The 72,089-nt window shown below is 39.1% G+C and overlaps 1 protein-coding gene and 1 long non-coding RNA gene across 2 annotated transcripts in view; one reads left to right on the forward strand and one right to left on the reverse strand.

Annotated features, from left to right (window-relative positions):
* Positions 1–7,589: 7,589 nt before the first annotated feature.
* Positions 7,590–52,266, forward strand: LOC137190935 (uncharacterized). The gene is made up of 3 exons (XR_010930323.1): positions 7,590–8,053; positions 13,097–13,251; positions 50,972–52,266. It is a non-coding gene; the product is annotated as an uncharacterized lncRNA (long non-coding RNA).
* Positions 52,267–64,924: 12,658 nt separating this feature from the next.
* The window catches only part of LOC137190942 (inactive phospholipase C-like protein 2), a 48,664-nt gene continuing 41,499 nt past the window's right edge, over positions 64,925–72,089 (reverse strand). The window contains exons 6-7 of the mRNA XM_067600686.1: positions 70,967–71,076; positions 64,925–68,930 (exon numbers count right to left, since the gene is read on the reverse strand). Coding sequence (XP_067456787.1) covers positions 68,724–68,930; positions 70,967–71,076 — 317 coding nt within the window. The 3' untranslated portion in view covers positions 64,925–68,723. The remainder of the gene's footprint in view (positions 68,931–70,966; positions 71,077–72,089) is intronic.

Genomic DNA, 72,089 nt, shown 5'->3' on the forward strand with positions numbered 1-72,089 from the left:
AACAAGGGGGTCAGAACATGTACTCAAGTTTTCAATTTTCAATCTGCCTGTGTACAGTTTGGGGGAACAGGATTCGGTTGCACCAGCTGTTTGTAAATGCATCACTAGTTACGTTGTGTGTGTGAGATCCTTAATGTGTAAATTGGTTAGATCCATCTGCAGTTCTATCCAATCAAAAGCAATCAACTATGGAAACAGGAAGTAACCTAACTTCCAAAACATAAGACATAACATTTACATTTATATAATATATATATTTTTCATTTCACAAACATTTTCAGAGTTAGTAGAATGGGACATATTCAATTATGCTAAAATATACACTATTTGATTGTTTGGTCTAATGTTATTTGCATAACCTTATACAATTTGAGGTATGTTGTTTTTGAAATGTCCCTTAAATTTTTCCCTTACATCAACAATGAATACTTGTATCATTCAAACAACTGTACACACTAAGTGTTCAGTGATTTTTTTGAGTTCGCCTTTGTAGATACAGATATTCTGTATAATAGGTTCATCCAAAAGTGTGCACCTGCGTTCCAAGACGTGGTAACAGCAGATAGGCAGGCACACATTAAGTCATTTATGAATACACACGGTACTTTGGAATTTGTGGAATGCTGCCAATTAATGAATTAGTATGTGAAAACTGTTAAAAGTTAGTGAATATTCAGTAAGATATTACATTTTCTAGGTCAAAGTCCAAGTTTATAGGACCGCCCTCCAACACAGAGCTCTCAGATGAATCTTGATACAAAGACTGACATCGTAGACCTTTAGATGATTTTTGAATTATAACTCAAAAAGCTTTATTTGTCTTGTTTATTGAAAAAAAGCATTCCTTCACTAAAATAAATGCATATTGAGTATATCAGTGAATGATGCACTTAAATGATCAAGGTTAACGCTCAATGTCTTTTTTTATCTGTAATTCCAAGCTAAAGTCATTAATCTATTTACATTTTACTTAAAATTTTTATTTTCTTGGCAGAGTTTTGAAAGTCAAAACAAAGCTGCTGAACAGAGGAAAAATCAAAGCACATGAGGTAGGACTGTTAAGACTTGTGAAACTGTCTCGCCTGTCATTTAAACAGAGACCGGGAGAAGTTTCAAGGTTGCTGAATGCTGTTGCTGAAATCTTCTGTCATGTAACTGCTCAGCAGAAGTCCCCTGTTTTTTTAACGTCCGTTGCTGAGATTCAAAGAATTCATTTGATGAAAGAAATGTCATATAACATTTACTTCGTCCACAGTTTAAAATTCATATTCAATTTGATTTTCTGTTGGTTTTCACAACAGAGAAAGCAGACCTTCTAGTGTTTAATAAGCATCAGTGGCAAAATGTTGAGAGAAAACAGCAGGTTTTAGTCGTACAAAGTACTTTAGCTCAAAGTTTTTTATTTTCTTTGTCAATAAAAACTACTGTTGTTCATCACAGAAGCAGGATAAATATTCTGGATTTATATTAGGTGATAAAACAGCAAGTCTCATAACACGCTCCAATAATCTACCTGCTCTAATTACAACAGCAATCATAAAATGTCAGAATGAAAGGCAATATAAACAAAGCATAACATTCAAGGCGACAATATTGCACTGATTAATATAGCAGTGATGATGTTTGAAGTCATTTCTGTATTTAATGTAGATACCCGAGAAAAGAACAATGTCAAAACTTGCTCGGTGAAATTCAAAAGTGATTTTACTTCTTGTGTCAATTACACAATTTATCCTGAAAAACGACACTTTGTTAATGCCCAACAAACAAAAAGTGACAAAGTGCTTAATTAAGACAATGGAAAAGATAGCATCCGATCACAAAAGAGGAGACAGATATTTTTGTGAGCAGACGGGCTGTTATCTGACAGTCTGGCTGATAAGATCACAGCGAAGCCTTAAGAAATAATACGTTTTAGGTAGGGTGAATCAAGATCAGCATTAATGTGATCTGTGCCATATGCCAGTATGAATCTAATAGACTGATAATCCCGCGTCTCACTGCTGGCAGAACCAATCTGTGTGCGATAAGGAGCTCACATTTGAGGCTGATCAGCTGCATCGTCACATTGGACCTGAACGTGAAAATATCTCCCATTAAGATCTGAAAACAACAAGGAGAAGCTGGCAAACCAAAGAGATGTGCAGATACACTGTGAGGAGTGATAACATCTACGTCTGCTTTGAGCTGTTAAGTTACCTCCCTCGTGTCTAACCGTCAACACAACGCTTTTTTTCAACCTAAAATTTTAAAAGAGGGATCTGAAATAGTGGATACAATTCTCATGATTTGGTATGTTTACATTGCTGACCCTTATTTGACATTTTCTTTGATATGATTGAACAGAGCAGTTTCCCCCCTTCCCTCTCTACTTCTCCATTATGGAAAAATTATTAACATCTGCTACACAGACATCAGGAGAAGTCATGCATGCCTTAATGGCCCCTTGTTTAGTCATTTATGGGTAAGCATGTCATTATTTCAGGATTTATTATCAAGCAGATAGAGAATGCATTCTCCCGGAGTTTCACCTAGCAATTATTTATTTTGATTTTTATGGCAACAAAGTTTCTTATCCTCCCTCACTATCCAATTAATGCTGATGATCAAGCATGTCTTAGTGCTTTAGCTTTTGTTTTTATCTGGCGTTTATGTCCTTTGCTGGAATGTAAAACATTTTGACATGTTTTAGAAAAAAAAACCCAACTGCATATTGATAAGTTTGAAGTGAAATGTTTATCCAAGGAAAGCAAAAGAATTGAAGTCTGTGAATAACAGAACACCAAGATGTTTGACAAATGTCCAAATGTTTATACATCAGCGTTTAGCGATGCAGAACATTTTGGGTTTTACTGTACGTGCTGATATTTTAAGATATCTGCGTCAAACTATCTCCAGTGAAAACCAGAATAACCAAGACATATCTGCAGAAAGATACGTTGCTGTTGAGTTTTTCAAATGCTTTGAGAACCACAAAAGAAAATCCATCCACAAATCTCAGAGACACACTTTTCAAAAACGCTGGCATGCAAAAACTGAGTATAGTGTATCTACATAAATGTAATTGACACAGAGGCTAAGCAAGGATATTATGTTTCTGTGTAAATTGGATGCACTGACCATTTAAAGCTGTGCTGGGCAAGATCTGTATGTATATTTCACTGCTACCTTAACAACCTAAATGTGACTCTTGGCTTATTAGCCCAAATGAACTTCTGATGCCAGGTACTGTACATTTCTTTGCCCACAGAAACATAGACTGGGGATTAAAAACAGTGACTGAGTGCTTCGTCCAGAGAAAGCAGGATGTATAAAGGTTAGATTGTGTTCTTTCTCCCTTTTGTATCCCAAAATTACTAGCTGATTCTCAAATCCATATTATATTTAAGTTTTTAATATGTCGTGTGTTGACACTGTAATCCAAAAAAAATGCTTGTTTTTTGAATGTGCTGTTGATGTTCACTATTGCACCGCAATACAACGCACAAAGGAAATACAGGAGCTACTCACAGCTGCAGAAAATTAAAAAAATAATTCCCTATATGTATGTATACTAACTGTAAAACAGGAAACTATAAATATTAGTATATACTGTGTACAGTTAGTATGTTTTGACTAGTTGTGAAACGTGTTGTGTACAATTGACGTCACATTAGAGGATTTCTGGGTTTTGTAGTTCATGCAATTAACATCACATCTTTCTGACATTTGCAGGCATCAATGTCATAGGTGCTTAAGTGCACCTTTAAAAATGACTACATGCACAGCGTGAAGGCCGACAAGGAGGCGACACGAGCAAGTAAAAGCCATGCGGCACACAAATGCATACTTGTACACCCACTCACACTCACAGACTCGCACACACTCCTGCAATAACGGCGTCTTGCACAAACTTTTCCTGACACTCTGTCCCTCTGCCCCGGAGCAGCCCTGAGGAGGCTGCCTCAGATCAAGGTCATCACATCACTCAGTCACTGAAGCTGCAGCTAGAACAGTCAATGAATGTTGTAAGCCTGCCTGAGAACAGCTCTTATATCTACAGATGACAAGTTGTGCTCCAGAACGAGACTTGACATGACAAGTGCACCTGCTTCTACAAAATGATTGATAGCGCAAAACTAAAATGATCTCAGTTGACAAAATAAGATCAATTGCATAGATTCTGTCTGCAATTTCATATGCACTGAACAGTGAGGTGGTGATTTTTGTTTCCAAAATTAACAGAGAATTTTCAGAGACGATTTCCTCAAATCATCTTTGGCAAGTTGAAGAGCACAGACGAGGCCTCTCTCTGACTTGAACCAAAATGAGGATGCACAGAGGGTGTGTGGGGGGTTTCATTGCAAAAGCCACCATCTGGTGTCAGCGCGTGGTGTTGCTCACCATGACCAATTGTGTCATTAGATTATTGAATAATTAGAGGAGGGATCATGTCTACCCAGAGAACATGCCTTTCAACTGTATTAGTGTGTGTGACTGAGGTCTTGATCACAAAGAGCTGCGTGATGTCTGCTGAAATATGTTTTGGGAAATTATTACTGAGCAAAGTTTGAGACAAAGAAACTCATGCGGCTTTCATTAACTCAAAATGACAACAAACATTTTTAGAGTAGGTGTCAGGCTTTTTTTTTTAATGATTTTTTATACTATTTAATTTTGTCATAAAGTTAATCTAAATCCCAGTTTCTCTATGTAGTCACCATATCTCCCTGTGAGTAGAGTGTTCCTGTTGAGTTGATGGAGGACTTTAAATGAGTCTTACATTGCTCTGGGCAGTGAGGAATCTTTTATTAATGAGGGTTGCACTTTGTCTCAGGTGAAATCGTCTCTAAAATGGCAAGGGACTGCCTTCGAAGCCACCCACTGCTACAACACAGAGATAAGTGGGTTTTCTCCCACTTTAGATCATACATTTACTATTTAACTCCAAGAAACTGTGGTTTAGGAACTTTCTTTGTGGCCAGGTGGGACAGCAAAATGAAAATAAAGATATATATGAAATCCCAAACTCCTATGAAGGAAATGAGATTAGTGTAGGGAGGCGGTGCAGATTTAAGTCAGCTGCAAGTGTCAGATGGAAAAAAGTGATCCCAAAATTGGATATCCACCATTTGAAAAGATTGACACCTACAGTACTCCTACAAAACGGTTGTTGGCATGAAAATAAAGCACATTATGGTCTACTATTGAAATTACAAGTTGTTCTGAGACAACTGATTCCCATATAGCTGAAGTTTTAACAGCTCCACACTTTTTGCCCCCGAACTTGATGCAAATGTTCTTTGAATTAATCAACACTTTATTTAAAAAAAAAAAAATTCCCGGACAGGAATCTGAAGATGTCTGAGGATGCAACACGTACAGTACGTAGGTTAGTCTAGCTAACAGTAGGTAGTTAGAATGCCTCCCAAACAGAATATTCATGTGACAATTTACCATGAACTCCACTCTCATGTTGCATATATTTACTGTGTAATGTGTTACTGCATGTGTATACTACATCCAGCTCAGTTCCGCCTCGCTCTCTCCAACAAAGTCTGCAAGAAATCTGGGCTGTCATGATTGACAACCAACTAACTTTCACTGAGCATGTTGCATCTGTCACTCTTTTCACGTCAGACTATAAAACATCAAAATGATCAGGCGTCATCTTACTGAGTATGCTGCTCAACTCCTTGTACAGGGGCAGGGCTGCCAGCATGCACAGTAAAAACCTCTGCAAACGGTCCAAAATGCAGCAGCATGTCTGGTCTTCAACCAGCCAAAAACCAGCTCATGTCCTTCCACTTTTCACTGCTTTCCGTTGGCTCCCTGTTGCTGCTTGCATTATGTTCACTAATGCTCACTTAAAGAGTGGCCACTAGCACAGTGCTCACCTACCTGAACTTTCTCATTCAGGTTTATGTGCCTTCTTGTTCACTACGATCTGCAAATTAACGACGACTTGTCCTAATGTCACCGTGAGGCAGGAAATCCATTATGCGTTCAATCCATATATGTTATTTAACGTACTTGCAGGCCTCGTGGCATTTATGTCAGGTGGAAGGTGGAGTGTTGAGGCAATTATTTTTGAAGGCCTCTCCTTAATCTACTGTAGCTTGGATTGTACCTCATTTGTACATCACAAAAGTGTCTACCAAATGAATTAATGTAAATGTAAATCCTACAGCTCAACGCAGAGACAATGTGGAAACACAAAGAGGGAATTATACACTAAAACAACAGTAACTTTAGAAGATACCCACGATTTGATTAACTCAGATAGCTGAAACCTCATATAACCTCAGATAAGCTTGCAATGTATTTTTACTTTTCACATTTTTACATCACTTCTACTGGAACCATCTCAGGAGGGGATCGTTTAATGACCATTGTGAACAGGAAGAGTGATTATATCAAGCAAAAAATGTTTCAATGTATGTACGTATGGGCATGTGAATATTGTTTTAAGATGGACCTGAAAAAACATGAACCTTAACCCTCAAGTTTCTTCAGTTTAGTCACAATCTCTAATTAGCATCCATTATCTGTACCAGTTACAGAGAGGGGTAGATCCAGACAAAAAATGGCAGTTAACTGAGTGAACAAATTAATACTGAGCCAGTGTTTATTAAAGTCTAAACCAGAGTTCCTGGTCCTGGCAAAAATCTGTGTTAAAGGTCCAGTGTGTAGAATTTAGTGGCATTTAGAGGAATGGATTTGGCAGAAATGGAATATAATATTCATAAGTATATTTTCATTAGTGTATAATCATCTGAAAATAAGAGTTGTTGTTTTTGAGCCCTTTATATCTACATAGGGAGTGGGTCCTCTTCCCATGGATGTATAATAAGAGCTGGATAGGGCTCCGCTGCTCAGCCTTACAGCCAATTTTTCCCAGTGGTCACTTGTGGGATTGCAGCAAAAAATCCCCCTGTGGCCCAAAAAGCATTTTCCCCATAGACCACCGTTGTAAAAGAGACAGCTCACCTCGAACTGCAGACAGTGTCAATAATGACTCTTTCTATTATGAATTTTTGATCCATGGAGGTTTTATATTTGTAAAACTTTCCTTGAGCCAAGAAAAGCGATTTAAAAATCTGTGACATCATCACAGTATAAAGTCTATGGGCCAAGGGGGAACTTGCAGGCGGGGCCACTACACTACATATTCAGTGGGCCGCACAACGTGGAATCAAACCTGGAAGCTAGAAACTTTTTATTGGCATATACGCCAGCCAAATAATTCTTGTAGGACTGAATGGACGCCATTTTTAGTCTGGTATCCAGCCCTTATAATACACCCATGCCTCTTCCACAAAGCCCACCATGTTTCACCGCCATGTTTCTACAGTATCCCAGAACAGACAAACCCAACACTGGTTCTAGAGAGGGCCTTTCGCGTTTTTCATGAGTTTCACGGTCGTCTTAGGCAATCTGCAACCTCACAGCTAGATGCCACTAAATCCTACACACTGGTCCTTTAACTAATTGTCATAGTTTTCTAAAATGCAGCTCAGTAGACATGGGCTCTGCACTTTTGTTACTATCCTCACAAATAGAGTTATAAAATGATGTGAAATATGTGAAATGTGAAAACTTTTTTTTTTCTGGAGTCATCATACCGGAACTGAACGTTAATCACGCATTTTACTTCACAAACAAACATGAGATCCATGATATGGCAGTATTTTAGCTTGTCATAGAAAAACAAGCAGTTGGGTATGAAACGTCTGCAGTGAGTAAACTTTGCAGAACAACACTGAAAAAACGCGGCAACGTTTCTAATTACTGCTATAACCTGTTGAACGGACCCACCTGTGTAACCAAGGGAGACCAGTACAGCCAGGTTAGCCATCCAGCTGTACGTTAGTGATGCTAAATTTATTGACCTAGATTACTGGAAGATGCTGGATTTTGAGACACTGGAACCAAGATTCAAACTAAGTGAAGCTGCCAATTCTTCAGTGATGAGCAATAAGATATAAAGATGTGGAAAAACGAGGTGAAGCAGCCTCGTTGTGAAGCTAACTGAGTAGCTATCTGATGGATGGACGAGCTGCTGGACAGAAAGGTATGTTAATTATGTTCACTTTTGATTAGAGTATGCAAAATTTTGTCTTTTATTATGAATGTGTTGATATACTCAGTTGCCAGTTTATTAGGCACACCTAGCTAAAACAAATGCATTCAAATACAACAGCCCAACAATAAATCCTACCTCCGTAAAACTTATAATACTCGTATTTTATTGCATTTTTTTCAAGTGATGTTTCTAGAGCTGCAACGATTAGTTGATCGACAGAAAATTAATGTTGATTGCCATGTAATTTGATAATCGATTAATTGTTGTCCTTTTTAAAGAAAAAAACCCCCAAATTCTCTGGTTCCAGCTTCTCAAAAGTGAATATTTTCTGGTTTCTTTAATCCTCTATGAAAGGAAACTGAATGTTTTTAGGTTGTGGACATGTTGCATCTAAGTTTACGTTGCATCTTGGGCTTTGGGAAATAGTGATTAAGTTTTTTCACCATTTTTTTACGTTTTAAAGACCAAACAACTAATCACTTAATCAAGAAAATAATCAACAGATTCATCGATAATGAAAATAATCATTAGTTGAAGCCCCAGTTGATTCAATTTTAAGGTCATTTTTGAGGCTGTGGTTTGTGGTCACTGTGTTGCTGTACACTGAGGAGGGTTTCAAGTATTGAACTTTCCTAAATGATTTAAATGAGGTGGACAAAATATTAGAAACACCTCAGTAAAAGGAAATAAAATGCTAAAATATTCATGTTAGTCTACTATGCTACTGTTTCTACCACCTGTACCATTACTGACAGTAGAAGTAATAGTTAAACCAGTAATACCACCATTAGTGTTACTGTTGCTAGTGCTGCTATGGGCAGTACTACACTATGACCATTTCTGTTAATAAGACTGAAATGTGAAGCCAACACTGTTATAAGGCTGCGACTACCAATTATTTTCTTTGTCATTTAATCTACCAATTATTTTCTTGATTAATCAATAATTTGTGTGGTTTTGAAAAATGTCAGTTAATTGTGATAAATGTCGATCCCAGGTTCCCAGAGTCCATGGTTACTGACCATACTCCAAAACCAGAGAATGATAACCAGAAAATATCCACATTTGAGAAGCTGAAACCAGTGAATTTTTGCCATTTTGCTCAAAAAATTGCTTAAATGATTATTTGATTATCAAAATTGTTGCTGATTAAGAGTCTTTAGGTCTGCTTAAAAGTAGTTTGACTACAGTGTTGAATGTGGCAATTATTAAAATTGTTTACCTATAATGTTAAAAGTAGAACTTCATGTTTATTTAATGATTGTAAATTTGAGCTGGTAGTTAGAAAACTGAATAATTAAAAAATCTAATAGAATCTAAAAGAAAAAATAATGATTGCCTCACTGAATTGAGAGTTGTGTCAGAGGTGTGTCACTAAGCCACCAGTTCACATCCTCATCCCACAGTAGTACAAATATGAAGGCCCACAATACTGGTGTGAAACTGCCAAAATATGTGCTTGCATTCTTTACTGCGATTTGACAGTTTGTGGTTTATGTTGTGATCATTGATGTCTTGTTGCACCTGCAAATCAGGAAATAATGCAGACGGCACAGTGACCTTTTCACTTATTATTGATGTGGTTTTGGCAAAAGCAGCGTATGTGACCCTGTTTGTACTACGCTCCAGTGAAGAATTCCAGCCGCCTGCTAGTCATTGGACAGGAAGTCTCACAGTTGATCATCTATATTGTTTCCTTTGTGTTCTAGTATGTGTAAAACACTGCCATGTACCATGTGCATCATTTAAGCTGTGTTTTACCCTCAAAGATAAAAGACAAACATCTCACTTTTAGTCTATATATATATATATATATATATATAGTGGAATATTATTCATGTCTGAAGCCCTGTGCTTGACAATCTGTTCATGTGCTGTTTTTTTTTTTTTTTATTCTACCACTTGTTTATTTAAAAAAGTGAATTAAAGTGGCAGGTCTAATGTCTGTTATCTTGTCATCCGTGCAGTGCCCTGAGATGCATTTGACAGGCTCTCTGACTCCTAGTCACACGGGTTTTTATGGCATTTCAAGCCTCTCGTTGAAATGATTTATGTGGTTGGCACAGATGTTGCTCAGATCCTGATTTTTCATTCAATTACTGAATCTATCTTGCTGTTTTAATTATGGCTATGAAAAGTCCCATATCCCTCCTCTTCAGCTGCACTCCTCTGCCCATATTAAGGCCTTGAGATAATTTGGCCATCCATGCTGCTGTCAGGTACTCCTTCCTTGTTTCTTTACTTATTTCTGTGCGTTGTTGAGCACTGTAGCTCAGAAAAAAAACCCTAAGTATTTTCTAAATCAGGCGTACAATGACAGGGAGGATCAGTGCGTGATGTATCGTCCAGTGGTTCTCAAACTTTTTTCAATAATGTTCCCCCTTTGAACTATTTTTTAGCCAACTACCACCTGACCAGCACCATCACTGTCTGATTTATTAAACAATAACTTTGTAACTGAAAAGTACTTAAATGCTAGCTACATTTTAAATGTTTAGAATCCATCACTAAAGTCATGGCAAACCAATTTTTTGTCATCATGCAATAACACTAGGGGTTCATTCGTCTCAAGATAAGTTACACATACAGTTTAGTGAGAAACATGGGCTTGTGCCTCACTGAGGATCTTTGTCATTCTTGGTGGCAGGGAGGCGACTGCAGTGATCAAACTCTCTTCCAGGCACAGTCTGTTTCTTTGCTTTGTTTGGATCAGAGTCATTGCACAGATATGAAGAGCTGCTCCAACGCTTTCTTTCCCAGCTCATGGTGTTCCTTCTTCAGACACACCCGAAACCGTGTGAGAGTGGATGTGTTAAACTTCATCTGTAGGCCACAGTCAGATGACACATCCGAGAGTTTTTCCTGATGACTGACAGGAAGCTTTCTTCTGTTTGCTTCAGACAAGAGAAGTGGGTTTCTCTCACCCAATGCAGCTGTGCAGATTTCTCCTCCTGTGTCAGGGAAGTAAGAATTAAAACCACCAATCAAGTTGGCCAAATGTCCCTCTGTGATTGACTTCACCGGAGCTCTCTCTCTCCACATCCTCACTGGAGAGGAAAGTATCCACCTGAGGAAAGCAGGTGAAATCCCTCTTCTACACATACCGTTTTCCACAGCTCTGCTTTTCTTCAGGAAACCACCCACCTTGTTAAACAAGTTTAGAGCACTGGTGTCCTTACCCTGCAGACACACATTCAGTTTGTTCAGTTTGCTGAATATATCTGCCAGATAGCATAGCTTTGCAAGCCAATCTGTGTCCTCAAACAAGGGGATTTATTGAACTTATTATAGTATAATTATTTTAGGAATTATGCATGACTGATATTTTTGAAATTAACATTAAAAAAATCTCACATACCCCCTGCAGTAGTCCAACGTACCCATAGGGGTACCTGTACCCCCATTTGAGAACAGACAAAAAATTAATTGGCAACTATTTTGATAATCATATAATCCTTTTGAGTCCTTTTTTGAATAAAAAACTGTTAAATATGAATATTTTCTGGTTTCTTTAGTTCTCTATGATAATAAAACTGAATATCTTTGGGTTGTGGACTGTCAGTCGGGACAAAACCAGACATTTTAGGTTGCATCTTTGGCTTTTGGAAATGGTGATCGACATTCTATAGCCCAAACAACTAACTGATTAATCAAGGAAATAATTTTTATAAATTCTGATAAAGTTTGTGTTGAGCATGTAGAAGTGAGAACCTACGGTGGACGCGAAACTCACAGAAAACGTGAAATGCTTTTGGTTTGTCCATTCTGGGCTACTGTAAACACATGGCGGGTTCCTATGTAGATATAAAGGGCTCATTCTAAGGTAATGAAGACACAATGATTCTTATTTTCAGGTGATTATACACTAATTAAAACATACTTATGAATATTATATTCCATTTCTGCCAAGTCTGTTCCGTTAGATGCCGCTAAATTCTACACACAGCACCTTTAAAGGGCAACGTTTGATCATATCAACTTAAGTTAATTTTTTATTTGTCTGATTGTGTAAAGAGTGCATTAGAAGTTTGTTCAACTTTTTAAATTGGTTGTTAAGTGTTGGTATATATAAATTGTAATTTTCTATAATAAGGTGTTGTAACTGTGTCCAAAAGGCCTCTAAGAATATCATTTGACAGGTTTTGTCCTTGTACCAATAATCCTACAATACAGTTTATGTTAACAAGCATAAAAAGCAGCTGGAACAGTCCAACTAACTTAATTCAGTTAGTGTTGGATTCTAAGACAAAATCTATTGTCAGTTAGCCTCTGTTCTTTATAAAGTGCAGAACATTTTTTGTCATTGTTTGCCATTTTGTTTCAATTAAGGGTGTCACTTTCTTTAGGGGCTAACTAAACCTCATTCATTTCTTTCCAAAGTTAGTAACACTGCACCCTGTTCATCTTTCTCACTTTGGCGTCTTTGAAATGATATTCAAACATCCACAGAGTATTACTCTTGACAGTCAAATGCCAGCTTGTGTGGCATAACAAGATGACACATCTTAAGTTGATAAGATAGATAACAAGATGCACATCCTCAGTTCTCGGAAGTGCACACCAGCAGCCGTAGTGGCGCTGCACTCATCTGAAGCTCTCTCCTCAGTCCTTGGAGTATCAGCTTGGCGACACACTACCTGCTTTTTTTTTTCCTCTGAGGTTTTGTTTTTCCTACTTAAGTGGCTGAGCTCTTCTCCACGGTTCCAGCAGACCTCATGCATTTTTATTGCCATCTGGAGAATACCAACAGGTCTTAACAAGGGGGCTCTCGCTGTAAAAACTGCTTACTGTTGAGACGGACTCAGTCAACTCGACTCATTTGACTGGCCGTGACCTAATGTGTGTTGTCGGTGCACGTCATTGTGTCTGTTCATGTGCGTGTTTGACAGAAATATACAGTAAGAGGCAGAAAGAGAGCTTGCTCATATGTGCATCGACACATTTTGTTTTTTCTTTTCGAACAACACACAAGCACAAATAATTCTTCTTGTCTCACGCCTCCTCCCTCCTCTCCTCCCCTCCCTTTCCCAGGAGCACCAGAGTGTGATGGGCCGTCCCAGACGCTGGTTGACATTTTGTCCCCAGTCCGACCGGATGCCGCATAAAAAATTCACTCAGGCGAGAAGCCAGGAGGAATACCCAGCTCCCCCCACCCCCAGCGTGTGCCTCTCAGTGGGGAGTGCAAGGTGAGCAGAACTTGAGCTTGTCATGGCTGCACGCCTCTGACAAACATAAGTAGATGCTAATGGCAAAATCGTGACAGAGCAGAGTCCCACCACCATATGGCTAATTGCCACAACAATATCCTCTGTGTTATTAATCACGTTTTCATAGTGTGCCATGATAATTGGAATAATTAGGAGGGGAACAGGCACTGGGATGCCTCTGCAACATCCCTTGCTTGAAAAAAAAATACAAACCCTGCAAAAACTGTGTCACATACCCTTCCTTATCTCCCATGTTTGGTCCTCCGTTTAGCCTCGCTGTATTCTCACTCACCTTCTTCCCCTGTCTTTGGCCTCCCTCTTTTCTCCCTCTTTCCTTATTCTCTCATTCCCTCAGCCTCCTTTACCTCGCTAATCGCTCTCTAGCTCCCCATTTCCCCCATCTTGTTTACAGTTTTGCAGTGAAAAATGGAGTTGATAATTAATGAATACAGTGACTCGCCTGTCATGGGGACCTTGGCTGTGAGTAGTTCTGGGGTGTGGTGGGGGCATTTCAGGTAGCTGAATGAGGCCACATGCCTCAGTCAGTGTGAACAATGAGTGTTTGAGGTTAACCCTTCATGCACCAGGGTGTTGCTTTCTCAGGAGTTTTTGTACAATAGCTGTGGTTTTCAATTTGTGAACCAGTTTGATGTATGTTTGTTTAATGTTTATTTGTATAGGGACAAGTATATAGCATGAACTTATGCAATGTACACACATTTATAGCCCTAAGCTAGTTTGCAATGCCCTTCACTAGATAGACTTTTAAAATACATAAAACTCAACAGTAAAATACATATTAAACTGTACAAGACACACCAATACATATGCATACATTTAAGCACAAAACTCAACAATAGATATGCACACATTACAGCACAAAACTTTGTATTGTCTGCAAAGTGTAGGGGCAGAGTTATTGATTGTTTCTGTGGAAAAAGGAAAGTCAGTGATTCATGTCTGAGTGCCTGTTGTGGGTAAAACGAGTGTCAAATATGTTTACTTAATCAGCTGGACCTGATATAAAAGAGAATTTAAAAAATAGCATGAAATTATAGACTGGTATTGTAATGAGCAATATCAGACCTTAAAAATTCAATGAGTACTCCTCAAGCACTCCTCTTTATAGCATCCTGTGGGCTGTGATTTACTATTCAGCAATTCACTCTGCTGTTGGGCCCATAAATCTCCCTGTTTATCCAGGAGCAACCTTAATGTCTCAGCGTTAGCCCCGGCATTTTGAAAACCCAACTTTATTGATTCTGACAGTGAGTCAATCAATAGGACATCTGTAGCATTAGAAGGCTATTCCGGTTGTCTGGGCTCCCTCTGCCAAAACAGTCCAAGAGAGATCCAACTTTTCTGGTCAAGTCTTAATGAAGATGTCTTTCCTTGAGCTGGGTGACCTCCATTTGAAAAATAATGAGCAGACTGAGGAGACATGGCAATGGAGATCATCAGTGGGATAGGAAGGAGTAATCATAGATAGGCACAGGGAGTAAATAAGGTATAAATATGCTGTGGTATACTGCAGCAGTGGTCATGGCAGTGATCTATGAGAAGAATAAGCTCCTGTTCTTGACCACCAGTCTTTGTTTAATGGAACAACACTGCAAAGATACCTGAGGCAGCATTGTCATCAATCTTTTCATTAGAAACTCTGACTTTTAGCTCCAAAATCCTTGTCTGAACATGCTGAAAAATGAACGAACCAATCAATCAGTAAGAGAAAATAAGGCAATAAACCAAATCAAATAAATACACCCCTTATCTATAAATTGATTAATCATTTCTTGTGCATCTTTGCATGCTCCACTCTTGAAGGCCGAGTTTTTGTTTGTATTTTTATTTATTTAGTTTTTTGTACCCTCCATAAATGTCATGCACTGTAGTCTTATGACTGATGGACATCGATACGCTGTAGCACAACACAGTATTCACCGGTCTTATACCTACGGACCTGGACTACACTGTTCGCTTCAGGTATACCAGTGTGCTCAAGTGAAGAAGGCAACCGGAGGAGAGCCCTGTTGAGGCACAAGCAAGTCTAGAGAGGAAGCCTTCATGCTAGGCTAAAATCTTGTGCTAATAAATCACTGCTACCAAGCCTCCTGGTAGCTAAAGTGCGGTCACTGGAAAATAAACTTGACAAGATGTGAGCCAGGATAACAGCACAGCGTGAAACTAGAGACTGCCGCCCCCTGATATTCACGGAGACATGGCTGTCAGCCGGTGTGCCGGACTCAGCCGTGCAGCTACAGACTCACCATGTTCACCAAGGAGACTGCACTGTTGCCTCCAGGAAGGCTGGTGAGGTGTAAGGAGAGGTGTGTGCATTTTTGTGAACGTGTGGTGAGGAGACGTACAAACTGTACATAAGCATTGTTTGCCAGAAGTGGAACTGCTACTGTTGAAATGTCGACCCTTCTACCTACCAGGGGAATTCAGTGCTGTGTTTTTAGCCGCTAAAACCATGCACTTACTCAGCTGCAGCACTTGGTTTACTTCATGATGTTATCAGCGCTCAGAAAACCGCACACCCTGATGCTGTTTTCATTTTCGTGGGAGACTTCAACCACTGCAATCTACAGGCTGTGCAACCAAAATATTACCAGCATGTGAATATCCCCACAAGAGACTAGAATACCCTTACTCATGTATACAGCAAAATCCGAGATGCCTACAAAGCTGCCCTCCGCCCCCACTTTGGACTCTCAGACCACATCTCTCTGTTCCTTTACCCAGTCTACAGACAAAGACTGGAGCAGAGTAAAGCAGAGTAAACAAGTCAAACTTGGGTCCCAGGATACTGAGAGCATTATGCAGGACTGTTTTGCACACACAGACTGGGATGTGTTTAAAGCTGCAGCCACACAAGAGCATTCTTCTATAAACATAGAGGAGTATGCCAAATGTGTAACTGATTACATCACTTCCTGACATTGACACTATAATACCCACCATACAGGTCAGAAAATATCCAAACCACAAGCCCTGGATGAACAGTCAAGTACAACACATGCTACGTGCTCGCTGTCTTGCGTTTAGATTAGGTAATGAGGTAGAGTAGAAAACAGCAAAGTACAGTCTGCGGAAAACAATCAGAGAGGCAAAACAGCAATACAAACAGAAGCTCGAAGACTAGTACTCTACTGCTGATGCCAGGTGCATGTGGTAAGGCCTACAACAGATCACGGACTAGACTATAAAGGCACCACCACGGAAATAACCAAAACCACCATCTCCCTGAACAGCTTAATAAATTCTATTCTCGCTTCAAGACCTCCAACAGTGAAACACAAAGGAGGCTCACACACACTCAGAACATGCAAGAACCCCCACTGACTGTCTCATCAGTTGATGCACACAAAGTTCTGAGGAGAATTAACCCCGCAAGGTAGCAGGCTGAGATAACATCCCCTGGCGGGCCCTCAAGACATGTTACAGAACTGGCTGATGTTTTTACCTCCATCTTTAACCTGTCCCTTGCACAGGCCACAGTCCAAACTTGTTTTAAAACCACCACCATCATCCCAGTCCCCAAAAGGAGCCCAGTCACTTGTCTGAATGACTACAGGTCAGTTTCACTCACTCCAGTCATAATGAAGCTTTGAGAGAGTAGTTCTGGCCCACATCCAGAGTAATACACTTGAGTCACTGGACCCCCTGTAGTATGCGAACCGCCCCAACATATCCACTGAGGACACTATCTTTGCAGCTCTGCACATAGCCCTCTCCCCCCTGGAAAACGAAGATGCTTACATCAGAATGCTCTTCATCGATTACAGCTCAGCCTTTAATACACTCCTCCCTCACAAACTCACAACTTGTACAACCTTGGCTTGAACCCTACGCTCTGTGACTGGCTGTTAGATTTCCTCACTGGCAGACCGCAGTCTGTCAGAATTGGAAGTCTAACATCAAACACTATGATGATGAACGCTAGCACCCCACAAGGATGTTTCCTCAGCCCCAGCCTCTCCACACTATTCACCTACGACTGTGTTGCCTCACACAAGGATGACTCCATGCTGAAATTTGCTGATGACACCACAGTCATTGGTCTGATCACTTGGAGTGACGAAACAGCATACAGGAGAGAGATGTCAAGTCTGGTGACATGGTGTGACAATAACAACCTCTCTCTCAACATAGATAAAACCAAGGAGATGATAGTTGACATGAGGAAGGAGAGGAGATCTCATCAGCCGTTATAAATCGTTTGAGGTGCAGAGGGTCAGCAGCTTGAAATTCCTGGTCCACATCAGTGATGACTTCACCTGGATATGTAACGTCACCCAGCTGGTCAAGAAAGCACAACAGCAGCTGTACTTTCTAAGGAGACTTAGGAAATTTGACATGTCACCGAGGATTCTCAGCAGCTTCTACAGTTACATCATAGAGGGTATCTTGACCAGCTGCATCACTGTGTGGTATAGGAACAGCACTGCCATGGACCGCAAACTGCTTTAGAGAGTGGTCAAGACTGCTGAGAAGATTGTCGTGGTGCCCCTACCATCTCTGCAGGACATCTACCACCGTAGAGTCTGTGGAAGAGCCTGCAGCATCATCAAAGGCTCCACCCACCCCCAGCACAGGTTTTTCATACTTAGGCCTTATTCAGATCAAATCAGGTGTTGTGACGCACCTCCAAAGGGTTGTGCGGAGTTGTAGTTCTTTCGTTTTCCAAAGTAGGGTTGTAAATAGGGTCATAAAAAGATATATTACCTGAGTATATCAAATATCTAGTACACTGGAACTAGTAATTACACTACATCTAGATAATCTATATTAAGAAAAAGTAAAATTGTTGATTTATTTCAGATATTTTAGCCAAAATAGGAGCCAAAAGTGCCAAGTCCACCAAAAACACAATACCCTTCCCTTTTGTGTGTGTGTGAATGGGGGTGGACTCAATGAACCAGCTGCACACCAAAATCTTAAACAGTTTGGAATAAATTCAGTAATCAAAAGTAAATAGCAGATATAATAGTAAGTAAAGGTTTTGTAGCGTAACGCAAATCGGACTGTCTTCATCTCCATAGTAATGGTCAATGAGGTTCATGGGTAATGTAGCCGCTTCCACAATCAAAAACTGACAAAAAAACTTTATTTCTCAGAATTGAAGGAGAAATAATTAAAACTGATGGCCTTAACATGAACCTATCATATTGTTGAGCCATCAAAGGACACTTTTGTGTTTTTGTGTTGAGAAATTATAAAGATTTCATTTAAAGAAAACCTTAACATGATGACAGTGAGGAAAGTATTTCTGGGCGGTGGGTCCTCTGGGCAGCCGATCGCAAATCTTCAAATTCTGGATCTCAAATACAGTTCATCCTTGGGCTGCTCTAAAATCTATGTTTTTTATTGAAAGAACATCATCAAACAGTTACATAAAATGACACAAATAACATAACAGCTCAGATAAGTACACAACGCAAAGGCAATGATTCAAACAACATGCAACTACGTGGTTTCAGCGATAGCAGTGTCTATAGCAACCACGATAGCAATGATAGAAAGCCTGAAAAAATCTTTGTAGTAACTGACAAACTAAACATATACATTCAGTGGACGAAAATAATGTAAGGGATAATGCCCTTTGAGGTGTTCATTATTGGAGTGGCAACCTCTGCTGCCCGTTGGATGGTTCTGGCCTCCTCGTCGTCTTTTAATTCCTGATAACGGACACCTCAAAGGGCATTATCCCGCTTATACCATGGTCACTTGCCAAAGAAAAAAATAATAAGACCATTAATTTTTATTTTCATGTGTTTTGCAATCAAAAGTTTTTCACAAGGCATAACTCTGTTTTCCTGGTAACACCTGAGGTTTTAACTAATACCTGGAACAATCATTACCATCCCATAAGGTTTTGCAATGGAGACATTGTTCACTACTACGATAAATAGGATGAACCTTAGATATGACTTGGCAATGGGAGATATTTCTAGTCCGCTCAGCTCATAGAACCCTTTGGCTCAGCTATGAACCAGAAAGCTAATATGCCAGCAAGATTCAAAGTCAATAACATTGCGTATGGTTGACAAACGGTAAACATAATTTGACAGGATGTTTAACAACAAGACAAGCTAGCTATCCAGCCATGTCATTGTCCCCAAATCAATATCAAGATTTTGACGAACAAACGATAGGCCATGTGTATTGTCAGCCGCAGCCAGACGTAACGAGTTGAACAGCGAATAGGATGTGAGATGATCACTTTTGTAAAAAAGTATCAGTAAGTTCAGAGGGACAGTGTACTTCTTGCAGCTTGTGTATTACAGTCGCCATCCAGTGGTGTTCAGAGGATGAAGCACTGACAAACTACACTCAGTGTTGTAAATAAGATATTCAGATTTTTTTTCATTTACTTTATTTCTAATGTCGAGGTGTCAGCATGCCTTGTTAAATAATTCTCCCGGTGTTAACTAGCTTGTGACGTTTCTCCATTTTCTTTTCAATTTCTCTTTTATTCAGCTGCATCCCACTCATCAAAGTTAGAAGAAATGTTGAAGTGACTCATTGTGGTAATTAGATGTTAGCTTGTTAACGTGTTGCAATAAATTGTAAACAGAGGCTTTGACTGCGTCCCTGTTGCCATGGTTACTCATTTTAACCAGTGCATTAATTTAGAACGGTGAACAGACAGTTTTAATGGAACTGCTTAGTTGGTGTCCATTATCAGGAATTAATGGACACCCTGCAGCCAATCAGAATCAAGTATTCATCCAGACCATTATATGAAATTATTTAATTGTGTGGCTCTTCTAGACTGTCCAAATGTTATTGGACTGAATGGTTCAAATTCTGATAGTGAAACAAGTCATTTTCGGCAAAGTTGGATGAGGATTGCAGAGTCACTTGTTGTATATTATCATTTCACTGTTTTCTCTAATGACTCCGAGGGTCTCCATAATGACTAGACTCTCCATTTAAGCAGTTAGCCTCTCCAGGGCACCCTGTTAACACCATTCACACCTCCCTCAGTATCGCTTATCAACACTTCAGATGTCACAGCCAAAGACCAAGCTATTTTTTCACTCCCCACTTCCCACCCATTCACTTCTCTTTTTCACAACTCTCTCTCTCTTTCTCTCCTATTCTCTCACTCATTCACAGACATGTAGCCTACATGCATGCAAACACACTTACAGACATGCACATTCAGGCACAGATGCCCACACCTCACAAGACTGGAGCTTCAATTTTATACATGCATTTCTCTGGAGTGAGAGTGAAAATATTTTATTGGTTTAATTAAGCATTCAATGGTTAAAGCCAAATAAGGGTGGTTTTTAAAAATGTAGTTGTTAGCTTTCCTACTTCACCGAAGGCTAGTAGGCTGAAAAATGTTTCTTGGGGTTTCCGTCCATATTCTAAGCTAAACAGTGTCTATTAATTCGTTAATTAGTATAATTTGAATAGCCCTCATTAATGAAGATAAAGCAACAATCATTTTGTTAGTATTCACAACTACAGTTCCCATGAGGAACTGTGCCATCAATGTGCCAGTGGTTAACACTCATGGGATATGTTTCTGTTGAACACTAACAAAATGAGCATTATTCCATCCTGTGGTGTTCAATTTTTACTGGCCAGCACTGCAGTAAATATCCAGTCACTTAGGTAACCTTCATGGAGTTTTGAACTGGGAGAAACCAACTAGTTTCAGAGGTATTTCTTCCCTACTGAATTCCCATTTTCGCAAGTTTTTATTTTAATGATATCCTCATTGTTTGGCATAGAAACACAGGAGCTACCCAGATAATGAAACAATGCAATCAGTTGAGTTTATGGCCACAGATTTTTATTATTTCCACCTGATTTCTGAGAAAACATGTTTTTTCTTTGAATTTTGAAACACTTTATTGTTGCAGTTGGGGGAAAAAACATGACATCATAGTTGCCAAATTCATCCAAAATTGACCCAGAATATGAAAGTGAATTCATTCAAGCTGAAAATTGCAGTGAGTTTTTTAAAAGAAAGCATAATCTTTAGCTTCTTAACGTCATCAGCGGCGCACAATTTTAAGCTCCGTTATTGGATTTTTCTTACAGAAATGCACCTTGGGAGTCGTAGTTAACTTCGTAGTCATAGGGTAGAATGGCAAGTTGATGTAGGCTAGATCTTTCACTTCCAGTCTTAGTATGGATGTTGGGTGCATTGTGAGAAAAAAATGTGGTTCCTCAGCTTCATCTACTCAGGTTAACTTAACCAGCCTAATGATTTGGGTCTCCTCAGCATCTGCCTGCAAGAAATTATTATAGCCAGCCAACAACTCCAATCTGTCACACAGACATCAAATATTCTATGACGTTACCTGTTTATAGTTGTCTTCCAGAGGTGTGTGATATATGCTGAATAGGCAGAAAAGAATTATGGTCCTTGTATAGAGTCAGAAGGAGGGGCTGGGAAATGCTCTTCTATCCCCCACGTTGTCATTTCAGACAGTTATGGACCCAGGAATGGCAAAAAGCAGCTGCTCCTCTGACCATAAAGCCTTGAGCCGAGCCCTTAATTGTTCTTGTGTTGAGAGGGAATTATCTCCACCCAGGCCCACCCTGGGGATGAGGAGATGAGGAAAGAAGAGGAGGCAGGAAGAGGAGGGGCAGAAGGGGATGCGTGGATGGACAAAATGGCAGGATGGATGGCAAGGTGTGGGCAGATTTTGGCACAGCCACCTGTGGGAGTGGGCGGCAGGTTGAGAAGTCTCCCTCATTCACAGCTCCTCTGAAAACCAAAGACTTGTGACTGAAATTGGGTCATGACTGAAATCAGGGTGCTGTGTCTGGATTTTGAATGATGTATGTAGGCTGATACTCTGCAGGTTTATGTTTTTATATTTTAAAACCTTTGTTAATTCAGGTTATTGCTATTTATATTAGCCTTTTTAGACTGGGATAGTTCCATGTAATGGCCATAGAAAATGCTAGTTTTCATTGGTTGGCAAGTTGTATAGCAGATTTCTGGTCAACAGTTTAACCAGTTAAAGATCCCCTCCAGAAATGTTTTAAAATGTATAAAAGTTTTAAAATATGAGTAGAGGGGGACTTACAGCATTTATTCAATTATTAAAATACTTGACTATTTGATTTTGTTGACTTAATGGACTAATCATCTCAGTGCTAATGGATGTATGCTAGGATGTATTATCCTTTACTTCATTTATTCACTCCTTACATTTCCTACAAAAACACAATATTTTTGACTACTTTGATTCCTAAAACTTTAACTCCTGCTGCTACTGATACTTCTACAACTACCAGCGAAGGATACTGGAATTTCTACCAGTGATGGTGTAACTACTACTACCACTGTTTAAATTACAGCTACTACTGCTAGCGCTGCTACTAGCTTTTACAGCTTTAACTACCATTGTTCTCTTATCATTTACAACTTAGTTCAAGCCCTCTCCATCAAAGGCCTCCTCCAGACATCAAGTCTGAGTGTGTGTGTGTGTGTCTGTGTGTGTTTGTCTCCTTTCTCTTGCTCTATCTCTCTCTCTCTCCCTCATCTCTAGAGGTGAGCTCTAGGTTGCTCCCCATATTAGTTTGCTTTCCACTTAATGAGGCGGCGGAGCATGAAGGTCCAAGCACTCCTAAACGCCGCGTTCATTAAACCAATGGTGCTTAATGATGACGGCAAAGGCACCAGCGACCCGCTGGCGCCTACTGAGGGCGACCATTAGCGTTAGAGCCAGCCAGCTGGGGGGAGACAGTAGCACCGAGGGAGGGAGCTGTCAATTGTCAACAACACTGTCACAAGGACGCTTAGCCCCCGGTAAACGATTGCAGCAGAGCCAGTGAAAGATAATGTTGTGTTAAACATGAACATATCAATGAAGTCTTTATACCAGAGGAAGCTCGTCCATAGAGGCAGAGGAGGTTGCTCCTCTATTTTTTAGAAGCAAATAATAGTTATTGGTTGAAATAAATCATTACCAAATCTCAGTATCATTTATAAAATATTTTTTCTCTCCTCTTTGGAAAAAATCCATTATTGAAATTCTGATTAAAAGGCTTCAACAGCGACACCTGCATGTCAGGCAAAAGGGGAAAGGTCAGTCAGTGTGAAGGGGTGGGGGGGCAGAGGAGGACGGGCTCCTGCTGTCCTCCTTAGGACGGTATCTCTTACATAAATTTAATGTACTTAATTTTTTTTTCATGCTAATCTATGATTGGCCAAAACACGTAAAATGATGGTGCAAGGGAGGACATCCTCCCTAACGATTCAACAAACAGAATACAATATTGACATTGTTTTGGTCCAATTACAGTTTCCAAAGTTCATCTTCAATCCTCTAGTTCTACTTCTGAGTTGATATTCCCGACTTTTAATCTATACACGTCCCAGAACATCTGCTCAGGAGAACATGGATGCCTGCAGCAACCTGATGTTTGGAGGACCATGTACATTCAACCCAACACTACAGCAGTTGCTCACAAAGACTTCTTTCAAGCACAAATCAACTGAATTTAAATGGCAGCTACAAAGCTGCACTTTCCCGTGTTGGAGGTTGTTTTTTTCCGAATATATTGGATTGGAGCATATTGCTGCAATGGTACGGTCATTCGAGTCAGAATTCCAATTCGGGAACTCGAGCGAGATCCATCTGGCCTGAGTTTGCTGATAGAAACACACCTGATGTCACAGCAATATTGCGGCACACACATTGAACAGTAAGCAGAATTACCTTTTCATCAATTTTTACTTCATGCAGTGTTTGTGTTGTGAAACGTCCTGTAACAACTTTGTAGTTGCTGTTTCCATTCAGTTGATTTGTGCTTGAAAGAAGTCTTTGTGAGCATGCGTTACTAGCCTACTCCTCTCATCTCTTAAAGTGTGCTAATCTGTTAAATCTGCTGCTGTAGTGTTGGGTTGGAATGAAACCCTGCATGTACATGGCCCTCCATCGAACATGTTTGCGTCCATGTTTTCCAAGCAGATGCACTGGGACGTGTTTAGATTGGAAGCAGGAATACCAACTCGGAACTATCAACTTCCAACATGCAATGGATTGCATCATATATTAGAAAGTAAATTATAATGTGCAAATTGTGAATTACTTTTAAACATGCCACCAAAAAATTACATTTTATTTAGGCCTTTTCAACAGAGTCCAAATTTCCTGTTTTCAGTTTCCCTTTTTTTTAATCAAGCAGTAGATAGCTACTAGCGTTAGCCAACATAACAGTTAGCCTAGCTTACTGTAGCAGCCCTGAAGGACTGTTGTTAAGCTAACAGTGAGAATGGATTTGGACTGGGGGGCGTGCATGGCAGTCATGGACATAATTTAACAACATAACATAATTTAAATGAAACAACCAGGAGCGTTAGCTTGTTTGCCGTTGTTGCTAATGATATCAGACTGGTTAACCAGCAGTGACAAAGTTCTACTATAAGTTCATACTATAAATTTGAAGTTAACTTTGATGGTAAACAAACAAGATTATGTTACGTTATGGCATGGATACTTCATCTCCATGAAAGAAAGAAGATGACATCTGATAATGTGAGTCAGATACACCTTCTCTCTCTCTTTCTCTTTAGTTGGTAATTTGTTCTCTGATGGTTAAATGTCTCTCTGTGGTTGTTGTGTGAATTTATCTCCTTACCAAGAATGCAGCAGAGATCAATAATGTGCTGAAGGTAGGTTGACTGGACACTGAAGCTGTTAAAGATGGAAAGAGTCTGATTCAATTGGAATTTATCCAGTTTTTAATTGAGCGGTTGTTCAGTCACCTGTTGATGTTGTGTGATTTGTGAATGAGTGTGCAGGAGGTCTGGCCGCTTGCTTGTGAGAATTTCTTCATTCTTGTACATTTTAAATGGAGCCGTATATTGAGTAATAAGCTTAAAGTAACTAGATTTAAGACTTTTTCAGTACTAAAAGTAACTAGAATAACAAAAGTTTTAATATGTCATCTTTGTGGGCTATAGAAGTCATATATTTGATACATGCGTTAATACTTTTTGATGTGAACCTACAGTTTTAGATCTGTGAATGCTTTTAGTGTTCAGCACTGATCTGTACCTGTATCAGATTATAAACTTTGTGGTACTTTATTTCTGTATACTAAGAAAATACATACGAAACACGTGTAAATCATGTGATATGTTGTCTGTTTTTGATGAGAACATAAATCTGTTGTCTCAATAGAACAATACTATAAATTTGAAGTTAACTTCGTTGGTAAAATGAAACATCTGAATCACTCCAGGGCTAAAATGTGCACTGCTTTGTTTAGAAACAATATGTATAAATGTCTTTAGAGGAGCAGCCTTTTGTTTTTGAAAGCAAATTGTTTCATATGCTACTCAGTGAATGGCATATAAAATTATCCCCCCCCTCTGATGTCATCCGGTGGGGGACAATGATATAGTATGATGTGGTTTGTTTCATGTTACATTCTGTTTGAATATTGGTTGCTATAATTCAACAGGTTATGCTATAAATTATGTTGGTGTATGGGGTCTCAAAATCTTGTTCTATGAGCCCCTGCCTCTGAAGGTCTCTGCACAGCCCTGCATTTGAACATAAGAACATAAAATAACTCGACCATAAGAGAGTAAAGGTAAGTAGCCAACTAGTGTCAAATAACATGACATTGCGGGTTGGTTTTCCTCCTGTCCAGCCACCACTGCTTTATACAATAAGGGATCAGTTACAGTGATGCATACAGCTGTGAAGAAGTATTTCAACGTGGTTAGTCTTAGCAAGTTTGAATGATAAAAGTAATCATATACATACTTATATTGCTTTTTCAAGGATATCCTACAATGTTCTCACTATTAATCTTCCCCTGGGTTATTATTGTCTCAACAGATAATGTGTTCCAGTGTGTCTTGATGGACATTTTGAAAATGATGGTTCCATTAAGAAAATATTAATGTAGAGCTGCAACTAATGACTTTTCATTATCAGTTAATCTCTCAATTATTTTCTGGATTAATTGATTAATGCTTCAATCTGTGAAATGTCAGAAAATAAAAGAGAATCCATCTCAAGTTCCCAGAGCTCAAGGTAACATCTGTTAATGGCTTGTTTTGTGCGACTTGACAGTGCAGAACTCAAATATATTATAGTCAATGTAAAATATTAAAAAAAAACTGAAAATGTTCACATTATAGAGAAGTCAGAATCAGGCAGTTTTTCTTGATAAATGAAAATGTAGTTTTGTAGTTGTCGAATCATTTTCTGTTCCTTGACTAATTTCAATTTTATTAGTTTAATTGAAGAATCACTATGCACTAGAATAAAGTATAAAAAATGGTTTGTTGAGGGCATGTTTGCCTTGATTTACATGGCTCTTAAGCTGATTATTGAAAACCTACAAAGACTGGACATCCCTTACATACCAACTCGTCTATCTATCTATCTATCTATCTATCTATCTATCTATCTATCTATCTATCTATCCATCTATCTATCTATCTAACATTTTTCAAAAAGTTTCCTTCTGCACCTTGATGAAAACATTAATATCAGCCTTTTCCTTCCTTAGCTTTTGATTGTTTGCTGAACACTAGAAAGACCAGTAGACCGATGAGTCTATATTTAAACTAGTCAAAGTAATCACCAGTGCTTCTGCCTGTGTCTTGTGTAGACATGTGTAAATGTCTCATACAGGAGGATTTTCTGTGATAACTGTTCTTAACACTGGTGTAACACAGACTACCATCAACTGACCACTGTATTATCCATATATCTTCATTTTGGAGCATTTCAGAAGCTGATAGCTGAAACATAATGCATAAAGTACAGTATTTTGTAGTTAAACATTGTAATCAAGTAAGGTCATAGCTAAAAGAATATCTCATTACTGTGATGCTATGTTAATTTATTGCACTGTAATTGAGAAGTGCATACAAAATGATAACATTTAAACAGAGAATCATTTTACACTCTTTCTAAACCAAAAAGTTGTTGTTTGATGAAAATCCCTCCATGTCAAAAGTTTGAGCCTTTTGTGTTTATATTTCTTTTTTTCGAGAAAGTGTACTATAAAGTGTAGTTACTATAATAAGCCACATTCTCTCTGTTCCTGCTTCTTTACATTCAGGATCTGTCTCCCTTATTGCAGAATGTTTTACTTCTGCAGACAGAAGTTTAATGGTGAAGTACTCCATCAAAGGTATTCATGAGGTATTTAACTAAAGCCTTCAGGAAAAGAGAAGTCCACTCTTCAGTCCACCGCTCTGCTCTGTCTTTTGCTAAAAACTGTGTGTGGCCACGTCATTGCATAAATGAAGCACACACACACACACACACATACACACACACACACACACGCACAAATGAGTGCATGCGCTCATTTGCGCACACACATACACACACACACTGCCTGTGATTTCCATGCAGCCCTCAGAGGACACACTAATGTATCCAAATATATTTACAACAGATGTTGCATTTTATTTTTCATGATAAAAACCATTTCAGAAAATTTACTTCATAATGGGCAAAGCAAGTTTTTCTTCTCTCTCTCTCTTTATTTTTTGTCTTCTCTTGAGGTCCCTCCCATGTACAGTGAGAGAAGTGCACCACCTAATGGTTGCAAACGTCTCCTCTGTCCAACTTTTTTATGTTGCAGTATGCATGTACAGTAGATAATGAGTATTCAGTTGGACAGTCGGACCATATGATTCATATGATAAAAAGCCTATCTGCCCACTCAAATCCACAACACGACTCCTGACTCGCAGACTGCATCGACTGTATGTTTTGTTCACTGAATACTGTTGATCCACAGCTTCCACAAGATCAAATTGTCATCACTGCAGAAAACATTATAGCTGCAACTAAGGTTTTTTTTTTCATTATCATGCAATCTGTTAAATGTGAAAAAAATTGTGAAAACGTTCTGAGCCTAGGGTAACATCCTCAGATGTCTTGTTCTGATTGACCAACAGTTTAAACCCCAGATATATTCAATTTAAGATAAATATGAAACACACACAAGCACCAAATCCTCACATATGAGACGCTGTAACCTGAGAATATTTGCAATTTTAGCTTGATTCACCTCACCATTAATTTATTATCAAAATAGTTGATGACTAATTGTTTCAGCTCTACTAAACATCAGAGAAGCTCATAATAATATTGCACTTTGTGTATTTCAGTGAAAACAGTCCATTTTTGGATACTGTTACCTCGTTAAACATCTCAACATTCACTAATTTCACATTTCAGCGTGGCAGTTCCAATATTTAATAAATCATAAAACATTAAGAGTTCATGTGGACTGATGATAAGTTAATTTTCTTGTTTTTATTTAAAGATATTCGACTTTCTACAATAAATGAGCTTTATATTAAATTCAAATACAAAAGTTTTCATTTGTATGTCTTAACTTTGTGACAGTTTTTACATAAAATATTTTTTTTCCAATTAAGGTGAAATGAAAATTAGTTTGTGTATCTCTTGCGTTTGAGTGGGATGGCGGCGAGAGAAGATAGAGAACTCGAGGGGAAAGAAATGGATGTAACTGCGGAGGACAAATGGAGGAAAAAAGAAAAAAAACCTGAGAGGGCTTGAGCAGAAGAAGAGGAGGAGATGAGGAGGATTAGGTGAGGAAGGGGACAAGAGGCGCTCTCCCTCTCAGCCAGCCGGATGGGGAGAAAAAGAGTGACGAGAGAAAAAAAAGCAAGAAGAGGAGGGGAGGGCATAGCAAAAGAGCTGGAGAGACTGTGAGTGTGTGTGAGGGCTAAGTGAGGCCTTTATAAATGAAAGCAGATGCCTGGCATTATGAACTTGTCGGGTCGCAGATGGGGATGGCGGTGATGGAGCACTTGACTCCCCGGATGGTTATCATTCACTCTCCTCCTCTTGCCTCTCAACTGTCTTCCCCAGTACTGGGAGGGTGAGAGAGATAGAGAGAGAGAAACAGAATGAGAGAGCACGATATAAAGAAAAAGAGACAGAGACAGTATCCATAGAGTGCAAGAAATAAGAGGACAAGAAGGTGGACTTTTCATTGAGTGATTAGTAGCCCAATTTAAATAAAGACCATGAATACAGTATAAAGGGAAAAGCTTCAAGTCTTTTTTTTTTATTCCTTTTCCTCGTTTGATTGATCTCAGCGTCGGTGTGTGATGATTGATTGGATTGCCTGCGGAACATCATCCCGCTAACTAGTCGCTCCGAGAAGGGTGTTTGTCACTGCCATTGATCTTCTTGTAAATGAAATGTTCCATTTCCAGTGCATTTTATTGTTAAATGCAGTTCATTAGCTACTCTGAGATTTATGGCCATGTCTCTTCTCTTGGGCTGGAAAAAGAAGGAAGGCTAGAAAGAGGCGAGGGGAAGGGGGGGGAGGGGGGGGCGGATGATGAGCCGGAGTGGAAGAGGAGCAGGGCAGAAGAGACGAGTGTTGATGGTATAGCGCCGCAGCAGACTTGATAAATATGGGCCCGAGTTTGCCAGGAGATGAGAGATAATGATGGTGAAGAGGAACTGACACACTGAGCTTCCTGATATACTGTAGTTACACTACTTGTCAGCACTGTGGGAACTTCAGCATTAGTATTAAAATACTTTCAGCCCCAATAGATTGGATTCAGTGGTTTTAGAAATCCTAGCAGTACTGTGTATTTGCTAATCATGGTCTTTTTTTTTTGACTGGAGTGATTGAAAGAAATACAAAAGGAGAGAAAGTGGATGTCTTGTTTTGAAATAATGTTATCAAGTTAAGTGGTTAGTTTTAGAGTGAAATCAGATAACTGGCTTCCTGATGGTTCTTGTTTTGGGGTGTCACCGCATCATACATTCTCCTATACTGGATTAATTTGATGTGTTTGTTCAGGAGAAAATCGGTGTGTATCGCTGATTTTTTGCATCTCCCTCACTCTCAGATTCCTATCAGAATGTCAAATCAGATCAAATCTGACTCCAGAACAGTCTGAACATGTCTCTGAGGGCCACGTCTGAGCTGAAGCAACATTTTGTTTTGACGAAAATGCTGCTAGTGATCCATGTAAATCCTGCTGGATGATAATGTGGAGCATCGTGTGTGGTGTAGACCGAGGATTGCTTTCAGTATTAGGAGTGTGTACTTATATACGATTACTATAATGAGCAAAACGTAAGTCGCAAAGGGTAGGAGGAGTTATTTCTTGAATTATAGGAGGCACTTACCAGTGTTTACACCAAATGCAGTTCTACAAAACTTAGAATTATGAAGCTCAAGAAAAATTACAATCCATCTCCAAGTTCAGCAGTAATAAGCATTTATATGATGGTTATGAAGAATAAAAATCTCTGTCTATATGGCCGTAAATGCTACCAGGATTCTGTTCTGTCCTTTAGGCCACTGTGTTGAAACTCAGTATATCTCTTTTACACTTGAATAGCCCTAAAATATGTTATCAGTAGCCTGCTGGTTCAGATCCCCTGACCAGCAGCGAAGATCTGAGCAGGGAAAGTAAATGAGCAACACTCAGCTCTCCCTCAGCAATTATCGCGCACATGCCCTTGATCAAGGCACTTACACAAAGGCTCAAGGCTCCATTTATGTCAGTGGAGCTGCTGAGTGGCCAGCGGCAGAGGACTGTGGTTGTACTGGGCAGCTCCCGGTTGTGAAGCAGGGCATGTCTAAAAAAGAACATGCATACTTAACAAATCTTTCCTCGCCAGAAGAGGTTAAACTTCCTCAAGGCAAGATTTGTACATAAATAATCCACAGTGTCACAGTGTTAGTCACATAATTAGACTACGACAAAGAGTGCAATGTCATTCTTGCTTTTTAAATTGTGTCTTCCTACATGAAGTAACACATCCAAAGTCAAGCACAAAACATGACTGAGTCTTTTCTCCTTTTCCACCACCAACAACCACCAAGAAAAGGCATTTAAGAGTAAACGGTTTGGTACACTGTAAAAAAGGATTTGGGGTTTTAGTCAGATGTTATCATGCTGAGTGAACTCATTGCCAATTACAGCAAAGTAAGATGAATTACAACAACTTCAACTTGAAAAAAGACTTGGGGAAAAAACTCATAATAATCTGTTCAATTAACTTAATTGAATCTGTTGAATTAAATACATCAGCCTCTGCATTTTATGTCACATGCATTCGCCCACAATATGACTTCATGGTCACATGATGCACAATGTTGCACAATCTGAAATAGTGATGGGTGGACCAGTTCATTTCACGGAATTGGTTCCTTCGAGTTGATACATGTAAATTTATTGAACCTTTTGAGTTTTGATACTTTTTGCAAAATATGGCGTCAGTTTCTCTCTGACACTCCGTTATAGTACATACATGTTCAACAGCTAGTGCTGCCCGCTCCACAGAACTTCTCCTCAATGCATTACCAGTCATCATATATACGTTTACATTAATAAAGATAAAATATTTATTTTAATGCATTGATTCAGCATCCGACTTGTATGTAGGTAGGCTAAATACGCTCATTACGATGTTACAGAAATGTCACCAAATGACCAACGAGCTGTCGTTCTTTTTGAGGGGCAAGTAGCAGAAGTCCTAGTTCGAGAGAGCAGTTCGTTGAATCTCGTTCGGTTTAACCTGCTGTCTGTTTCGACTCGAGTCTGATTCAGTCGCTTCTTGTTCACTCATACGTCCCCGTTAGAGAGAACAGTTCATCTGATCTCATTTAGTGAGTAGCTGCCAGGCTGTCTCGACTCGAGTTACTCATTGACGTCCTCCTTCGATACAATGATTCCTGCTCATTTGTTGGTTATCCCGCTTTCTATGTTTTGAGCGACTGCACCATTGTAGCAGTAGCAGCGTGAGCAGTACCCTACGATGAGTGGGAAAAGTCAGGGATTCATGGGCACTCTGTACATTCGACAGGCTAACCTTGTATGTACTGGACACTGAAAAAATTTGTTTGTTCATTTTTGCCCATCACTACTCTGAAATCCAGCGAAGTTGGCCGCCATCCTCCTCAGAGCTGAAAACATTGCTATCAAGTAAGTACATTTAAAGTTAATCTAGATAGTTCATCAGTAGGCAGACGGCAGGTCACCACAACTTTTGATGCATATTTCATGTTTTGTTCGTTTTGCTTGCTGAGAATACGTTAGCATGTTAATGAGCTAGCTAGCTAGCCGTGGTTTGGAAATTTTGCTGACAACATGTTGGCTTAGCTAACGTCACTGCACATTTTATCTGATTAGAGATGACTAGTTAGTAAGGGTGAGTGAATAATGTGTTTATAATTCTCAGTTGTAGTTAATAATTAATTTACTGTATTTTCTCATTGGGTATCTAGCTGTCCATCAGATGTAATATCATCACATGATAGGCTGATAGCACACACGGCTCCTCCTCTCCTCCACTCTCCTGCAGCTCCTGTTCATTTGCGCTTCTCTTGCTCTGTTTCTATGTCTGACAGCGACTCACTCTCAGTCTAGAGTGCTCACTTGCTAACTTAACAACAACGTTTAGTTTCTTTTGTTAGATAAACATCTATGTTACAATCATCTGTGTACATAGATAGCAGCTGCTTTTGTGCTGCTCACGCACATGCACATGCCTGTCTGATAGATCACTTGCTCAGTTAAAGTTATATGTAATGTGCCTTGTAATATAGGCTGGTTCATGTCTTTTGGAATGATCACACCAGTGTGACCAACTTAGTCTCTCTCTCTTCCCCTTCTGTCCGCTATCTGTGCCAGGGGCAGGCGGGAGTGCAAGTCTGTTTCTATGGTTACAGGGACGCTCTGGTTTTCTCTGTCTGTCATTATGTGATAAATATATAAAAAGTTTGTTTGATCATCTCCCTCCTTGTATGCAATTGAGGGAAAAAACATGTTTAAAGCACATTTATGATTATTGATATGTTTTTGGTTTTTTTTGTTGTTTTTTTTAATCCAAGCTGTGATCAACACACACCAGTAAAAGATGATGTAATATTGAATTTTATCAAATTTTGCCATTCATTCTTATTGATTTTCCTTGAGTAAAGACTCTTCAGGGGTGAATTCATTAAGAATGAATTGCGGCTGCTATCTGCCCCGTCTTAAGGTCTGATTTGCAAAACATATTACACTAATGATATTACAGCACAAACACGCCCATAAAGTTTTGAGTACCATTGCCTTTGTTTTGTGTTTGCAATTATCCATGTGGCAAAGTATAAATGTTGCCTTTGCACCAAGAACACAGTGGCAGAGAGAAAGAAGGATTTAATATCCCAGCCCGTCAGTGTTGTTGGTTTTTCCAAATGCACACCTTCAGACAGCAAAAGAAGATGGCACGATTTGAAGAGGAGGACAAAAGAAAAAATACCATCCAATGCCTCACAAGCTTCTCAAACAGGCAGAGGTCCACCTCAAAAACAGCCTTTATATAGCATTGAGGAAACTGTGCAGCAAACTCTCCAGACCAAACAAGTTCTTGGCCTGGAAGGCACTGGAACACAGGCGAGTGTCTTTTATAGGACTTTGAAGGTATGTTTAGGTTATAGGCTACTGTGTCTCAAAAAAATGCCTTCTTTCTGCATGCAATGTGTTTCATTTGTTTAACTGTTTGTCTAAAAACATATTTAAATGTGCCACCCCTTTTTAGATAAGCAGATGCATGGCCCTTCTTATAATACCGAGACTGGGGTCACACAAAGTGTGGAGGACACCAAACCATCCCACCTCAAACCACCACCTGCCTCGGTGCCCAGCCAAAATTTGGTGGACATTCCATCCCCTCAGTGCCTGTGCCTGTGAATTATGAAGAGACAGCCCAAGTCCTCTCTGTCAAACAGCAAAAACAAAGGTCTAACACCTGAACTGAGAGCCACACATTCTGAATTTAGGCCAATAGCCAGTAGCTCACGTCAGCTAGTCAGTGCTCTGGCAAGCTTGAACAGGAACATCTTGGGCTTGAGATCCCAAATGCAGGCAGAGCCACAGTGAAATGATGGGGGTCGTGGCTTAAATCGCTGCTGCACTTGAGGCCAATGTGTCGTTTGTGAGGGGTGAGAGTCAGCCTGAGCCAGAGGTCTTGTCAGGAGGGGACAGTTTTATTGTTTCGGTCATACAAAGGTGGAATTATTGCAGAGACATTTGCATGGTCAAAACAGGCTAACTGAAAACACAGCATATTATTAGAAACAATGTTGAATGATGTTTTGTCTGACATACCTGCCCTAATCTGCTTGCAAATGAGGCAGTAGAGCAGGCAGCTCCTCTTCATGTTCTTCTGAGTCTTGATCATCTTCGTGCTCCTCAAGAAGCAGATGGGATCTCATGGCTATATTGTGAGGGATGCAGCACAGAACTATAATCTGAGATAGTTTGGGGGGACTATACAGCATTGCTCATTCACACCGCGTTTTGATGTGTGCCTGATTGTAAGCTGCTTCCCTGTCATTTGTGTTGGATTGTGCACTGGAGTCATCATCCGTGGTTGCAGTTGGTAGCCGCCGTCACCTATAATACAAAAGCACATATATATATATTTTTTTCTATCAGTATTACAGTACAAACATTTTCTCAGAACAACTTTCTTACCCAGTAGCCAGGGGTTGTCATCCATGTTTTGCACCATTCTGTAGACACTGCTGTTCCTAAAAATGTGGCTGTCATGCACGGACCCAGGGAATTTGGCGACCACATTCATGATGATGTTATTGGCATTGCAGACTACCTAGACATTGATTGAACACGTGTGCTTCCTATTTATAAAATCACTTTCCTTGACCCATGATGGTCCTAGAGGGATGTGTGCACAGTCAACAGCACCCACAACATTGGGGAATCTTGCAACATTAAAGAATTCTTACTTTGTCCCCTCAATTTCCCGTCTGTTTTGTGGAAATCTGATGTATCTCATCACTCTATGAGCAATGGCTTGTACAACATCCTACTTGACCCTGTTGATGGATGGTTGTGATAGCCCAGAGGCACCTACGATAGGTGTCTGGAAGGGGCCAGATGCAAGAACCTTGAGTGTTGAGAGCAGTTTGACAGTGCCAGGCATCTTCGGTTGGGAGGCTCAATGTCATCCTTGATGTCATCAAGTATAGCAAGAACTGTTTGACCAGGCAACCTGTATCTGCAAATAATTTCAGTCTCAGTTCAATCAAAAAGTGATATTCTCCTTTGAAATATCTGCTCTCGATCACACCTGGCATGACGATGCCTATGCCTGACTACAATCACTGCTGCCAAGTCTGGGTGTGACATCCCTTATAAATGCACTTCAGTTACCACCAACTCTCTGAAGACGCTAATAATTTCACTCTAACTGTGTGTGGCTATTAGCGCTGGTCTTTGTAATTGGACTGTTTTTGCAATGAGGCTCATTTGCATAGAAAGGGGCCGATTTTGCGCCAAATGTATGCATATTACCCAATTTAAATATGTGCAAATAGCAAAATAGCACAGACACTATTTGCTTGGCAGCGCAGTTAGGGGTACATTTCACCCTTTGCATGTGCTTTGTGAGTGACACAGTTTCTTTTTGTCTTATTTGTGCAGGTTTAGTGTCCACAAAATCTGTGCAATCCTTTTGTGAATTTGCCAATCAGTGTGCTACTATATGTTTCTAGCAGTCCTTAGACTGAAAAGTCAGCTCACCCTTGTGCTCCCCTTTATACGTTGACTTCACCAGTACTTCACTTTGGATAAAAAATATCTGTTAAATGAATTTATCGTAAAACAAAAGGTGAAGCCTTCTCCTCCCGCTTTCTAATAAACTGAACAGTGTCTATACGTCTGGATACAGTAAAATCTGGATTGCAAAAACATTTTTCTTATAGAAGAGCACTTGGACTCTCATTCAACTGTGTTTTGTGCTGATAACCATAGAAGTTAAAGTTTTCCTTTTTCTTTTTTCTGTACACAATCACTTCAGTGCAGGCTGTGCGGTATGGGGCAATTGCCCCTCAATGAGGTGGTCCTGCAAGTGTTGTAATTACTCCCCAACCAGCCAACGCACACTAATTGTCCATTACAAACTGAAGCACTCTCATCAGGCAAGGAACTGTCCTCTTCCCTGTGTCTGTGCAGACTGTGTGTGCTCCTTCAGGACTGAATCGTCTCTGAAAAAACATTCAACTAAAGACCACAGTCAAGCCTGTTCAAAGCGGGTGACCGCAAAGTTAAATTGTGAACTGTGCAATTTCTCAGAGACTTGTAGTGATACACAGTATTTTGTGTATCTAAAAATACATACACACAATAAGGAAATGTCCCTTTTAAGGACTGTAGTTTCAGTCCAGCATATTTTGTACTTTTCATGCACATAAGGGCAGGAAACATCACCTCTGTGCCACTGACAATTTTTGTTCAAATTTGTATAAAACTTGTACTTCAGGCACTTCAAACTCTGAAAGTACAGACTTTGAGACACATTTGGACCATCTAGACTTAACAACAGATGATTACATAGAGGATCAAGACCTGCATGATTTGCATCAACACAAAGTTGCATCTCTCTTACTGTGTATGCAAATAGTTTTACATGTGTCTAAGAGAACAACTCAGGAAATTATAAATGAGCTTTGAGCTCACCAAAAGTAATTGAAAGTGTACTGAGCAAGCACAATTGTGCAGTAAACAGTGCAATCACCACTGCTATAACAGAGATAGTTAAAAAAGTATACCCCCTAAGTTTCCTGTCAAAGGGTAGGCCTTTTTGCTCTGAATTTAAAAGAGCAACTTTTTACAAGAATAATTTTCAAGTGATTGAGATGATTGTTTTAGATGCATCTTCCAGATAGAAATGTGTTTAATTTCCAGTTTTGAAAGTCTTGGGAAAGATGTTAAATTGTAACAATGTGTTAGATAAAGTCTTGGAGACAGAACACAGAGAAACTGTTGGACACTTGTCTCATTATAAAACATACAGAGGCAGTCTATTGCAAAGAGAATATTTTGCTGTCGTCAGAAGATCGAAGCATTGCCCTAGTGTCCGCAGACAACTTGGGGGCCCACTCGCTTGCTGGATTTCAAAAGAATTTTAATTTTGACAAATTTCGCTGGTTTTGTTTAGCTAGTTTACAAGATACTGACATTCACAAGGTGAAGGAGGGAGAGTTTCCAGTCCAGACAGTTGAAGCTCACAAACACGACCTTCTGGAATTGAACAGACATCAGTTAGTTAAAGGGAGATCGTGTTCTTGATAGACTTTCTCATTTCCACACAATCCAGCGCTCCCCCCCCTAGATTTTATGCACAACTTTTTTGAAGGAATAGTGCCAAGGGAGTTATGTCTATGTATAAAGTCTCTGATATGCAAACAGAACTTTACAATAGATTATCTGAATTCCATCATTGAATTCTTCCCTTTGAACCAACAGACTGCAACCAACTGCAGAGTCTTTTGCATTGAAAAATTCTTATTTGCGATTGGAATCCTTTTAGTTGTTGAAGATGAGAAGGAAACCCTTCTGGCTTCCTATAGTGATGTTGTCCTTGTGATCAAGGAAAAGATTGTCATACGTCACCTGGATGACGTACCTGACGCTTTTGTGAACCTGATGGGACTGCTGTTTATGCTGAACCTTGACTATCCAAAATACTTGAAATACACTTTTTTAGGTGATTCAGCACCTGTTCATGGGAATTGGGTTGAACTCGTGCATTCCCAGGGTCCACTCTCTGAAGAATAAATTGCTCAGTTAGAGGGATGGCCGAGGAAGATGTCTCTGCGTATGTCCCAGAGGAACCACTCTCATTTTTTGCAATTTGTCCATTGCACTATTAAGTAAGAGGAAAATAAATGTAAAAGCCCTTCTCTGGGTCACACCAGTTCATTTTATGTTTTCATCTTCTGACTGGTCTCTGTTTCTCTATTTGGGGGAAATGTGTCTCCAATGTGTATTTTATGTTGTAAAGCAACCATGAGCAGAGTGGACATTTGAGTAATCTTTGAAGTATGTTTTCATATTCTGACTGACATTTGAGCAAGGTTCTCAGTTAGAGAGATCTTTTTTTTTTTTTTCTACGTATTTTACTGCAGCAACTCTGAGCACTGCTCTTCTTTTTATGTGTGGGACACTGTTATTTCAGTTTTTGAGCAGCCCTGGGCAAGAGTGAGGATGTGTTAGAGGGTGTGAAGGCTTTTTTTTTGTCTACATGTCCCAAAGGAAGGTCTTTTTGACATGTCGACATCCATTGACACACTTTTTTTTAAAGCAACACTGAACATTTATTGAGTTTGGGTGGGTTGGAGTTGAAATACAGTTCTTGAGATTGTTATAAAAGTCCTGATTGAAATATGTTAAGCTATTTTTTCATATGCTAATGTTTAGGTTGGACTAAGGAAGTTCTCATGTAGATGTATAGTAGCTTCACAGGTGTTAGTTTGCTTGTCCTGGTTTTTCTATCAACTTCTGTAAACTTCTGCAACTTGGTAATAAAAGTTGAAAAAACTAAATATTTCATGTTGAGCCAACTTGATTCACATTTGTAAAAACCTGATAAAATAAGCTCAACCAACATCTTTTTCAGTTCTTTTAACTAATCTTTCTAATCCAAATTATTTGACACAGGAGGTTGAGTAATAAACTGCATGTTGTATCAACTAATTTATTTAAGTGTAATAAACTTGACAGTACATTGACATAACTTAATTCAGCAACAAGATGACTTGACTGAGTCAAGTTGAGTCAACAAATCCTTTTTTTTTTTTACAGTGTAATGTTGAATTATTAAAATGCTCAAAAAACATTACAACACATTGCCATTGGCCACTGAGCTGCACTGTGCTGCTGGCTCTAACTATAGAACATTAATCACAACCCTGAATCACCCCAGAATTACAATGCCAAACTACATTTCACCAACTCCTTTTGTACAACAAGATTTAAGTCTGGAAAAGAAACCACTCTAAATCAATTGAACCTTGAATTATACTTCTGTGAAGATGCATGTAAATGTCAGGTTATCAAAGGGGCTGATATACACAGCTCACAAACCTCAACAGTGTGTAGTGCGGGCCCGAGCGTCAAGCAGTCTGATTGGCTGATACCACTCCTGTTGTGAGGCGGATTTGAAACAGAGAAGGGAAAAAAATAAATAATGTATCGAGCATGCCTTAAGCCCATGGCATACATGACCAATAGGTGAACTAGGGAAAGTGTTTAGATGGTGATGTGACTCAATGCCTCTCATAATTCTTCAACTTGAACAACAACAAGGCAAGGTAAGTTTATTTGAATAGCACACTGCAGACACAGGGGCAATTCAAGGTGCTGTATATAATGCATTAACACCCATTTCTTGCATCAGATTTGTCCAGAAAGTTGAGAACTAAAAATCATCCATTGAACAGCCCGAACACCTGTTGAGCCTTGCCAGACTACCCTGTGAGAAGCAGAATTATAGTCTGGCATTGACTTCTCTCCGTTGCTCAGGTGAAATGACCATTTCCCACAACCTATCTTTTATTCTCATTGACAGAATAAAAGAAAGGTTGTACTTGAGCTTTGCTCTTGACAGTGAATTTGCAGTTTGACACAACCTTGCCTCTGGTTAATCACTGCTTGTTAAAGAGTTTCTGGCACACGTAAAAACCCAGACCACACCACTGTTTGCCTGTCAAACAGTCTGCAGGAGTAGGGCAATTACAAAAGCAAACTTTGCTCACACTCCTTGGTCTTAATGAAAAGGAGGTGAGTGTGAGTGTGTGTGTGCATTTGTGTGTTTGTTCACACCCTTGCACAAACCGCTGACCACAATGGGTGGGTTAGTCTTCTTGTTCTAACCATGCAGTGTAATCTAGTCTCCACCTTTAGTCTTCACCTTGCAAACATGCTGATTGAGCCCTCTATTTGCGAGACTCTGCACTAGAAGCATGCTGTTAGTAGACGGATGGGTCATTCGAGTGCTGTGTCTATTTTTTGGACATTCATTAACTTCCCATACGTTGCTAACCACATCATTATCTTATACCAACGCATGTTGTGTTGCGCTAATGTGTTTCTTACTCAGCTTAACTGTTTTGTATTGTTCTACATGCATGTGCCAATTTATGCATGGCTTTCATTTGATTTAATGTACCAATTGTCTGCCATATTAGAGAGTTTTCGGATTGTAGGATTACCGTGGTATTTATTACTATAACATCCCCAACTCTTTATGTAAATACTACTGATTTGCCTAGCAGTTAACATTTTTATAAGAAGCTTCAGTATAGGACTGGTAATAGTAGGCTGTTCCATGTAACAGTAACAGTTTGTGTTAACCAAATGCTATGGTTAGCACTGTAAAACACTGCCACAATCTTGTTTGTAAAACATATTCTTGTTTGTATTGCCCTACTGTGGCACTTTTAAAGTCAGAGAAATTCTTAACAGACGTTTTTACTGATTTACTCCATAAGCTTCCAGTAAGTCTGCGAGTATATTAAAAATTCACAACAATAACCGTATCTGCCACTTTCAGTAGTGTCACCTTTTCTTTAAACATTAATCGACTGGAAACAGCGGGCTGTTATTGTCTTTTTAAGAGGTGGTATTAGGCACAGTGGAGCAGTTCTTTACTGCATACTGACACCACTATGGTTAGCCTGGTATTATTAGTGGATATGATGCTTTTTATGGGTTGTTGAGAAAACCAGGCGGAACAATGGATCAACTAAAATGGCCAAAATATCTCAGTAATTGTATGAAGAAGAAAAAATGAGATTATAAGTTCTGTAAAGGCAGAGACATCATAAAGCCAAGTACACAAAATAAAATTAGTTCACATACTGTATATGTGATACATTTATATTGCAGATATGTAACTGTCTCTCGGGTAATAATATAACAGAAATAAGTGAAAAGAACCCTGAAGCTGCAGAGGAAACTGATTTGGACACTGCAATGAAACCCCCCCAGGTGATGTCATAGAGTCTATGATTACATTTACTGAAGCATAACTACAAACAATGTTTTTGCTAAAGTACAAACACATGTCAGCAACATCAGCCGTACTATAGATGCTAATGGGAGCCTAGAGGTCAGACATGTGTTTTAGAGCAGTTTGCTGGTTGTCATCACCAATCTGAATAGGAAAAATGAGCAAGAAATGCCCTGACCTATGAGTAAGGCAGTGCATATCGACTTACTCCACGAATCATTAATAACTTAAGGTGACATTGAGACATATCCAGCTGAAATGAATAACAGGAACAGGGATGAAATAAAATTGAGGCACAAGTTGAAAACAAACAAAAAATATGTCAGATATATCTCAATCTCAGATTGACAGTTTGCATTGCCATAATGCAAGGCTGTTAAATTACATGACTGTTAAAACTATAAATAGTAACACAACATGAAGTGGCTTAGCAGGTCAAACCTGCTTTGACTTGTGGATCCTTTGTCACATAAATGAGGTAATTCTGTTGTTTACCTGGCAATTGTCACAGCACGGTCGTCAACTATCGATTATTTGCATTATTGATTAATCTGTGGATTATTTTATTGATTAATTGATTAGTCATTTGGTCTTTAAAATGTCAGATAATGGTGTCCCGACAAACAGTCCACAACACAAAGATATTCAGTTTATCATCATAGAAGACTAAGGAAACCAGAAGCTGGAACCAGAGAATGTCAGACTTACAATGGTTAAGCGATTGTCAAATTAGTCGACGATTAATTTTGTTGATCAACTAATCGATTAATTGACTACTTATTGTGACTCTCCATAGTATAATAAACTGCTGCAAAGTCATGGATGCATTACACTCAAACCAGCCTTCCTAGATTATAATTAATTGTCTCACCTGTACCTGATACAACACGACCCCACCATTGCCGGCCTTTTTTTTTCCCACATAATACCATTTTTGGTCTTAATGCCAAGTAAGACTTTGCCCGTTCTGCCCGACTCCAGTATGTAAATGCGTGCAAAAGATTGAATGTGAAGCAGAGCATTGCTGAGAACAGTTTTTTATGAGCAGTCAGACTTTCTCAGCTTAAAAATGGGAAACAAAAACATCAGTTTCACTGAAGCAGATACACACGTCTTGTCTCATGATGACATCAAAGCTAGAAGTTTTCATTCTTTGAAATTGTAGCTTTATCAAAAAATGATGATTTCCTGAGTATTGTAATAAATCACTTGAGATTTGTGGTTTACGTTCAATTTTCATTACTTGAACCAGCAGCCAATTAGTCTGCGCATACTGACTGTAATTAAAAAAACAAAAAAAAAAACTATCGGAGACACTGAATGAAGAACGCAAAGTGAACAGGGAATATTAGAAAAAAATATTGTTATTAACACCTTTTTGTTATTCATTTAAAGTGGTAACTCACAAGAGTCATGTTTTGTTTTTGGTTTGTACAGAAACGTTTGGTGTCAACTGTTTCCTTACCGCACTTCCCCAGAGATCACTTGTCAATCAAACGGTGAAGTATGCTGTTGATTGACATGTGCTGGCGTGCTGTGACATCTGCTTTTCTTGGATTTTCTTTTTGATGAAGTTAGGAAAAGACTACAGACAAAGCTTCCACTAGCTATAGCATGAATTGCGATAGCAGTCAGCAGTAGATAGTGGTAGATTACTTAGTTTATCAGTTATAATTTTAGGGTTTAATATAAAGCAATGACACATTTTAACAAATATCACACACATAACCATGTTCCCAAGTAAGAAATGGCATTCACACTGTCCCAATCAGTTTTTCCCCCCTCAGACAGATGTGATGTTTTAATGTTTTAAAAGCAGTTTGAAGAGTGCAAAGCTGCACGGTTACATTACACCATCTGAACCACGTAGACACATTCCACATGAATTGAGTCACAAGGCACACAACCTACATGCAACTTGTGTTTCAATGCTCTAATTTGAATTGTTTCCATCACAGTAATTAAATTTTACATCATTCACCTGAGACCGCTGACATAATTTTGGAATCATGGTAACTTGGCACAAAGCCTGGATTAAAAAATGAGAAAACAACTGAAAGAAAGTGAAATATTGGACTTCATCAGATGTTTAGTTGTGACAAAACTCGAAGGCACATGTCTGTAACGGAAATTAGAACAGAAAAAAGATTTAATGGGCTTCATGCAAGAAGCACTCGCACGAAGAAATTTGTTCATAAAATGCACGTACGAGTGATTTAAGAAGATCCAGACCTGTTCCATGAATATATCATCTCTCGCCTTTCTTGACTGGGGAGAAAGACTTGTTTGACTTACAATTATGTCCTAATCTGAATTAATTTTGAGTTTAAATATGATACGGAAAATAACAAAACATGTAATATATAAGTAAAACAAACTTAATGCAAAATTTATATTCTGTTTCATATTTTCATCATCATGGCTGCCATTTCTACATGTCAGTAGTTGCTAGGAAACGTCAATCACTCCAACAGCCTCCTCGTGTGTCCCTGCAGGCCTCCGTCCAGTATCATCTTCCAGCTGACAGTGTAACATCACCTGTAGACTATAATATTCTCCTCTAATATCTCTGTGACTGTCACATCCCTTGACCGCCTCCCATCACAGAGCGCTTTGCTTTAGAAAGATTTTTTAACTTCACGTCAAAGCATCCCCTCTTTATTTCTGTCACAGTGCAGAGCTGCTCCGATGACACGTTTGCTTGATTCATATTTTCTAATTGCGTCGGTTCTCCTACTGTCACAACAAGACATCATTTGTTATGTGTTTGTCTTCTGATTTCTGAAAGCAGGACTTGAAGTTTGGCGGTGTTTTTACTCCTTTGGTAACGTTTTGTGAATGAAACTCGTCCACAAACGGAGCGGAAACATGGAGCCTTATATGGCAATTTTAGGGGGCGTGGATTATGCTAATGAGCCCATCTCACCTCTTAATGAACAGGTGACATTCATCAGGCTGAAACGAGCGATTTATTACAAGTTCAGGCAGAGAGTTTGTTGAATCCCACGTAGGATTTTCTTATTTTCCTCTTACTGCTTTGTGCAAGAAGAGAAAAATAAGAAAACATTCATGCATGAGGCCCATTGGTTTTTATTCTCTGCAGTTATATAGCGTTTTGACATTACTGTCTGTTTATTTAGGTAACATCCAAAAATACATATGAGCAGTTCTGCTGTATAAGAAGATACAAACACAAATCCATAAAATGCTTTTTCGCACTACAGTACAAGAGAAACTTTAAGGTCAAAGCCACTGAAACAGTTTTATCTTAATTAAGGAAAATCTTTGTCAGTTTGTGCTGGTGTCTACAACTCCACTTCCTTGCTGATAACAAATGAGCGTACACTGTTACAACCCAAACCTGCTACTAGTGGCGACGCCAGGACCCCGAGTTGTGTCTCATCCATATTCAATCCCTCTGAATTGGGGACGGTGACATATGGTTGGTACTCACGCTACATCTCCCCCTCCTCTGTACGAGAGATACAAATTCAGAATTGGATTTAACACTTCAATTCCCCACTGACCAACAAGGCTGACACAATTACTATGCTGGAGATGCCACACACACACACACAGACACAAACACACACTTACTGGTGTAATCCAATTAGAAGACAGCCAGTGTTTATGCTGGTGTGTGCGAGGCGGGATATGTGTTAGACTGTTTACTAGAAATTTTCATGATGTCTGTATGCAAAAATAGAAATTTAAATTCCACTTGAACGTTGCTAAAGTTGAATATAAACGAGGTAGATTTAAACCTTTTGTTTGGCAGTCATCTGGCCTGATGAAGTATCATTGAGCAAGACAATGAATCCCTGCCAAGCAGTCACCAAACCTGACCTCTGACCTCTTTCTGTTATTCTATTGCATAATGATAGAGTAAATATGTGTGGAAATGTATCCAAAATACAGATCAATAACCTTACATGTAAAGCAGCTGAAAATGTAGCATTCATTTAGTTGTATTTAGGCTTCTAGTAACAGAGCGGTAGCAGTTGTATATTCCCCTTTTATTGAGATCCATTAAAGATTTAGCAGATTTCTCCACTGCGGCATAAGTAATATCGACAGAAAATTTCACTTCCTTCCATGAGAACAAACAAAAGTCTTGAATGCTAACATGATATATGAACTACTTACTGTATGTATACACATGAAACAACAGTGCATGTCTCAACTATTAATTATGAACAAGAGCTATGCATTGCATTCCTCTTTATTTTCTTGAGGAACTTACTGAAAACCTGCACACGACTAGAAACGTCCTCAAATGTCCCCTCAGAAATAATCAGTAGGAAATACCAGGAGGTGTGAGGAATCGAATAAATCGATAAATGTTTAGAAGTTGGTGTCCATGAGGAACCAACTAACTGCCTGTGCTATTTATATTCACTTCAGTTCTTCTTCTATTAATCCCTGTGGTGGCAATTGTTTTACAGGAAGAATAGAGCCCCCCAAATCTACCGGGGAAGCGCATTTTGACAAACTTCCTGCACACACGGTTTAATGGCCCACGCTGTATGATCTACGGCCAGTATGCAGTGCATCCGACTCCAAAGTTAAGTTCCCCGCTGAGTGATAAAAAATCACACTTAATTCCTGTCTTAAAAGTCACTGCGGAGCATCAGCGAGGACACTGTTTAGAAAATCTGCCACCGAGGCATCAGCTTAGGTTTCACAACATTACATCACCTGTCTAATTGATCCGCTTGTTTGGGCTCATCTCATACCTGCATGGAAGTGCTGATGAAGGGGGTCTAGTTCCTCCTCCCTGCTGTGCATTTGTGTGTGTGTGCGTGTGTGTGTGTGTGCAGGGAGGCAGGTATTAGCCCTGACAGATCGCACTGTTAATTGCTAATTGTGTTTCTCATTAGGCGCAGGGGTGACAGGTGTTGTTAGAGTGTTGTGAGTTTCGGCGCTCTCCCATAAATTGCGCTCGCTCCCTGCGCGCCACATTGCCGATCCGTTCGCTAATGGTTCCCCAGAGAACTCCCATCAGCCCCTGGGCTCGGTGCAGCAAGGGGTCGGCTTTAGATACTGTGTTGCAGCAACAGCCGCATTGGGAGGTCTCCAAACACAGAGCTTTGTCAACTAACACTTCCTTTTATCACAGTCAATACAGGACTATGTACTGTATGTACAGCATGTACAGTGTATTTGTTCTGTATTTGATAAGGTACTAAATGAAGTAAAATCAAGGAAAGTTACACAAAGTTCACAGGTGCTACTGTAAGCTGCTGACATTATTATTGTTTTATGGTTTTGGATGTAGCCTTACATGTAGAGAAGTCAAATATCACCCAGTTCAAATGTATATAATATAGTAAAAACTGAAAAATCTCACTCTGAAAATTATACATCACAACACGCAAAATATACAATACATAATGCAATACAGGTAACACATCTAATAGAAATTATTAGGATGGAGGAACAAGGCTTACAGTTTCACATTTACTGAACAATAAAATGTTAACCTAAAGGAGAAAGATACACATTGTCAATGGAGAAATACATTTGCACTTACTTAACTGTATTTCTTGTCTCTATGTGTACCTGGTTTCATTCAGGACAAATGTCATAGTGAATCTGTCATTTCATTTCATATTAGATATCAATCAATGACATCATTTTCAACTGATGTGAGGATTCAAACAGATTTTGTATAGGTTTAGAGCACACTTGAAAAAAAATAGACAGGACGGGGTCAGTTCCTCATCTCATCTACTTTACTTTAAAACATGTTTGATGTCCTTAAGACCCCATTTACTTCCACATTACAAGACAGAGAGGATTCTAATGTACTGCACATAAGACGTGTGGCATTCATATTTAAAACTACACTCAGCCAGTTGAACATAGCAGGTCAATAATTCCACAACTGAGTCTTGTACTCAGGGGACAATGAAATATGAAAAATGTCTGCTGTTTTATTGGATGTGGTAATTGCGTCTTAGACCATCAGTGAGGATACAGATTGTGTCTAGGTGAAGGGCTGATATGTATTTTGAAGAAGGATAATGGGCTTCTGCCTCATTTTTGTTAGATTGCTGTTAAAACATTTGCACTTGCTATATATGCTCATTTCTGCACTTGTCACTGGAAAAAAAAAACCCAAAACTATTTGGTGCAAAATGAACAAGCAGTGAGCCAGTTAGATTCCTTATTTCTTTGTAAATTCAGAGTATGGAACCTTGGTAACTTGCTTTTCTTTATTTGATCAATGTTTGTTAGATTATTAAATTAGGTTATTATTTCACAGTTGACAGATTTTTTTGCAGTTTTTTTTTCTTCAGATCAAGTTTCATTGTAGGAACTAGAAGCTAGATTCAGAGCAAAAGTCAAAGTAACAAAAAAAACCCAATGCACACAGACTATAAACTCTATCAAACCTATTTGACCTCACATTTCCTGTTGTTGTTTTACCTTGAACTGTCTGCATAGTGTTTTTTCATCTTGTTGACTTCCTATCTGTACTGACAGACAACACTTAATCACTTTCTTGTTTTATACATTTCTTCCTATCAGACAATTTGGCATTAAACAGGTGCTGATCCAGTGGTATATGGCAAAACCCATAACATAAAATAACCAAAATTACAGAGGCATCAGAAGTCATTTTTAGCCTCTTCTTTTTATAATATATTATAATGTAATGAGCACCTGTGCAATATAATAGAATCCAACAGCCTTGCAAGTCACAACAAACTCTACCTGTATGAAGCTTATAATGTGTGATGATGTACTGAGACTGTGTTAGAGAGGTGTTGATACAGTGATATTTAAAGTGACAATAATGTATGAGGCTTTTGTTTATAGTGTTGTTTTATTGAATTGCATTGTATGGTGGTAGCCATACTTTTATAGTGTACTTCAGTTTTGTTCACTTAAGGATAAGGCTGGCGATAATCTATATTTTTGTTGTTGTCAACAAATCACATAAAAAGACCAAAATACTCAATACTTCCTGACTTCTTACCCTGTCTGTAGCATTCAGCATCAAGCCCATTGGTTCCCACTGAAGATATAAATCTCTAGAAAACATAATAGTGCATTTATTGGGGATTGTTTTCAGCCACGGATTTGGTTCACTAGTGAGTATTTATAGCAGTAGGATGGTGCATTTATGATCAAGAGCAATAAACTATAAACATCCCTCTTGACACCCAAAAATTGTGCATCACAGGCCTCTCAAAGGTTTTACTGTTGCTAATATATTGAACTGTATTAGATTGTACAGATATAAATTTAGTTTCCGAAGCTTTTTTAGACTGTCAACACACTTTGAATGCATTTTGGTTGTTGTTGAACTTGGCCACGATATGTATTGTTTGCTAAAAAACTTAACACATATCATATGTAATAGAATATTCAGCACTGGGAGTTGATTGTTTTGGTGACTGGTAATTATTATTGTTGTACAGACCCTTGTGTACCTGCTTGGCATGCTGCTTCTCCTCTGTTGAGCCTTGTTGTCACTGGCTACTAATTATAGCCTGAGGACGAGGCCTCTGGATGGCCAAGTTTGAGTGAGATGCATCCCCACGGTGGCGCCTGCCTGTCCCTCACCGCTGCTATTAGCTCAGTGTTAGCTCCACTTGGCAGCCATTATTAGCCTGGGTATTAACGTCTCGCTGACTCACTCGGATACCTAGATGAGCGTTTGTCACAGCAGCCATGTGGATGTTCATTGTTCTGGAGACCTCGTGGGGACGCAGTGCAGCTCAGAGTGCTAATAATAATAATTACCCCTCAGAAGACAGTTGGGTCCCCGCTCGTGCAGTCATGTTTACAGTCAACTCTGTCTGGGTCCCTTAGAGCTGATAGAGCTTTACTCCAGGGAAGGTTGACATTTAGAGTGGAGTTGGATCGACATTGGTGTACCAATACTGGCCTGCTAAATAATGGAAAGTCACAGTTGTTCCCTGCTTATTATGAGGATTATGAGGCTGTTGTTATATCCCCGAAAAGTCAACTTATTAGAAACTAACTGTTTTCCAGTGTTCAGTGTATTTGTTTTCTTGATCAACCACAACACATCCAACTATAGAGGTGGTGAAAGTGGAAGCAGTACAATGTGTTTTTACTACAGTTTTATACAGCAAAAGATGATTTATCCATGACTGTAATACCCCAACCATGTCTATTAACATAACTTTCCTTAAGGATGTATTTTAGTTGGTTTTTTCTATTTTCCATGTGCCCTTCTGTGAATTATTCAACCTTGTGGATATTATTTTATTAGTAAATGTATCATTGACTTTGGGCTTTTGTTGGCAGATGTTTAAGTGCCGAATATACTCACAGGTTTACAGACACACATTGTCGGTGCATACTCGTTGACCTCGGCAGATGACAAAATTTACGACACACAGACCCTTGCAGCCGTGCAGATGCAGGAAGTATATTGGCACTTTGCAGGAAAATTTATAAGTTATATAGGTGCATGATAAAAATAATCAGATTGAGATCGAAACATCCACTGAAATGAGTTTGGAGTCAGAGTGCAGGTTGATGGTTGATGAAACATCACTGTAAAGATTATATAAAATAATCAAACAACAATGAAAAGACTTAATGTGAGTAAAACTAACACCGATTTAACAGTGATAACGAGGCCTAATAGTAAAATAAAATCATTAACAGGAGCCAAAAGTAACACTGGTATATTTTACTTCATTCATTTGGTTTTGAAGCTGTTTCATTAGACCCTAGAGGGCCATATGATCGAGCGGGTCAAATAAAATGTTAAAATCACAAAAGTTTTTAATTAGTAATATTGAAATCATAAAGGTTATGAGGCTTTTACATCAATAACCCAGCAGAGTTTGACAGTATCAGTCCCAGATGTACCCTTGGCCCTCAACTTCATGCATCATCATCACATTTTCCTTTCAGTCTCCTCCTCGGCTCCTTAACCTCCAACTTCCCTTTTGACCTTTGCTAATGTGTCTGTTTCACATGTCTTCCTTTTCCCATGTTTCTTACACTACATTAGAAACTACACCACTGAGAACACACTCACACATCCAAACACACACACACACACACACACACACAGCCCCACCATCTCCCAAATGGAGGTAGGTTCAGGTCTCTCGGGATCTTTTTATTTTCCAGCACACACAGCAGATCCGTCCAGTGCCAATTAGCTCATTATCTACGCTAACAACTTCACCAACAACCTATCCAATGGATGAGTAACGTGCTGCCAAGCTCTTGTTTTTTTTACACTGAATGCAAGTGCAGGATGCAAGAAACCTCACTGGGGAGCGGCTGACATCCTAGAGCTTAGCTTTATGAATGATAACCTGTCAGTGTTCAGTCTCATATACCTATATCAGACAATGAATTTAAAATATATAAACATAAATCCACACATGGTAAATGAATGAAAAAGGGTGGTTGCTTGAAATGAAATGTCTGAAAATAACAAGGTCTTGGTTTAGCTTCTCTTTAGGTCGGGTTCCTCCTTCATCATCATCCTACCTTATCCTATAAACCTTTTAAAACTGAACAGCGAAAGTGGCAATTAGTTTTTGTTACATCCCTAAATCCATTAGAACCTGTAACATTTCTATTCAACATCAAATGCTTAATGGTTGTCATAATTTGGAATCAGACTAAATGCCAAAAATGTAATCATGGCCTATTATGCATACACAAATATGTACACATCCGATCTCACAGATTATATTGATACAGCATCAGTTTTGTTATTTATGTTCTTCTGTTGTTTTATTTACTTGGGTGCAACTTCTGCCTTTTTGCAATAGAAACTCTATTCCCAGTATGTTTGTCCTCAATGTTTTCCATGTGAATCAATTGCTTATGATGATTCAGAAACAATTTTTAATTTGCAGGCTTTTAAAAGATGCAGGATTTTTTCACCATGCAGAGGCTGTAACATTGACGCTGACACTGATCCTAACATGAGCACCACTGTCGACCTGTAGAAGGTTCGCCACCCACTTAGTGAGCCGTCCTGGAGCAGCAGCTGGTGTAAATGCGCCGCTCTGATGATGGGATGTGACAGCGGATCCCTGAGCAAGGCTGAAGTGTCCACACACATCTTTGTCCTTGTCATACAGACAAGAGTGCAGTCACACTGCTCAACCAGTCAGCTGGGCTTAGATTTCTGCTTTTGTGCATTCCTATGTTTGTGTGTGTGTGTGTGCGTGCTTGTGTGCATGTGCCTTACTAAACACTGGATGTATTATAAATTGAATGAACTTGACATGCATATGATGTACACTAATACCACAGTAATTCTGAAACAGTTGACAAGGCAGCTTGCCTTGCCAACAGCCTGTTAAACATTTAGTCGATCAATAGAACATTAGCCAATAGAGGATTTGATAAGTGATTGTTTAAGTCATTCATGAATCAAAAGGACTAACTTTTTATGTGTTTTATATCATTGTAGATATTCAGTGTTGGGTTTTGTTTTGGTGTTGGACAGTGTTGTGGCATGACTTTTCCACTAGGTGGGGCCATAGCCCTAGAGTAGCTCTTACTTGTTTCAGTAACGAGTAGTGTAAGGGATGACAGTTTGAAATTCGGTAATTATATTACAGTTACTAATCCCAGTAATGCTTTGTTACTTTTACACTTGGGGGTCCACATGCTCGCTGTCTTACCGGGATTAACGGAGGGTTGATATCAGTGTGGTCTCCGCGATCAGCGCACAGAAAAAAGTACACCCTTCGGCACACAGGCAAAGAGAGCTTTTTCATTAGTTTATACACACACACTCAATACAACAATAACAAAAACGATTGTACATCAGTATGTATGTAAGTATGTATTTCAAAAGTTGCAGGAGGGGCAGCACCCCGGCGCCCTTACTGGACCACACAGCCCTGGTGTCGGACAAAACAAACAGTTAATGAATCAAAAAAAAACCCAAAATCTGTTTTAATTAACATTGAAAATATTCTGTACAGCCATAGCATGATGTTAGGTTTTATAGCAGGTATCCTTACAATATAAAAGTCTATATTGTACAAAGAGGTAAATACTTTATTCCTCATTTGATGAACTGCACATTGGCTCCATCCTCGAGGAAAGACTGATTTAGAATATACCATCATTTCAAAAAGTGACTCGTATTAACACGTGAAACTTTTTCATTCACCATGGTTGTATGGAAGTACGTTTCATCAGTTAATTTGATCTAGGTTTATCAACTAAAATGCTGATAATATCTCACATGACTTTCAGTAGGTTGCAACTGATTGATAAACAACAACAACTACAGTAACAAGGGACAGTAAAAAAGCTTGTGATTTGCATCCAAGTAAATAATTCAATAATTTCCAGTGCATATGTAAATCATGCTGTTTTGGTATAGTTTAAATAATTCCCAAATGTAAAGTGAACTTAATAAAGCAAATAAGATAGTAAGAAGTATTGTTGCAAATTGTGTTTGAAACATACACTGTAGAAAAACATGGATGCAGCATCTGTGATGTCCCAGATGATCTGGGAGGTTTTGAAGTCTGGATTTGGGATCACTGCTTGGTGCCATCTTGGCAGTTACTGAAGCCAGAAAACCCAAATTTTGGCAAAAAGGAGGGATCCATGATGCAGCTGAGGGGGAGCAAGTGGCAGCCACCATAGCTGAGTATGATAGGATGAGAGACCAATCGATCATTCAAACACAATCCTTAAGATGCTTCTCTTTAAACCTTGATATCTTTTAATAAAACTGTTTTAACTTGGATATCAGTTGAGACTAAATTGTACAATAACTTTATATTTCAAGTAAGAAATTCGAGGGTTTTTTCAGTTCACGGAGCTTTTGTAGCACCTAATGGCCACTAGAGGAACTGCAGCTTAAAGGGGCATTCCACCAGTTTTACACATGAAGTTCAGTTTTCCCGTCACAAGGTGTACTACTCATCCAATGAAAACAGTTGTATAATGTTTGCTGTGGCTTTGGAAGGAGTCCAAACAACCCTGATGATGTCATTAGGGTTATCTCAGATTGGGCTTGACAGTTAAATTATTAACAGAAAGCCTGCGTTACAAACTGGAGGTGTGGAGTTTGAAGGAAGTGTGCATGTAGGAGGCGTGGAGAGTTTGATGAAAGACTGTGTTTTGTTGCATAATAGGAAGTGTAGGATCCAGTGTTATTGGAACTTGATCCATACTAGCCAGGATATTTCAGTCTTTCTTTTTGAAATTGGTCTCTTGTGAGTCCTTGGTCCTTGGTGTGTCCTTTTTATCGTGCGTGCTGACAGTTGCAGCTCAAATGTAGTGCAAAAGAGTTCAACCACCATTGACTTCAGATGAATTTGAAGTTTCAGGTTGTACTGTGATTAGCTAGTCGTACTGCCTTAAAGGGGACGTATCATGCCCATTCTAAGGTTTATATATTTATATTCTGGGGCTCTATTGGAATATCTTTGCATGATTTACAGTCCAAAAAAACTTCTTATTTATCTTATATTGGCCCTTTATGCAGCCCTTCACAGTTCAGCCTCTGTCTGAAACAGGCCATTTTAGCTCTGATGCAACAACCTTAGCAACAGCCATAGCAACAAAGACTATGGAATTGACGGCTGTTTATGGGCATGTGTGATCGATCTGATGTCATCACAAGGAGGAAGTAGAGATGACATTGAAAACAGAGTGTTGAGAGCATCTGAGGCCTGGACTTACATTCCCATGCCCATGTTTAACAGACATCCAACATCATAACAGTATAAAAGTAACAGAAAATCACTAAAAGCATGATATGTCCCCTTTAATACATTACTGAAGGAAAACAACATCTATAAGCAGTGATGCAATTCAGAGTTACAGCTTCACCAAACGAAGCTACCTGCCAGGCTCGATATTTTTTAACTTGGACTGAAAGTCAATGACTGTTGACACTGAGTTGTTCCAGTTTCTTGTGTCTCCTCCTTGTTTTTACCTAAGTTTACACACCATTCATCATATCAATCCGCAACTAGCTGAGGACTCCCTCCTCCTCACCCCGCCACCAAACAACAGTCCATCTAGATTCCACCCTCTCTCCTCCCAGCAAACACTGTTTAAACAACCCGGTAAACATGTCTGTCTTCATTCATTACCCTGCTTCTCATCATGATCAAGCTTCCCGATTTAATGAGGCAAATAGATATTTCTGCGGTGATTGTCTCGCTCTCCCACAAAGTATTAAGACTATTAAATGGACACATCTGTTTTTAATTAGGAGCTAAAGTCACCTCGACGCTGCCTTCCATGTTAATGGACTCTGATTCCATCAAGGCTCCCTCAGCCTGACAAACAATGCAGTGCAGTGTGGTTTGCAGTAAACAAAGGGCCGAGGATGTGATAAGTAAAGAAGGATGGGGGATACTGATACTCTACTCCAGATAAAGATAATACACATCACTTTAAAAGTGTTCATATCATTTTGAAATATCAAAATGTCTTATTTATCACAAAGCAGTGATGATGATGATGATGATATTCACAGATTTAGATATTCTTTGTTTGTTTCGGTAGCCTGAAGCAGTATGTCTGGAAGAGGCCCATTAAGCAGGTTTTCATTCTGATCAAACTCTACAGCAGCACATAGTCCCGAATCTGTGAAATCAGTCCAGTATTAAGACTTAAAAGTAAATAAATAAATAGACTGAATTACATTTATTTTTGCAGCTATGTGGTGCTGAAAAAACATCTAATTTATCAACAAATTCTTCTCTTGTGAGTAAAGATTCAAAGAATAACACCAAAGTCTCATATTTTTTTTGTTTTAATCAAATGAATTATGATTACATCCAAATTTAATTAATTGCAAGTTGTCAGTATAGACCTTCCCTCAGAGGAGTGATGGTTGAAGTTTCACTTTTGTTACCATCACAATAAAAAGTTTCAAGTCCCAGTTTACACTTGTTTGCATATGAAAATGAGCTGCATCGATATCCACAGTGGCAAAGTTTAAAAATGACGTCCCAGAGACTTCAACATCCCTCTCACCCCACGAGCCTCAGTGCCTGTCAGAATTAACACACAGCATTTCATAGTAAAGGTTAATTTTTGGCTTTTTTTTTTGTTTTTTTTTTGTTGTTTTTTTTTCTTTTTTTTAAGAAAGTGCCATATGCTCACAGCACCACTACAGTGTTTCCTCACGGAGGGGAGCTGCAGTGCATTGTGGGAGCAGGTTACTGCATTCCCCTGGCATGAAGGCAAAAAAGGAAGTGGGCAGGTGTGATACTCCGGGAGGCAGCTCCCAGCAGAATAAGACATGATTAGATGGAAAACTCATGAGCAGCTTCGGGGGGGAAAGATACTGAGGCGTCGAGTCCATGAGCTTTACCTGCCATCTAGTGGAAATCATATTCATGTGCGCATCTAGGCATATTACAGATTCTGTTCTGTTTATTACAAATATTTATATACAACAGTGTCCATATGAGCAGATCTGGCATAATATGGCTTCCAGTGGACTCAGTTGTCCATGAAAAATTATCATCTTGAGGATAAAGTTTTAATTTTTTAAAGTTTTAATAGGTCTGATGAACATTTGTTAAAAACACGTGTGCATTATTATGATACCAATGGCTAGTCTTACAGTGCTGCAGACATTTAGCAGCATCTGAAATGTGCTGACAGTGGCCTCTGCTTGCCTGCAGACTGCAAACATTAAACATTAAAACAGGTCATGGCCATATTTAGAATAGGAAATGCTGTGTGGACAGGGTGCAGCTGATGTGTGCAGCTCTGCATAAGTGTCTAACTCCCCTGTGACTGCACTACATTTACATTACTCCTCTTCAACCACCAGGTGGCAGTAGAAGAGCAGGCTTAGACTCCCCCAAAGAAAAGAGCGAAAGCCTGTATCTGAAGGCATTTCAGACATTTTCTATTATAGTTCTGTTTTTTCTGTCTGTTTACAAAAAATAGTCAAATGTAGAAGATCTGAGCAGTGTGAATAAGGTTTAGAGCTGCAAAGATTAGTCAATTAATTGATTTTCTGATTGACAGAAAATTAATCTGCAACTTTATTTTAAATTGTTATGATTCATTTTTTTAAAAGAAATGTCAATATTTTCTGGAGCCAGCTTTATAAATGTGAATGTTTTCTGTTGTTTTTAGTCTTCTATGTCAGTAAACTGAATGTCTTTGGGTTTTCAACTATTGGTTGGGATAAAACAGGACATTAGAGGTTTCATCTTGGGCTTTGGGAAACAATGATTGACATTTTTCACCATTTGCTGACATACGACTAATTGAGAACAGATTGATGGATAATGATAATCGTTTGTTGCAGTCATAGTAAGGTTCTTTTTCTACGAGAAAATGTAAGCAGCATTTTAAACACAAACAAATAAACTTGATGCTCTTATCAAGAATGAGTTACCATTTACAGTCAAAACATTACACCCAAGAAATAACTATGAGTACAAGGGTGAAAGCTTTACAGCCCTAAGATACAACGAAATATTGTTGTGATAATCACAATTAGCCTTGCTAAGTCTTTTAACAATGTTTAAAGGAAAGCTTCAGACAAAGCAACAAATATCTGAAGAAAATACAATTAGGAGCTCAGTCGCTTAGGAAAGACCTTGGCAAGGACAACTGGGAATGTTCGACTTCAAGAGCTCTCAGGTATGATGTGCTGTGCATTGTGGCGATGAGTCACTGACAGTTTCACTGAAGGGTAGACAGCAATATTTATCAGACTATAAAAGGGACATTTAGTTGTTGATGTATAATGGCTGATAGGCCTTCACATTCAACTACACTGTGTCTGTTGTGCAAACACAATTTTGTGGACTTCCTCTTTCTCTCTTAACAAATGATTATACTCTTTCCCCTCTCTCTGATTCCTCTCTCACTGGTTTTTCCCCTCAAACAATGGATCATAACTCAGACAGGAACCAGCTGCTTCAGCAATTACATTAATATCTGTCCCTGAGTTTATTGGTTGGCCGACCACTCTAATCAAGTCAAAGGAAACGAGGCTATCCCTCTTTCGTAACGGATGGCTCAACCTCAATCTGCTTTGACTGAGAATAGATGTCATTCCTCCGCCATTAGTGCTGTACTGTACAATGTTCCTCTTAACCATTACATCCAGGCAAGGCAAGCATGAGTTATGGTGTCAGGCACACAGGCAGCTCGGAGCAGTCAACGAGAAATCGCTGCTCAGACTCTGCCAACGTGCCTCTGAGCAAACCAGGCGAGACGAACGGCCTCAATGACCGCAGCGTTACATCAGCCGCTGTCACTACACATAGTTTAGTGACTGCATTGTACGAGAAGAAGGCGCCATTATGTGGTAGAGAGAGGCAGAGTATAGTCAGAGTTTGTTTGGGGAGCTGGCGAGGGGAAGCAAAATCCTGACAGCACAGTTATGGCACCAGTCCAAACAGAGCCACAATGTTCAATGGCAAGAACAAGTCGTTATTGTGTCACACTGAGAAATACTGTGGGCTGCAGTGTGACATTGTTCCTAACAACAGGTCATTCAACACCACTTCCTTCCTGAAACCTCAGCCAGAAAAATTCACACTTTTTTAGCAACGGCTAGGATCAGATATATGATGATTACTCCAAAACAATTACTCAGTAATGGAATTTGTTGAATTTATTTTGGACAAAACGTACCATATCTATTAAAGTAGTAGTTGGACATTTTGAGAAATGTGCTTCCTTTCTCAGAATGAGATAAGAAGATCGATATCTGTCTCATGTCTGTGCATTAAGTATGGAGCTGGGAGGTGAGGATAATGACTGGAAGCAGCTAGACTTGCTCTGTCCAAAGTTCATACACCTACTAGCACGTCTAAAACTCAATAACTGACACATTATATCTTGTTTGTTTAATCTGTGCACAAACAGAAATATAAAAATGCCAAATTGTGGTTTTACAGGGAATTACAAGATGTAACTGTTTATTGGGAAAAGGATTAGTCCAATCGATCAGTTGATTGACAGAAGACCAACAAATGTAATATTCAGATGATTAATTAAGCCGCTACCGAGCAAAAACATTCCCTGTCAGACAAACGAGCTATTTGAAGAGTCTCCTTGACTCTTCTGAGAATTTTAATCAACATTTTTCACCATATTGTAATAATTTATTGACTAAACAATGAATCAAAAAATGTTCAACAGATTGACCAATAATGAAACATACATACTCTGCATGTAACACTTAAAAATTCTTCCTAAAGGGACAGTTGGAACTACACCCGCCAACCATGAGTAGATAAATGCTTCTGTCTGCACGGTGAGATGGTTGGCAGGTGTAGTTCGGTAGAAAGAAAATAGCTCCTACATGAAACTGCTTATCTTGAGTAACCGCGTCATGATTTCTGGAAAAAGATATGGCTGTTGAGTTTTTCAAATGTATTTTTTTGACGTTTCGAGCACCACAAGCTGAGTGCCACCCAGTTCCATTGTATTTGACAGATGATCTCTTTACAGCCGAGATCTCCGAAACTCTTGCAACTCACACCAAAAACGATCTAGATGGATAAATAGCACTACAAATAAGAGGAAAAGTATGTATTTTTAATTTTAGGGTGATCTGTCCCTTTAAGCGGAACCTAAAATCTTTCAATTTCAGTTTAATCTCTGAATCTAGTTACCTAAAGATCATGGGTATCACTAAATAGAATTTTAAAAACCATCAAAGATTGGTAGATGAACATAAAACCATGTGCTTATTTAGTGTTTATAGCCTAAAACATCAGTTGCAGAGACTGGACCTATTCAATATCCCTTTCACAGCGTAAAACAAAACTCTGTGCTCCAGGACATAAAACTCTTAATGGTTTAAGAAGGCAACTTGTAAAACAGAATGCCCTGATGGCTATTGGCGATATAAATGTTCCCTCCATTAAGTATCTCTTGAGATAAGCATGCCAAACAGTATCTCATCATTACAGCTGAGGGAAACAGGGTTATTGGTTGCTGTATTATCCGCGGCAGCTGCCCAATTTCTAGGACATTCCTCTCTGCCTCTGAAAGAAAAGGCCTGTCTTTCAGCCTTAAGACGACCTCTGAGCATGTCTGCGTTCAGTGAAGCTCCTCTGAACACTGCTTGTATATATGCTTCCTCTGTTTCTTCTTTAACTACGCCGTCGGGCTCATGACTCGGTCATGATCATGGCAGCGCTCAATCTTCTGCAAAGGCATTAAGTGCCGTAGAAGAGCAACCACTTGCTTCCCACAAAGGGGGAAAGACGGCGCTCTGGGACAGGCAGTTTAGTGACCAGCAGAGCATAAAATATTCACTCAGAAAAGATATAAAGGGTGGAAAAGGTAAGTCTGCCATAGAGTGTATGTCTGTTGTTGATGTACACCAGACCTGGATACCCCGAGGCGAAGAGATTCCTGAGCAGAAGGCGCGGAAATAAGCACAGATGTAGTAGAAGTATGCAGTGATTTCCAGGTAACTTAGTTGATGTGATGTCATGTGAAAGGCTTATGTTAAGGGGCCTTTTTGCCACCCTGTAGCTGAAAATGACCATAGTATATCTTTGACAGAGCCGTTGATCAATACGGCTGACTCAGTGCTGAGATTTCTGCGTTTCGTAATTTAATTTCTGGTCTGTATTTTGTTCAAGAGTAAAACCTTCCCCACCCACTGCCATGAATCACAGGACATGTAGCTACATGACAAAGGTCTATCATAATCATTATTATTATTATTATTGCCCTTATTATAAATATTATAATTATTATCTTCGCCAGCTATTTCTATTTCTTTCTATTTTGTTGTGAAAATGAGATTTTGTTGTTTTATGTTAGCAATCATGGGATGGCAGGCTGTTGCCAACACTTATGTAAGAAGTTGTTTCTGATTGCCAGTAGAGGTTAATAAGGGTCATTGATGCTCCCTCAGTAGCTTTGAGCAATGTTTACTCAAAGATCCTGATATAGATATACCTTCTTTTGTTAGTGATTGAGGATTAAAGCTCCTCTTCCATTTTAAATAGGACGTTTGTAAGAACCACTGTATGTTAAGCACATATTTTGTTTGGGTGCTACATCAGCTCCTGTGGGTCAAAACAAACAAAGCAAATTTGATTAAGGTTATCTGTAACCTTAGCAAAGCATGATGGTATTTACCTGCAGTCTTAAAACATTTTCCCTGTTCTTCACGGATCAATTCACCCAGTTCACAAAAACATTTCCCTTTTACCTAGACTGAAGTACCATGCAGATAGTTTTGCTTTTGTTTGCTTTTTTAGACCTCTGCTGCCATCTCAGTACAATGGAAATGAATGGATTTTGTATCATTTTGGTCCTCAAAACATTGAAAACATTTAAAAGACTAAACAGTAACACGTGTTTCCAGAAACAATGACCTGGTTACGCTGGATCAACAGACCTCACTGTGGACCATTTTCACAACTTCTTATCCTTTTAAATGGTTTTTTAAAAGACAACTGAGGTCTGTGGTTTGTTTTTAGTTACTAGGTCATTGTTCTGGAAGATGCTTTGCTGTTGAGTTTTTAGAAATATCATTGTTTGAGCACCACTAACACATTTTCTTTGACCTCTGTGGTACTTGAGTGGAGCCGATATCTCAAAACAGACGTATCTTCATGTGTAGATACCACCAGGGGCAGTGTGATTTATGAGAGGCATCACTCCACACGACCTCTACTCTCTGTGTCATGTGTGGCTTTTCTACCATGATGAACCGCTGCGTATCACATGTCAGCATCTGTCTCTTCATACCCATAAAACCTTTTGTTGTTATTTTCAGTAGTTGCAGAAAACAGATAATAAACCAGTAACAACCACAGACAATCATACATTCATCTGCTTTGACAGCTGTGACATTAATGCTTGAATAAACTTGAGCATTGCTTTATTATGAATTAATCAGTAGATTAGGTTTTCAATTAATCAACTAGTTTGTAAAATGTCAAATGTCAATCACAATTTCAACAAAAGATCCCAACGTGACATCTTCAAATCGCTTGTATCGTTCAACCAACAGTCTGAAACCCAAAGATTTTCAATTTTCAGGGATATAAATCAGAGAAAAGCAGCAAATCAGTTTGAGCCATGAGGTCACATTTGTGACTTTGGTGAAATTTCTCAACAACTATTGGATGGATTACCATGAAATTTGGTTCACATATTTATGTCCCCCTCAGAATGAATTGTAACAACTTTGGTGATTCATCAAGTAATTGTTATCATCGCGTCTAAAATTCAAACTATCCAGTTCCTTGTATTTTGACATCACACTTGCAAAACAAAATGGAATCATTCCCATCTGCCTCAGCTATACATCGTGTGTACGCTAAAATTAGATGGCGAACATGGCGAACATTTTATCTGCTTAGCATCAGCATTTTAGCATTGACATTGTGAGTTTGTTAGCATGCTAATGTTAGCATTTAGCTCAAAGTACAGCTGTGCCCAAGTACAGCCTCACCGAGCCACTAGCACTGGGTGTACACTGCTAATCTTATTCCTTAATAGATTACTTTCATCATAATTTAATTGTTAATCAAAATTGACGTTGATTAGTTTTCTGTAGATTTACTTTCAGCAGTAGTGACTCCACATGTTTTTATTTACTTCTCTGGATTTTTGTAATGTTTTGTTTCAGTCTACAGTTAAAGTGGTTATTTGGTTAATTGATTAGCTGATTGACAAAAAATTAATTGGCAACTATATTGACGAAAACTTAATTATTTCAGTCATTTATCAAGCAAAAAATGCTGAACATTCTTCTATTTCAGCTTGTCAGTTGTGAAGATTTGGTGCTTTTCTTTGTCATATATGATAGTAACCTGAGTATCGTTGGGTTATGGACTGATAGTTGGGTAAAACCATGAATTTTAGGAAGCCACCTTGGACTCTGAGAAATTATAACAGGCATTTTTCATTATTTTTTGATATTTTATAGACTAAAAGATGATTAAGAAAAATAATCTGCTGAAAAAACTGAGTCAGGCTCACAGCAGATGTTTAACATTGCTTTGCAGTTTTTTCCTGTTAAAGAAATAAATAACTTCAGGGCTGCCTAATTATTTTACCTTAGGAAAATGTGGCTTATGCTATCGTTTTCCATTATTTTGACGATATACCCTACAGACACGCCTCACAGGTCAATGGCGACATCGTACACTTTCACACGGACTTGCTGCTGGACTTAAATGTCATTTCACTCCTGGCTGATGAGGCCAAATGCAGGCCACGTATCTGAGATGAGAATGGTGTGTTCGATGGAAGGGACGGAGGATCAATAACCCGAGGGAACGAGCGAGGAAGAGGACAAGAAGCGGGGTGTTAGTGAGAAGGACGGACCCAGTTTGAGTGTGATGCATTCACTGACCTTTACTCTATTTGTGACCTCATCTGTAAAAGGTATCTGGAGGCTGTCATGGTGTATCATCCCCTATTTGCCTGCAGAGAACCGCAGGCACCACCAACACCAGCAGCCGTGACACGCACTGTTCTGCCAGCGGTGGATCTACCACAGGATACAGTGAGATCATCTAAACACAAAAGCATCTTTACTGAGAGCATGCTGCTGCACGGCCTTTTGTTTTACATCTTGTCCAAACATGTTCCACACAGCTCATTTGAGTGCCACCACTCCGCTGTAAACATGCAGACAATGATTTAAGTCCACACACAATTCTCAGAACCAGACCCGTCCATCCGTCCGTCCATTCATCTTTACTGCGCTGCCGTTTGCTTACTTTTGGGAATGCGAGAGTCCTTGCAGCGGCCTTGTCTGCTGTCTGATTTATTCCAGACAATGTTTACTGTTGAAACCCTCCACAATGACACTCAAGCTGTTTTTCCTCTGCGTTTTTAGGACTCAAACCTTCAAATGGTGATAATGCTGTCTGCTTTCATACAATCTTGAATACCCAAGTTTGACTCATTTAGGCGTACAGTATGTTTTGACATCAGAACCGCCACTATAATTACATTACAGGTGATGTAGTGGTTGGGAAAAAAAGCATACTTCTCACTTCATGTTTGAAGAAGTAGTTGTGGAGCTACATGGAATGATTTGTTAACTAAATGGCGCACAGAAAGAGTCATTTGTTTTAAAAACTAAGTAACATTTCAGAAAGACCTGCAACACTGGCATCATAGAACAATGTTTAATGATTCCCAATGAGAGCAATCAACGGCTTGAAAAGCGCAAACAGAAACCCTCAGTTGTAACTCTCCTGCGGATCATAAAATCCATTTTACTGTATCAACATTCTGTGACACGCTAACGCTCGTCAAAAAGCTCTTTAAAGAGTGCATTAGAGGCCCATTCTGGTCAGTTTACATGTTCCTTACATGCATTTAGCTGATTGCAGAGCCGTCTGTTGAGGCAATAGAGCGGCAGGAACAGTATTGTTTGTACGGCTTATCAGTCAGTGATACGACAGGTAGGCTTTTAACTGCAGATAAGAGGAGAGGTCATAAAGGCTAACTCCCATATATAGATAAATATATTTTTAAATCTACACTGGCTGCTGGCAGTTTAAAAAAAAAAAAAAGTGATGTGCAGATTGATAAAGAAAGTGGGTCAGTTGCAGGTTAAACATTGAGATGTTGAATAACTGTTGTTTGAATGTCCAATCCTTGAAGCAATTCCCATTTTCAGATGATTATACACTAATTAAAACATACTTATGAATATTATGTTCCATTTCTGCCTGTCAATCCCTCTAAATCTTACACACTGGTCCTTTAAGACGTCCCATCTTGACAACAAGATCCATTTTAAAATCAGCCCCACAATGATCCAATTAATGTTCCAGTTAGAACTGGACATCTATTTTAACAATATACCTTTTAAAGCACAAATTCATAATTGCTCAGCAAATCTCTTGACTGCTCTGGATTACAGTCAAATGATGATCCAGCTTTTACAGTCGGGGGGCCCTAAATACAATTTACACTGTGCAAAAGCTTTTTAGCTCTTTAAAACTCTTTGTATAAATAAAGTTTATGTGTGCTGGCCAGTAACTACACAGCTGGCATGTTCGTAAAAAAAACCCTGCCTGCTTTTGCTTGTAACCTCTGCGTGTGCATGCTGGAAGCAGATCTATCTGGGAGCGAGCTGATGCTTTATTTCCCCAGGCACTTTCTGCTCCACTCAACACACAGGGAGCTAATCAATACTGATGCCTGCGCTCCTCCAGCTTTGGAAAAACAGCTGGGAAAGTCAGGAATAGTCTCTGTCCTTGAAAATGAATAATAACATTCAGCAAACATGACTAATACATATATATATATTTGCATTAAGGGTTAAATCTGTTCGGTTCCTTGGAATAAAAGCAGTGGGAGGTTTGAGGTTTAATAGCTGGATTAGAAACCAATATTCTGACTTGAAAGGAAGAAAAATAGCTGAAATATTCCTTCGACCCGAGAGTGACATTTTACCCAAGAGTGATTTTCTTATTCTTTCAGTAAGAGCAAGTGGAAAGGAAACAAAGTGACTCTGTGAGAAGCTGGGATTTGAATTACTTTTCATAGCAGCCAACAATGGGGAAACAGGGAGTAACAAGCACCGCTGACCGGAGCGGGAAGGTCAGTCCAACATTGTGCAGCCTGAAGGGAGGAGAGTTGAAGAGCGGAGGCCGGGTGGAGCATCGACCCGGTCTGCTGCAGGGAGGGGAGAGCTAATCAGTGGGCAGTAAGAGAGCAGATGATGGGATTTCACGGGATGTAACTACTGCTCGGGAACGAGCCGCTGGTGTGACCTGGACGAAATCTGTTTGCGGCGAGAGAGTACGTGCTGAGAATTTATGTCAGATTACGAGGCAAAGTGATGAAAAACAGAACATTACTTATTCAAATAGATGATTTACACAACAGACACATGATCTATCCAACATTGTTTATTCAGAGGGTTTTTTTTTTTTTATTCTTTTGGATTTGACAGATAAAGAGATGAGACTGGAATACAGTTGAAATGTTTCTTTTTTTTTTTTCATCCTCTCAACAATTATAAATACGTCGACTGTCACAGCACTGAAATTCAGAGATGTTTTTTGTTTTTTTTTGTCTTGTCGTGCGATCCGGAGGAGGAGTGGACAAAACCAAAGAGCACATTTTGAGCACTGAGGGGAAAAATAAAAAGCTGCAGACAGACATTTAAAACAAACAAACAAAAACAAAAAAAAAAAACACTTGAGCTTCATGTCACAGTCCAACTGCCTGGTGTCATGAGAATAAGAAATATGTTCATGTTTTTTTTAAGGCTAATGATTAAGTTTTTTCTTCTGTGCTTTTTTCTTCTTTTTGGTTATAGTTTCTACATATGGCTGAACAATGTACTGTTTCGTAATTGAAATCACAGTGTTAAAGAGGGGAAGAGCTGCGATTTTAATTATAACTTACATAACGTGTCTTAACAAGTTGAAACAGGTGAAAGTTGAAGTCGGCGACTGTTGATTTCACCGGCTGTAACTGTAACTTTGACTGTTGCTGTAATTTACGTTCATTTAGTGAGTTGGCAAACAACAGAAAAGGAACTCTTGCTGTTGCTCCCTGCGTGCAGAGTCTTTATTATTTACTCAGCTGAAGAGGTTTTGTTTGAAGAGGACATACCGCTCTGTGCAACTTCACATCATATCATCGTTTTAAGCTTGAAACTCTGAATCTAGACCTGCATTTTGAGCTGTGAGGCTTAACGTTACCTCAAACAGTGCACAGCTGTCAGTAAGGCTGCAACTAAAGATTATTTTATTGTCGATTATTCTACCAATTGTTTTCTCGATTAATCGTTTGGTCTGAAAAGTAATTACTTAGACCCTACAGTGACCTTTTGATTTGCTTGTTTAGTCCCAACAACATCCCAGAATCTTAAGATATTCAGTTGACTGCTACATATGTCAAAGAAAAACAGCAAATTTCTCACGTTTAACAGGCTGGAACCAGACACTTGTTGGTACTGAAACAATACTGTACTGAATCAGAATAATTGCAGTTGGTTCATTTTCTGTCTAGACTTGTTGTTGCAGCTCTAATTGTCAGGTGTCGCTTACCAGCAGTTTGTCAATATTAGCAAAACTGCAGTATGTAGCTGTTATCAGGAAATAAATGATGCCAATATAGTTTTACCATTGAGAACTGGATGATTTTACTTAGAAGTTGACTTTTCTCAGCTCCTCAGCAACAAGCAACTGCATCATTCAGTGTGATTCTACCCATATAGAGAGATTGTAATTGTGCTGAGTAGTTATATTCTTTTTTCCAACTATGTAGAACAAAAGTACAGAAAATAACGGTCAGAAAAGCTGCAATTTTCCTCCAATCATTCAGCTTTTACAGGACCTCACAGATCATGTTAAGATTATATTATAAGATTATAATGTACTATTAATTTTCAGGTATTCTTTGTCCAATCAGTAGAGAAGTAAATTAATATAAAACTCGTTTTCTAATCTAAGATTAAATCTAAGATTTGGGTTAAAAGACACAATTATGGACTGTTAAATGAATTGCAAGCAAGGAAACTATTGAAGCAGCATGTGGTGAAGGCTTCTCACTTCCTACTCGTCAGCTGACGGAGTAGGTTTTTAGTTAGCAGTAATGAGGCACAATTAAATCACAGGGGAAATGTGGATTAAACACTACTTTATCAACAGAGATGGTTATGAAGCTATTATTACTCTGAAGTTAACATCCTTTTCAACTATCTCACCAGACCTGAGTTTGAATTCTAACGAAGGGATGTCATGAGTCATTTGATTTGTAGGGCAGGACAGGAACCACTCAAGTTGTCCAAAACGTGTTAATCCCACACAGCTGGACTCAAACAGGATCCCGAAGTACTGGAAGTGAGAAAAACTTTAAACAGACGATCTGCGCTTGGCATTGAACAGTGACTGACTGCGAGATGAAAACACAGCAAAGCCCGTAAATACTGGACAAGGAAACACATCTTTATACGAGTTAACAGCTTTGACTGCACAATTAAAATTGAATCATAGTCTTTATTTTTATACATGACCTCCCGTTCAAAGTCTGCAATCCAGTCGTATCACGTCGCTTTCCTGTGAGATGCGTCCAATGGAGTCGGTGAAATAACTCAACCGAATGATTACGAATAAACAAAGGAATGAGTTCTCAAACCAGACGGAGCTGGGAAGTGGTTGGGAGCACACCTGGAAATTTTTTCTTTTTTATCAAAACAGTCACTTTTTATGGGTTGCAGACTTTTAGAAGAAAATGTAACCTGTGAAATTTTTTTGGTGAAATACATGGTACTCAGAGCATAATGTGAGTAAACTCTTGAAATTGGAGGACCATGCCACAAAAATAAAGGCCTTAAATATCCCCCGAATGAAATGTTAAGATACGAAAATGTGTCAACGTCCAAACTGTTTTGTTTTTTTTGTTGTTGTTATCAGCATCCAGTTGTGGCTCCTTCTCATGCAAATGCTGGTTGTGATATTTGAGACTTTGCTGTTTGTTTGCACACAACAAACGGTATGAATACATTCTCTTATTTGTCCTTCTGTCTCCACATGTATGAGCTTCTCCGCTGGGGGAGGGGGGTGGGTGGTGGGGGAAACTCGGAGGCCACTTTCCTAGTGATGACCCCTCGTTATCAGATATCTACAGGCAAATAAAACTTTGTTGTTTTTTTTCCACAGACATGTTCATATATCTTTTATAAAATAAATCTTATTTCCAAGTATACAATAATAAAATGATGCACTCTGCAGAAAAAAGGTAACAGGAAACTCCATATATACACATAGTATATTATACTATTTTGGCAGACAAGAACATGGACAAGTTCAGTATTGTAAACAACTCTACTCTCAATGATCACCTTTTCTCCCCTTTTTCTTACTTTGCGTTTCCTTCAATCGCTCCTTCGGTCCTTTTACATTCATAGCTCCAAAAATTGTGCTTTAAGAAATCTCTTACAACAATCCAAGGGCTTTTTTTTTTTTCTTTTTTCTTTTTTTTTTTTTTTGTCTCCTCGGGTCTGCTGAGTAGAAGTGCACCGTCTCTGAGCAGTAAGTCAGTGTCTTAAACGTGGCTGGTCGTTCACTCGGCTCTCCCAGCTCACCCAGGAAATGAGAAACATTGTCAGAAGAATGAAGAGCAACAAACTGCTGTGATCTAAACTGTAGATAAAGAGTTTCACGATCGGGAAAGTGACTGATTTAAGTGTGGGGCCAATAACTATTAAAGGCATTATACTACCAGCATTTCTACATATTCTCTCTTTCAATTTTTTTGCAGGATGTTAAGATTTTTAGTAAATATTACGTATGCCTATAAATGGCAAGTCAGCATCTGATGTGAAGCTAATGTTTCCAGCTTTCAGTACGACACCTGAACATGTTAAGACTTGAAAAAACCTACATCAAGAGCGTTCTGTGATCTGAACTGGGTTAGGATGAGTCCCTGGGATAGTGGTGGCGTTTTATTGAAGTCTGTGAGAAGTTACAGCTGTGCTTAGGATGTAGAAATGTACTCGATGGAATGTGGGAATCACAGGTGTGTGTGTGTGTGTGGAGCAATGATGCCAGGGTAAAGACACGAAGTGGTTAAGGATGGAAGAAGAAGAGAGAGCTTTGGGTTTTTTTGAACTCAGGAGGCAGGAACAGAGAAGAGGTCTGAACGTGGGTACTAGAGGAGCACCGGGTTTTTGTAGGTCTTTTAGTTGTCCTCGTCAGTGAGCTCCTCCTCCGCAGTGGCCTTCTCGGGAATGGCCTCCAGGCTACGTCTGCTCTTGGACTCGGAGGAACCGGAGGAGCTGCCCGCCGCGCCTCCTTTACTCAGGTTACAAGTGAGCGCGGCGTAGTGGATCTGCTTGAGGTTCTCCTGGACTTCACTCCTGGCGTGCTTCAGTAGGTCTGCCTGGCCCTGAGGGGTAAAGACATTACTTTAACAGCTAGATGAAGCCAATAGTGTTGTGTAATCCATGTATGAAAAGGACTTTTAAGACCTTTTTGTACAGAATACAAAGCTTTTTTGGATAGCAGCCATTTTTCAATCTTCACATCCTTCAGTCAGATACCTTGATGTACTTTTAATGATCATTAAAAATCTCCAGTCTATATACTAGTACGCCTGCCAACAATAAGATCCATAGAAGCAGAGCCCCAGATTAAACAGATAATGAACCACACAATGAATTTTGCAGCAGTTACGCTCCTGCTCGGCTCAACTGGGGACAAAGTATAAATTATAGCTGAGCTACTAGTGAGGTTATCTTAATTAACACGTGCAAATGCCACAAATAAATATGCAGAAGGTTATTCATCAATAATTACCCCTTGTGCCGGCAGTGGAGGTTGAAATGAAAAGGCGTGATAAATACATGAGTTGCACAGCGGCTTCGACAAGACAGACTAGTGATTCACCAGAGATAAATAAGTCCGAGTTGACTGTAGAAACAATCTCACTTCCTGCATACAAACAAACAGTCTCATCAGACTCAGTTTGACAGTTCACCTGTTACAGAAGCTCATCAGAAGGTTCTTCATTAATCCTAAATTTAATTCAGTGTAGCAGATTTCCCTAATTAACAGGCCTGAGCCCTGTTATAAGTCATTATGATTCTTCATCAGTATCTTCTTTTAAATTGATTCTGAAAACACGTTTCTTTTGAAAGGCTTTAGAATAATCACTTTTCAATATTTCATTTTAAATGTTTGGTTTATTTTTTTTTAATATTGCTTCTGAAAATCTATTTTTGCCTTATTGTCTTATTCAATTTGGTAACATTTGTCTGCATGTAGTTGGTTGTGTTTGTCTTTTCATTTTGTTTCTTGTAAAGCACTTTGTAATCTCTGGTTCTGTTGAGTGATATATAAATAAACTTTCTTATTAAACTTCCTCTGTATTTTTTAAAAGAAATTGAAGACCTTTCTTTTTAATGTGGCTTTTACTTTGAAGTAAAACTTTACTGGTATCATTGTTAATGTTTTATTGTATTATGATAACTGTTTTTGTTTGTTTAATTTTTCTCCCACTTACTGCTATTGCTTATTTTCATCATCAAACTTTTTTATTTAGTGTTTATTTTCATCTGATCATGTTTTGTTCAGCTCTTTGGACAGCATCAACCAGCGGTCAACTTCTATACTGATGACATCATACTGTGTGTGAGTGTTTCACAAATCAATATCACTATTTAAATATAATCAAAATTGCATTTTTAGATTGATTCCAAATAATTGTAATTGTAATAATTACAAACTAATAAAAAATGAATTAATGAACAATTTTGCATTAAATATCATTTGATATTGAAACTATTCTGACCAATATTGTGAAATTGGTTTCATCCATATAAACAGGTTATAGCAAAAAACAATGTTTCTGATTACCTGACAGGAATATGAACATGACAATAAGTGGTCAAAGTATAATAAACTTTATTATAAGAGACTGTTTGACATGCTTCACAAGGTTCTTTATATATTTGGACATTATGTGTCTTGAGACATAAAGTAACTCTAGAAATCAGTAAAATTTGAGAGTTGAATTTGTCTTTCATATCTTATTCCTCTGTGTCGTAGACAGTTGTTGCCCGAAAACACATCAGTGAGCCACTCCGCTGCACTGGCTAACATGTTCCTTCGCCCTGAAGGCTAATAACAACGATAACATTTTCACTCTCAGGACTCATTCTTGCATTTCCAAAATATTATTATTACAAGCCACATTTTACCTGTAAAAACGTTCATGAGAAACACGGCTCGAGGTCACTGACCCTGACCTCTATATCCACCTGTGTTTGTGTGTTGCAGGCATGTGAGATGTAACCATTTCAAATTACAGTGTGCAAAGTGGCGACTTTATGCTACTCAAACAGAAACAAAGAGGGTGTTACATATCAGAAGAGCACAGTAGTCACCAGTGTTCTTCCTCCTTGCTGTGAATGAAAATCGCACCTTCAGTATAGTGATGTTCCACGTGAAGCTCTCCACCGCCTTGTGCAGCTTCCTGCCCTTCAACCCTTCCTTCACGGCCAAGTCGTAGAGGTTCTCGTGAAATTCCATCGCTGAAAGGAGAGAGAGAGGAGAGTCTTTCAGGTTGGAATTCATAGCGGTTTGTGAAACAGAAGAGCAGCTGTGAGGTGACTGGAGTCTGGAGGATGACTGGGCGCTAAGCCTGTTGTCACTGTGAGGAAACACATTAGAGCAAAGATCGTGACATGTCAACATTTCCCAGACTGCTCCTGTAGCGGAGGGGTGCAGATTGTGGAAGTGCAGACCTTTACTGGCAGCAGAGAAGAATTCCTCTCTCCTTACTGTATGTCTGCAGTATGGGACACTAGATCTTATTGCATGTGCGCTGCATGTCAAGTCTGACAAAAAAAAAAAATAGCTGTGAACAAAGTCAGTTCAAATTCAAGTTGTTCTCACTATTTTATGAGAGGAAGATTTGATGAAATTTGATAAAATTCATTATTATTCAGCAAGCGTTGGTTATTAGACAGCAAAGAAAGGCGGATGCATCTTATTGTGTTGCATTTATTTCCATCCTGTTGTCCCTGTCGACCAGGAACAGTGAGCTGAGGATGTATTCCCTCCTTCAGCGATGCTTTGATTCACACTCATAAATATGAAATCTATATCCTGAAGTGAAATGTTAGAAAGTGGAGGGTAAAGCACGCTGACACATCTCAACGAGATGCTGATAGGATGTCAAGAGTAGGCAAAAAAAAAACAAAAAAACTGGAGAATTGATGAAAAAAAAAGAGCCTCCAAATGGAAAAAAAAAAAAAAAGAGGCAGAAACAAAAAGGCAAGATAACTCAAAGGAAGAGAAGAAAACAAAAAGCAGGGTTGAAGGAAGCGGTGTGGCAGGATGAGAAGGAAAAAGAAACGAGCCCCGGAAACAGAGAGAAAGGCAGAGGAGAGACGCAGTGTAGGCAGACAGACATGACGTTCTTTCACTGTGGATTAGCATCAAGGCAGCGAACAGAGGAAGGATTTGTCTCCCGAGGAGCTTTCCCACCTCCTCCTCCTTTTCCTCTCCCTTTCTTTTTTTTTTTTCCTTTTTGCATGACTGG

This window comes from Thunnus thynnus, chromosome 10 (assembly GCF_963924715.1).
Source record: "Thunnus thynnus chromosome 10, fThuThy2.1, whole genome shotgun sequence".
Classification (NCBI taxonomy): Eukaryota; Metazoa; Chordata; class Actinopteri; order Scombriformes; family Scombridae; genus Thunnus; species Thunnus thynnus.